Source organism: Oncorhynchus keta, chromosome 19 (genome assembly GCF_023373465.1).
Source record: "Oncorhynchus keta strain PuntledgeMale-10-30-2019 chromosome 19, Oket_V2, whole genome shotgun sequence".
Taxonomy (NCBI): Eukaryota; Metazoa; Chordata; class Actinopteri; order Salmoniformes; family Salmonidae; genus Oncorhynchus; species Oncorhynchus keta.
Window position 1 is genome coordinate 38,104,911 of NC_068439.1, and position 69,352 is coordinate 38,174,262.

The following is a 69,352-nucleotide window of genomic DNA, read 5'->3' on the forward strand; positions in this document are numbered from 1 at the left end:
CCGCTGTGCAATCTGGTTTCCGAGCCGGTCACGGGTGCACCTCAGCCACACTCAAGGTACTAAACGATATCATAACCGCCATCGATAAAAGACAGTACTGTGCAGCCGTCTTCATCGACCTTGCCAAGGCTTTCGACTCTGTCAATCACCATATTCTTATCGACAGACTCAGTAGCCTTGGTTTTTCGGATGACTGCCTTGCCTGGTTCACCAATTACTTTGCAGACAGAGTTCAGTGTGTCAAATCGGAGGGCATGCTGTCCGGTCATCTGGCAGTCTCTATGGGGGTGCCACAGGGTTCAATTCTCGGGCCGACTCTTTTCTCTGTATATATCAATGATGTTGCTCTTGCTGCGGGCGATTCCCTGATCCACCTCTACGCAGACGACACCATTCTATATACTTTCGGCCCGTCATTGGACACTGTGCTATCTAACCTCCAAACGAGCTTCAATGCCATACAGCATTCCTTCCGTGGCCTCCAACTGCTCTTAAACGCTAGTAAAACCAAATGCATGCTTTTCAACCGATCGCTGCCTGCACCCGCATGCCCGACTAGCATCACCACCCTGGATGGTTCCGACCTTGAATATGTGGACATCTATAAGTACCTAGGTGTCTGGCTAGACTGCAAACTCTCCTTCCAGACTCATATCAAACATCTCCAATCGAAAATCAAATCAAGAGTCGGCTTTCTATTCCGCAACAAAGCCTCCTTCACTCACGCCGCCAAGCTTACCCTAGTAAAACTGACTATCCTACCGATCCTCGACTTCGGCGATGTCATCTACAAAATGGCTTCCAACACTACTCAGCAAACTGGATGCAGTCTATCACAGTGCCATCCGTTTTGTCACTAAAGCACCTTATACCACCCACCACTGCGACTTGTATGCTCTAGTCGGCTGGCCCTCGCTACATATTCGTCGCCAGACCCACTGGCTCCAGGTCATCTACAAGTCCATGCTAGGTAAAGCTCCGCCTTATCTCAGTTCACTGGTCACGATGGCAACACCCATCCGTAGCACGTGCTCCAGCAGGTGTATGTCACTGATCATCCCTAAAGCCAACACCTCATTTGGCCGCCTTTCGTTCCAGTACTCTGCTGCCTGTTACTGGAACGAACTGCAAAAATCGCTGAAGTTGGAGACTTTTTATCTCCCTCACCAACTTCAAACATCAGCTATCTGAGCAGCTAACCGATCGCTGCAGCTGTACATAGTCTATTGGTAAATAGCCCACCCATTTTCACCTACCTCATTCCCATACTGTTTTTATACTGTTTTTATTTATTTACTTTTCTGCTCTTTTGCACACCAATATCTCTACCTGTACATGACCATCTGATCATTTATCACTCCAGTGTTAATCTGCAAAATTGTAATTATTCGCCTACCTCCTCATGCCTTTTGCACACATTGTATATAGACTGCCCCTTTTTTTTCTACTGTGTTATTGACTTGTTAATTGTTTACTCCATGTGTAACTCTGTGTTGTCTGTTCACACTGCTTTATCTTGGCCAGGTCGCAGTTGCAAATGAGAACTTGTTCTCAACTAGCCTACCTGGTTAAATAAAGGTGAAATAAACATTTTAAAAAGTGTACCCCCTCTAGCACCAGGGTCAGCACACTTTCAAATGTTGTTTTTTTGCTATCATTGTAATAAGCCTGCGACACACACACTATATGATACATTTATTAAACATAAAAATGAGTGTGAGTTTTTGTTACAACCCGGATCTTGGGAAGTGACAAAGAGCTCTTATAGGACCAGGGCACAGATTATAATATAATAATAATCAATAATTTTGCTCTTTATTTAGCCATCTTACATATAAAACCTTATTTGTTCATGTGAATAACTCACCACGGGTTAATGAGAAGGGTGTGCTTGAAAGGATGCGCATAACTCTGCAATGTTGGGTTGTATTGGAGAGTCTCAGTCTTTTCCACATACAGTCTGTGCCTGTATTTAGTTTTCATGCTAATGAGGGCCGAGAATCCACTCTCATATAGGTAAGTGGCATCAGTGTCTTAACAGTGTGAATTGCCAAGGCAAGAAACTCTGAGCGCAGCCCTATCCAGAAATCTGGCAGTGGCTTCTGATTAAATAACATTTTCACAGAACCGCTTGTTGCAATTTCGATGAGGCTATCTTGTTCAAAGATCGGTAAGTGGACTGGAGGCCGGGCATGAAAGGGATAACGAATCCAGTTGTTTGTGTCGTCTGTTTTGGGAAAGTACCTGCGTAATTGCATTACCCATCTTTCTCAGGTGCTTCACTATATCACATTTGACATTGTCTGTAAGCTTGAGTTCATTTGCACACAAAAAAAATCATACAATGATGGAAAGACCTGTGTGTTGTCCTTGTTAACGCAGACAGAGAAGAGCTCCAACTTCTTAATCATTGTCACACCCTGACCGTAGATGTGATGTGGGTGGGTATTCTATGTTGTATGTCTAGGTGTTGTGTTTCTATGTTTAGGCCTGGTATGGTTCCCAATCAGAGGCAGCTGGTTATCGTTTTCTCTGATTGAGGACCATACTTAGGCAGCCTGTTTTCCCACTATGGAGTGGGTAGTTGTTTTCTGTTTCGTATCTGTACCAGACAGAACTGTTTCGGTTGTACACGTTGTTGTTTTTGTATTTTTCAGTGTTCTATTAAAATAATTATGAACACGTACCACGCTGCACCTTGGTCCTCACCTTCTTCCACCTACGACGATCGTTACAGACCTACCCACCACAAAAGGACCAAGCAGCATGGTAAGAGGGAGGAATGGACATGGGAGGACATTCTGGACGGGAAGGGATCCTACACATGGGAGGAGATCCTGGCTGGAAGGGATCGCCTCCCATGGGAATAGGTGGAGGCAGCCAGGAGAGAGGAGGCAGCAGGAGAGGTGAACCAGCGGTATGAGGGAACACGGCTGGCAAGGAAGCCCGAGAGGCAGCCCCCAAAAATGTATTGGGGGGAGGCACACGGGGAGTGTGGCTAAGTCAAGTAGGAGACCTGAGCCAACTCCCAGTGCTTACTGCAGCGAGAGGTTGACCGGGCAGGCACCGTGTTATGCGGTGAGGTGCACGGTGTCCCCAGTGCGCACGCATAGCCCGGTGCGCTACATCGCAGCTTCTCGTATCAGCTAGAGTGGGCATCGAGCCAGGAGGAATGAAGCCGACTCAGCGCATCTGGTCTCCAGTGCATCTCCTCGGCCCCGGTTATAAGGCACCAGCCCTACGCACGGTGTCCCCGGTTCGCCAGCACAGTCCAGTGCAGTCTGTTCCACCCCGCCGCACTTGCAGGGCTACAGGAAGTATCCAGCCAGGACAGGTTGTGCAGGTTCGGCGCTCAAGACCTCCAGTGCGCCTCCGCGGTCATGTCCATCCGGTGCCTCCTCCACGCACCAGGCCTCCTGTAGCAGCCCCACTCACCAGGCTGTCTCTCCGTCTCCTCCCTCCAGGTTCTCAGAGCCGCCCGTCAGTCAGGAGCTGCCAGAGCCGCCCGTCAGTCAGGAGCTGCCAGAGTCGCCCGTCAGTCAGGAGCTGCCAGAGTCGCCCGTCAGTCAGGAGCTGCCAGAGCCGCCCGTCAGTCAGGAGCTGCCAGAGTCGCCCGTCAGTCAGGAGCTGCCAGAGTCCCCCGTCAGTCAGGAGCTGCCAGAGTCGCCCGTAAGTCAGGCGCTGCCAGAGTCGCCCGTCAGTCAGGAGCTGCCAGAGTCGCCCTTCAATCAGGAGCTGCCAGAGCCGCCCGTCAGTCAGGAGCTGCCAGAGTCGCCCGTCAGTCAGGAGCTGCCAGAGTCGCCCGTCAGTCAGGAGCTGCCAGAGTCGCCCGTCAGTCAGGCGCTGCCAGAGCCGCCCGTCAGTCAGGCGCTGCCAGAGTCGCCCGTCAGTCAGCAGCTGCCAGAGTCGCCCGTCAGTCAGGCGCTGCCAGAGCCACCCGTCAGTCAGGCGCTGCCAGAGCCGCCCGTCAGTCAGGCGCTGCCAGAGCCGCCCGTCAGTCAGGCGCTGCCAGAGTCGCCCTTCACTCCGGCGTACCACGCTGCACCTTGGTCCTCACCTTCTTCCACCTACGACAATCGTTACAATCATAGCCTCAATTTTGTCCCACACATTGAATATAGTTGCGGAGAGTCCCTGTTATCCTAGATTAAAAACATCACCCAGATAGGCCAGTCATGTGAGAAACTCGTCATCGTGCAAGTGGTCAGACAAGTGAAAATGATGGTCAGTAAAGAAAACTTTAAGCTCGTCTCTCAGTTAAAAGAACGTGTCAATACTTTGATAACCAGCGCACTTCTGTATGTTGTAAAAGTGTTACATGGTCGCTGCCCATATCATTGTATAATGCAGAAAATACACGAGAGTTCAGGGGCCTTGCTTTTACAAAGTTAACCACTTTCACTAAGTCCAAAATGTCTTTCAAGCTACCAGGTATTCCCTTGGCAGCAAGAGCCTCTCGGTGGATGCTGCAGTGTACCCATGTGACGTCGGGAGCAACTGCTTGCACGCGCGTTACCACTCAACTATGTCTTGATGAAGGCATTGTCTGTATCGTTTATTTGGCCTTTTCCCCCAGCATTGTCCCAGCCATATCCGCGGAAGCAGGAAGAATGAAGTCCTCCACAATAGTATGGGGCTTGCCTGTACTAGCCACTTGGTAGCTCACCATATAAGACGCTTCTAGCCCCTTCTTATTAATGGTAGCTGTTGCTTTTATACATGTCTTACTACTCGAAAGTCGTCTTTATTCTCATTCAAAAAACTCCCGTGGCTTATTTTTCAAATTGTCATGTTTCGTTTCTAAATGTCTGCGCAAGAGTGAAGGTTTACCGCGAGAGAGTAACGGTTAATGTGATTGGATGTTAATTATTTGACTAGGCTTCCTGTATTTGACATTGTGTTGTTATTTCGCTCTACACTAGATGGTTTCATTTTATTTTTGGCAGTGAAACGAGGCTACTCAGGTGTGAAAAAAACCTCAACCAAATGTATAGCCCCGTTGGAAAATATAAATGTACTGTTTGAAAATATGAATAAAAAAATATATTTATAGTTTTATTTAAAAATAAAACGTGAATCACATTTTTATTTGGCGTACCCCGTACCCCAGTTTGGGAATACCTGTTATAAACTACCCAACTAATAATTTTTAACTTCAACTGGGTGGTTGATAACTGATCTCCTCACGGTGAGGGGTGATGGTAGAAAGGCACTCTGGCACAAAATGGCTGTCAACCAACCTCCATTAAGGTGTTTAATAGTGGCCCCAGCCATCTCATAACAATGCTCCAAGATCTGTTGAGAAGCTCCATCTCAATTAAATGTGTTATGGCATTAATGAGCTTCCATATAAGTCGGTATGTGTGTATGAGTGTGCATCATCCAGAGCTAGTACATAGTAAAAAATAAAACATTTCAGTCAACACTTTGGACCTCTGTTTCAATTTACCACAATTCTAATCGTATTGTTGTTGCATCGTTGAGAGGTGAAACTACAAGTAAGCATTTCATTGTAATGTGAACACCACACGTTCCTGTGCATATGACAAATGACCGGTAAAAGAATTGACCTGGACGCGAACCATGTTCATGTGGTGCCTCTGTGTGTGAATGAGAACACCTATCTTACCTCCATTACGGTGTCACTTGCTGTGATAAAACATTGTACTTTCCTAAGGACAGGCTGTGTTCCGCAACAACATGTCCTCGTGTAGATATGTGAACAGATAACTTTCTCTCTCCGTGCTTTCCCAATCATCCCACCCGCATCCGCTCCTCTGACGCCGACACAAAGACAAATCTAAACGGACGGAACAGGTTTTGATATGAAAATTATTTTTTATTCTGTTCTGCTTGCAGTACAGCACAGTATCGTCTTTCCAGTGGTGCGGCAGCCCAACATGACCACTGTGTTCTGCTCCAGTATGGCACATTGATTCTCACACAGTGACGCAGTGCAAGTCCGTCTGGGACACAGTGTGGCGTAAAGACCGCGCCGGGCTAGCGGATAGAGACAACGCTGGACCGGGCGCTTCAGTGGGGATTAATATGGAGCAACACAGTGTTTTTGTTCAGTTCAGCACGACAGATGCATCTTTGCAGAGTGAAAGCACACACCATAGTCCTGGTATGGCTCACAATGGATAGTATACTGCTGCATGATGCAAAAAAAAAGCCATTTGATGCCCGCTAGGCTATATTGTGTGTAAAGATGTCACTGTACACCTCAACACATTGGTCCAGTTGGATTCCAGGCCCCAGTATCTCACCAGACGGTCATGTTGTTGGACAGGCTATGCCCTGGTAAAATACCTTAGAATTCAATAGTTATTAATAACGTGTTTACAGCCAAGGCCCATACTCACACTACTACAGTGACACGGTCGTCAGACACACACCTCAGTCACATCGCAAATAGCATTGTTAACTAATCGTGGTTGTTGGTGAGTAAGAACATAGTTAAGTACTGGTCTCTGATTTCACTGGGTTTTGAGGACAGACAAAAATACAACTTCCGAGATAATACTATCAATTTAGTAGACAAACTTAACGTATAATATCTTACCTTTGAAATATATTATTATATATAGATATGCTATTATTGAGATGAAATAAATATTCACCGATTAAAAAGAACAGTTTACAATTTCAGACACTCATCAACACAACAAATAGACATAAGGGGCAGATATTTCGGTTCATTTGTGGTACAAATACCTTGGCAGGTAACATTTCGCCCACGGTTAGCCTCATCATTGGATTCTTGTAAGCTGTTGATTGTAACAAGCAAAGCACTGCTTCCATTGTGTTCCTATAGCTCTTGGGTTAGCCAGGTTGCAAGAATGAAAAACTATACTATTAGCAACAGCGAGCACTCCCAGTTGTGGGTGCATTTTTCCTTCACATCGTATCTAATGGCACTGGAATGATAAACAATATCCTCATATCAAGATGCTGAACAATAATTGATCTAATGCTACCCAACTCCACAAATATATATATATATGTGATATACATCTAGATATTCAAAGAAATGCAGACAAAACTTTACACGACACAATTTTGTGTTAAATTTTTTTGTTCTTCCGCTGAAGTATGGCTCAGATGCAGTCGCAGACAGACGAATGAACCGAACAGACTATATGGAGAAGATGGAACTAGCCTTGTGGGTGACTGACAACATGCAGTCGTAGCAGTATTCACTCTCCGCTACTCAACTTCCTGTTGCTTACGCTAATGCTAAAGGTGGGTGGATAACGGGCTGATTTGAAAGTACGCCTTACTATGCAGGTATCAGCTTTGCAGTCAAATTGCTATAAATAAGCTAGCTCTTGATTACAGATTTACAAACGCATCTCTGGTAGCATCTTTTGGGCACCTATCATGTTGACATCATTACTGGGACACAGAGAATTCATTCTGACCATCTGTGCGGCCACATGTCCGACAATTCAATCTAGCATTTACCCAATGGTTTTCCACATAGTGTCCCCCCCCCCCCCAAATTGCTACAATCTTAAAGTGTCTTCATCGTTGCAGCAGACTAGGTCAAGGCTACATTCTGTCTTATGGGGGGAAAGGCTGCCAATGACATTAGGTAGTTGAAAAACATTTTGCGTGTACCCAGTATAGTACAGCACAGTGCTTACATTTTGTCATAATTAATACATTTGTCTCATATTATAATAACACATAGTAAACTAAACTTTTTAAAATATAAAATGCATGAACTGTTGGTGTGCAGGTAATGTATTGCTCAAGAGGGACATGAATGGGAGAGTACCTGTGGTATAAACGAAACAGCATTGTATGTAAGCTCCACTGAAGTTTGGCACAGTATAAGGTCAGTCACAGTCGACTTACCCTGTTGTCAAGAATACAAACACAGTAAAACACAGACACACAGAATATCAAATATGAGTTTGAGAGGGTGACTGGGGAAAACAGAGAGGGCTAGCTGCTATTCTATTCTCCCTAAAAGTGAAATATAGAACATACATGACCCCAGACTTCACAGTTCTGTGAAAGTTAAAGGAAAGTTAGGGGTTAATGTTAAGGGATGTAAAATCAAATGTTTCTGCATTGGAGCCCTCAGTAGGGAGGTCTATGAATGAGTACCTGAGCCCTCAAGAGCAAATATAATTTCACAATAATAACCACTTCACTTCAAGACCCAAAGACACGCTGTGTCAAGAGGACGGCCCCATTTCTGAGATCCCACTTTGGACACCAATTTCATTGAACCAACAATACATGTAGTCTTTCAGATACTCTGACCGGAATGAAGAGAGCCCCAGTAAACATGACATTGCTGTGCACTCCCTCTCACTGGACAATGGGCGTTGTGCAAGAGTTGTAGGGGGCTGAGTTACAGGACTGCTGTTGCCACACAGTCATGACCCAACGTTTCTGAATAGGTCAGCGGTTCCTACCCAGGTAGGTGTCTATGATTCGCCTCACACCTCGCTCTCCACACTGGAGAAGTGTGTGGACCCCCTCCGTGAGCAGAGGCTCTTGGCCTTGAGGGGCAGGTGAGGTGACTGTAACCTTTGGGGCTGGGGCACTGAGCGCAGTCTCTGGTACAGGAGTTTGGCACTAGCAGAAGCCATAGAAGACGGCTGGGGGGCGCCTGGTGTGGAGGATACTACAGAGGGAGATGAGACCGAAGAGGACGAGGTGGGAAGAGGGACATGGATGGGATGGGATGCAGAAGGAGGGGCAGGAAGGGCTGGGAGTGTTGGTGGAGGGAGGGAGGGGATGAGGGCTTGCGATGTAGAGGACTGCCGTATGCGGTCCGTCCGCTGTGTTCGCTGGATGCTGAGGTTGGACTGGCTTCCCGATATGGGTTGATTCTGGGTCCGGTCGGGTTTGGAGGAATGCCGTTTGGAATTGGCGCTGCTCCCGAAACGTTGACAGTGTAGAAATAGCTCCTCCTGGCTACGAGAGCTCACCTTGGCCCACTTAGAGTGAGCGTGTTGATGCTCGAGGGCAGATTGGCAGTTGCAAGCCACATTACCGCGCCCTTTGTCCTTCCTTTTCCCTTTCTTCTCCTCCTTGACGGGAAGCTTGTCCACGGACCAGTATCTTCGAGGAGCTGGTGGTGTCAATGGAGGTGGAGGCCACTGTGTACCACCTATCCTCCTTGAACCCCAGGCTCCACCTGATCCCCAGCCACCTTCCCCTGCTATCCCTGCTCCCCCCCATCCCTCCCCATGCCTCAGTAACGAGTCATCCCTACTGTTTATGCTGCCAGCTTTTTCTCTGGCGGGATAAGTGCCGAAAAACCAACCTCCCCCTCCTATGCCTCCAACCGCCCTACCCTCATGACCATCCCAGTACCTCTCAAACTTTCCGAATTCTCCCGAGGAGCCGTCGTCGTCAGAATAGATGCCCACCACCTTATCGCGTTCCCTTTCAGACTCTGATGCGGTCCTTCTTCTTCTTTCGTGTCTCGTCTCTTGCTCCACTTTTCTCCTTTGCTCCTTAGAATCGTCATCCTCATCTTCGGAATCCCACTCATGAAATGACAGACCGTCTTTGGTGTGAACCTCCACTCTTTCGTTCCTTCCCAACAGGGGGCGCTTCTCCCCTTCTTTCCCTAGGGCCTCTCTATCTGAACCCTTACTCCTGCGCCTGGACGAGAGAGGGATCAGTGGTACAAATGCAGATGAAGGAGTCTCTGACGATGGGTTTCCCGCTCCCCAGAACTTGACAGCGGTTGAGGGTTTACTGGAGCTCTGGTACTGCTTGCTGGAACTGGAAGGCCTATCTGCATGCCTGTGGCGAGAGTGAGGACTTCTGTGCCTTTCCTTGCCTCTAGTGTCGTCTCCATCATCTCTTTCCTTATCCTCTCTCTCTCTCCTCTCTTCATCCCTTGGAATATCCCATCCGTAACTTCTGATAGAACCTTCACTCTTTTTCCGCATGGAGTCACGCCTCGGAGCCGGGTAGGAGGAGTAGGCCTCTTGCATTATCGCTTTGAGCTGCCCTCTCTGCTCACCACCTCCCTCCTCGTGCTCTGACCGCTTGCCCCGGTCTCTTCTCTTCACCTTCTCCTCTCTCTTCCTCTTCTTCTTCACTTTACGCCGCTTGCGCTCCCGCTCTCTCTCCTTCTCCTCTCTCTTTTTTTTCTTCCGCCCTTTCTTCCTCCTCTTTCTCTCCCTTTCGCTCTCTTTGTGATGCCGTTTCTCCTCCTTCCCCTCGGCCCTGGTTCCTGTTCCTCTACATCTTTCTCTCTCGCCCCAGGAGGCCCACCACTCCTGCAGCTGGGCTAGCTGGCTCCCTGCCCTCTCTCTCTCATACTGTAGACGAGGCTTGCGGGGTGGCACAGGCGGAGGGGGCGGACTGCAAGGCAGTGAGCGAGAGGACATGCGTCGGGATTTGCCCTTTCTCCGTACTAGCAGGAGGCTAGACTCCTCTGTCAGCTCATCAGAGTCATAGATGTCCTCGACATCTCTACTGCCGGCCCTGTACTTAAAACTCTGGGACGATGTGTATGAGGTGTTGGAGGATGAGGGTGAGTTGGAGCGGGAGAGGGAGACAGAGGATGAGGACGAGGATGAACTGGATGAGGTGGAGGAGCAGGAGCTCGAGGTGTAGAGGGCGGAGTGAGAGGGAGTGGTAGGTGTAGTGTGGGCAGGGGACGAGACAGGGACAGGCAAAAGGAGTGGGGGAGGGCGACGGCTTCGCCTGCCACCTCCATCCCTTGCACCGTACCGCCCTCCCCCTCTTCTCCCCAGGGGGAGGATGTTCTCATACAGAGGCCCCCCGGAGCCCTTTCTTTTAGGGAGGCTGCCTCTTCTCCAAAATAGAGGCCGATGTGGGGATGAGGGGAGCGCTAGAGGGGGCTTGGACATGAAGTGCCAAGGGGGAGGTCCTTTAGAAGGTAGCCGTGGCATTCCTGAGGACTTTGTTCCCCTCTGGTTCATTTTGGGGGTTTGAGAGCCACCTGTTTGTGGGTCAGCATTTGCCCCTAAGCCCTCTGGATCGATCGGGCCATAATATCGCTTGTATTCATCCAGGCCCCCGTCCCCTCCACCGGCTCCCCCAGCCCAGTGAGGGGGCAAGCCCTGTTGAAACTGTGCCATGTCTGGGATCCCACCGCTGCCACCAATAGGCTTGTCCGTGCTGGGCTTGGGACGGTTCCAGCGGTCTACCACAGCCAATCTGCGGTCATGACGAGGCAGAAAAGTGGAGCACGGCATAGGACCCTCCGTAAGGGGACTGTTTGATGGCCCAATGGCCATTGCAGAGTGCCCAGTAGTTGGAGGTGATGCAGTGGGAGGCATGCTGTATGCTTGCGGTTGTTGCTGCTGCTGATGCATCTGCTGCTGCTGCACCATAGCAAGAGTGGTGTTACAGGTTACAGCCGCTGAGATGTGGGACTGGGGTGGAGGCGGCATTGTGGGAACACTATGATATAGGGGTAGTGTGTTTTTTAGGCCTCCAGAGTTGGTTTCATCTTTAAACTTGCAGCAACTGTACATACCCTGGGTAGAGAGGGAAGGGAAAGCTCATTAGGATACATCTAGCAAACTACAACCACCCAGTATCCCTTGATGAGAATATTGATACTTATGAAAGTCGCTTAAAAACATGTGAGTTTAGTAAGTCTCGTAAAACTAGGTTCCATATGTACATATGTTGTGGCAGAAATGTGTCCCCATAGAAGACTGAATACACTTACCACAGTGTCTGCATTTATGGTGCACTCAAGCTTCAGTTCAATTGATCTTTTTAAACTACCACCTCGTGTGCTGTGTACTCTGGAGCTCCCACTGCCCTGCTCAAACACTAAGTCACAACTGACTCTTTAAAAAAAAGAAGCAGCACTTTGTGATATCTGCTGATGTAGAAACGGCTTTACATTTGATTGATTGATTGAATAATCTGTCCTTTCTCTCCCCTCCAGCATAAAATGTGACGTGCCATGAATATGGCGGATGCTGCTCTAGGCAATATCTCTACTCTGTACTCTGGGAGGTGGAAACTAACCACAAAATACTAATGAGGGTGAAAGAAGAACTTGTGACAGGTCTAATACTAAGTAATTTACTGCTTTAAAAGACTGATAGGCAACACAATTATCGATTACGTGCGTTGAATGGCGGGGCCATGTAAATCATAACAGCTTATCACCTTTACTTGAAGGTGATTCATTCAATACCAATACGTCTTAATGGAAAACGAGAGTCATCGCACTAATCTAATCACTACCACCACCACTACCACCAGCAGGGGTATCACCACCACCACTACCATCACTACCACATTTACATTTACATTTAAGTCATTTAGCAGACGCTCTTATCCAGAGCGACTTACACCACTGGGGGTATCACTACCACCACCACTACCACCAACAGGGGTATCACTACCACCACCACTACCACCAGCAGGGGTATCACCACCACCACTACCATCACTACCACCACTGGGGGTATCACTACCACCACCACTACCACCAACAGGGGTATCACCACCACTACCACCAGCAGGGGTATCACCACCACCACTACCACCACTACCACCAGCCAGGAGTATCACTACCACCACCACTACCACCAACAGGAGTATCACTACCACCACCACTACCACCAGCAGGGGTATCACCACCACCACCACCATCACTACCACCACCGGGGGCATCACTACCACCACCACTACCACCAGCAGGGGTATCACCACCACCACTACCACCACTACCACCACCAGGGCTATCACTACCACCACCACTACCACCAGCAGGGGTATCACCACCACCACTACCACCACTACCACCAGCAGGGGTATCTCTACCACCACCATCACTACCACCACCACTACCACCAGCAGGGGTATCACCACCACCACTACCATCACTACCACCATCACTACCACCACCGGGGCCATCACTACCACCACTACCATCACTACCACCATCACTACCACCACCGGGGGTATCACTACCACCACCACTACCACCAGCAGGGGTATCACCACCACCACTACCATCACTACCACCACTGGGGGCACCACTACCACCACTACCATCACTACCACCATCACTACCACCACCACTACCACCAGCAGGGGTATCACCACCACCACTACCATCACTACCACCACTACCATCACTACCACCACCGGGGGTATCACTACCACCACTACCATCACTACCACCATCACTACCACCACCACTACCACCAGCAGGGGTATCACCACCACCACTACCATCACTACCACCACTGGGGGTATCACTACCACCACCACTACCACCACCGGGGGTATCACTACCACTACCACCAGCATCACCACCACCACTACCACTACCACCACCACTGGGGGTATCACTACCACCACCACTACCACCACTGGGGGTATCACCACCCACCACCACTACCACCAACAGGGGTATCACCACCACCACTACCATCACACCACCAGGGGTATCACCACCACCACTACCATCACTACCACCACTGGGGGTATCACTACCACCACCACTACCACCAACAGGGGTATCACTACCACCACCACTACCACCACCGGGGTACCACTACCACTACCACCAGCAGGGGTATCACCACCACCACTACCATCACTACCACCACCACTGGGGGTATCACTACCACCACCACTACCACCACTGGGGTATCACTACCACCACCACTACCACCAACAGGAGTATCACTACCACCACCACTACCACCAGCAGGGGTATCACCACCACCACTACCATCACACCACCACTACCACCACCACTACCACCAGCAGGGGTATCACCACCACCACTACCATCACTACCACCACTGGGGGTATCACTACCACCACCACTACCACCAACAGGGGTATCACTACCACCACCACTACCACCAGCAGGGATATCACCACCACCACGACCATCACTACCACCACTGGGGGTATCACTACCACCACCACTACCACCAACAGGGGTATCACTACCACCACCACTACCACCAACAGGGGTATCACCACCACCACTACCACCAGCAGGGGTATCACCACCACCACTACCATCACTACCACCACTGGGGGTATCACTACCACCACCACTACCACCAACAGGGGTATCACCACAACCCCCACTACCACCAGCAGGGGTATCACCACCACCACTACCACCACTACCACCAGCAGGAGTATCACCACCACCACTACCACCACTACCCCCAGCAGTAGTATCACCACCCCTACTACCATCACCACTACCACCACTACCCCCAGCAAGGGTATCACCACCACCACCATTACCACCACTACCACCAGCAGGAGTAGCACCATCACTACTACCACCACTACCACCAGCAGGGGTATCACCACCACCACTACCACCACTACCACCAGCAGGGGTATCACAACCACCACTACCATCACCACTACCACCAGCAGGGGTATCACCACCACTACCACCACCACCACCACCACCACCACCACCAGGGGGCATCAGTATCACCACCACCAACACCAGTCAGTGACTCACCCTGCTGAGGACCAGTAGGAAGTCCATGCCTCCGGAGTGGCCCAGGCATTGCCTGATCTTCCAGTACACCAGGTGCTCCCAGGAGAACACCAGCAGACTGAGCCCCATGGCCACCAGCAGCATGTAGAAGACGCCCGCCATGTTGTCGATGTCCAACTTGGAGCTCATCACCTCAATCTTGTCGTTGTGACAGATCCCAGAGAGCCACAGGCGCTCAAGCATGTCGATCTCGTCTGGCGGGCGGAGAAGAGGGGCCGGGAGGCAAATAAAAAACCACGAGAAGGTGTTATCTGCCTTTGTTATGAGACAAGCAGTGTTTTATACCTGAAAGGGTGGAGCTGGGAGATATGTTGCATGGCGGGGGGCGAGGCGAGAATGAGGGAGAGAGGGTGAGAGAGAGGCAGAGGGAGAGAGAGAGAGACAGGGAGAGAGACAGAGAGGAGGAGAGATAGAAGCTGCACAGCTTTGATGGAGGTCTGAAATGGCCAGGATACAGAATGTCCCATGCTAAGAGTGACCCCGACACTGCTTCAAGATGAAAGGAAGCGGACACTGATAGGACTCCGCACACTAATCATTAGTACCTTATCAAAAACAACTGTTACACTGTCAAGGAATAATGAAGGAAAAGCCAGAGCTTTTCAGTGGAGAGCAGATAACGTGCATTGAAATGACAGCCACATCTGTGAGCTAAAGCCCTCTGCATTGCAAAATGAGCTACTTAAAGGAAGTTTTAAAATCCCTGTTCATTATGACACTTCAACTATATTAACCTTAGGTTAATTTCCCCTTGTGGGACACCCAATTGAAAAGCCCAAGGTACATGGATTAGAAAAACAGGAATTAACCATGTTGACTGGAATGTCATAATCCACTCCAATAAAACTCAATAAAAAGGATTCTACGAAACAAAAATATTCTTCCAAGAATGTGTAGCTAAGAATTCACAGTCAGAGAGTTAGTGATCTGTCTGATGACATTTTGAGATTTACATTTGAGCCATTTATCAGACACTCTTATGCAGGGTGATTTACAGTTAGAAGAAACCATCTTAAAATAGCTGGGTGAGACAACCACATATCTCAGTCATAGTAAGTACATTCCTCCTCAATAAAGTAGCTATCAGCAAAGTCAGTGCTAGTAGAGGGGGAAAAAAGTGAAGTGCAAATGTTGGTTCACGAAAATCACCATACTTAACTGCCAATTGTGTTTTCAACAATGGATTCTAATTTGCATGATCATAAACTGTGGCAGACTCCTAATCTCATTCATCATATTTCAATAAGCACCACCGTCCCCCGCTCTCTTTTCACATTCAATCCTAAATCACGACAGCAGCCTGAACTCAGGGCGTCATAACCCCGCTTTGAGATCTTTACAAAGACGGCTGAACTGAGACGGAGCTGCCACATCCTCTTGCATTAGCGAAGGAGCAACCGGGCCTTTTAAATCACAGAACCAGAGCAATTGAGTGACAGAAAAAAAGATCCATTAGAAAGAAAAAAGTCCCATAATAGGAACACCAATTGTAACATGAACAATACAAAATATGATAACAGCACTGGAGAATACATGCATGGAATCTTTAAGACCTCGTATAACGTGATGATTAAGTGAAACATTCTGGGGTGGTTGCACAGACCCAGATTAGGCCTACAGTCCTCATGCACTATCAGTTAACTAGACACTAGACATGCAGGTAACTGCCAAAATAACGGAAACACTTGAGTAAATGAGGGATGCAAAGTATATTGAAAGCGGGTGCTTCCACACATGTGTGGTTCCTGAGTTAATTAAGCAATTCAAATCCCATCATGCTTAGGGTCGCACATAAAAATACTAGGCAGGCCATTATTTTGGCTACCATGGCTATGCCCCCATAGGATGACAATGCACCCATCCGCAGGGCACGAGTGGTCACTGAATGGTTTGTTGAGCATGAAAACCATGTAAACCATATGCCGTGGCCATTTCAGACCAGAACTCGACCAAATTGAACACTTATGGGAGATTCTGGAGCAGAGCCTGAGACAGAGTTTTCCACCACCATCAACAAGACAGCAAATTATGGAATTTCTCATGGAAGAATGGTGTCTCATCCCTTCAATAGAGTTCCAGACACTTGTAGAATGTATGATCAAGGTGCATTGAAGCTGTTGGTGGCTCAATGCCAATTAAAACACTTTATGTTGGTGTTTCCTTTATTTTGGCAATTACCAGTAGGTCTACTGTAAAATGTACAGTATGTAGGAGAAACTGTAAAACCGTGAATATACGTACAACATTCAACTGAATTAAGCAGTAAGTACTGCAGGAAAGTGCTTATTTTTCTTTCTCTCACTTCAATCCACCACCAAAAGCAGAGAGATAGATTGATGCTGCCAGCCCGCCACTAACAAGCCAGCACATTTATCAACTTCTCCTGCCTGTCCCCAATCCCTCTCTCCCTCGTCCATCTCTCCCCCACTCCTCTTTCTCTCCTCACCGTCTCCCACCAGCTGCAGTAGGGCCAAGTCCACCGGGCGTTTCCAGCGGGTGTTCTTATGCAGGGCGATGCCGTAGCCCGTGGTGGCGAACACCTTGCCCGAGCCAATGGTCATCACCTTACAGCCCTCATCCTTCCGCGCCATGTAGTTGAGCACAGCCGCGTCATAGATGAAGGCATCTAGTTTGCTGAAGGGGAGGGAGGGAGAGAGAGAGAGAGAGAGAGAGAGGGGAGAGAAGAGGGGATGAGAGTGAGATGATAAGTGAGAATGCATCATATGAGGTTTAATAACACGGTACGTCAGGTCCGGGTGAGGAATAGGCTGCTAGTGGTCAAGTCGTCGAGGGGAAGTGATTGTCTTTCCTCTTTCCTCTCAATTTGTTATCAATACCCTCATGCTTCCAACATAAGTTTATGCATGTTTTGTCTAATGTAAGCAGAATCCATATTTTGCACTACAAACACCAGCAGAGAGACAAACACACATACAGTACAGTACGATAGGACGTCCCAGGGAGATAATTGTTGCTAAGCGGTTGCTATGCTGGGTTGTGTTCATTTGGGCACATAACGGGAAAAATAAATGCAACGGAAAACAAAAATGTGCGTTTCTTATTGGACAAGTCTAGATAGTCCCTCCCTGTTTCAGTCTGTTTTCTTTCCATTTGGTGCCTAATGAACATGGCCCTGGTTGAATGCAATGAAATGAAAGGGATGTCATCTTCACAAACACACAAACTGACCCAGTCTTGAGGTTGTCGATGGCCTCCTCCACGCCCTTCTGGTTGTTGCGGATCATGAAGTTGTGCATGTTGGCGTAGTTGCTGCGGATGTTCTCCTCCGTGCTCCCGTTGGGGACAGTGCCAAATCGGAGCGGGGGGTACTGCTCAGTGGGCTGCTGGAACTGAGGGGATAGAGGAAGAACTAGAGGTTGATGTGGGGATTCAAGGTAAATGTTGAGTGACAAGAGTACATTACATCGTAAAAAATGCATGCATAGAGATCTAAGGAAGTTGGACAGGTGGACAATACCCTAAGCAACGTGTCATGAAATCAAAGAGCTGACAAAACACGAGAACGTTTCAAAAGGGTTGCGGCTCAAATCTCCAACACGAACTCAGCAAGTTGAGCGTCTATCTTTTGAGATGTTATTGTGATTTCTGGCTGTACTGTCCAGTGCCCACCCAACGTCCTTAGAGCTCATGTAAAAAAGTACAGAGATCTTCAGAAAGGGAGAGAATTGAGAGGGATGAAAGTTAGAGATGGATAAATGCATAAGTTGTCTGAAGGTGGCAGCAGAATTACCACTAGACCAACCTTCGGCACAACAAAAAACGTCTACCGTAATTTCCAGACTATAAGCCGCTACTTTATTCCCACACTTTGAACCTTGCGGTTTATACAATGACGCGGCTAATTTATGGATTTGTCCCGCTTTCACAAGATTCATGCCGCCAGAAAACTGAGCACCGTCACATAATGTGACGTAAATGGAGCGCGCTCAAACTTCCCATCATTCTGATTACGGTAGTCATTTTGTCACCCTCATCATGGCAAAGACACGGAGAAATGCATATGATGCAGCTTTCCAGTTGAAGGCGATCGATCTGGCTGTTGGAAAAGGAAATAGAGCTGCTGCATGGGAGCTTGGCCTTAATGAGTCGATTATAAGACTTTGTAAACAGCAGCGTGAGGAACTGACTCAGTGCAAAAAGACAACAAACCTTTCAGAGGGAAGAAAAGCAGATGGCCCAAAGTATTTGCAGCCACTCGACATCAGTGTAAATCGTGCATTTAAGGTGGCGCTCCTTGTTCAGTGGGAGGCTTGGATGACAAGTGGGGAGAAATCCTTCACTAAAACGGGCCGCAGGCGAAGAGCATCTTATGGTCAAGTCTGCCAGTGGGTCCTGACATTGTGGAGCATTGTCAAAAAATCCACTATCATCAACGGGTTTCGAAAGGCTGGACTACTGCGTGTTGAAGAGGGCAGCATGAGCTCAGCGGGGTATTTGCCTCCGGATGAAAGTGACGAAAGCGACAATGAAAACGATCCAACATCGGATGAAGCAATTCTGAGGCTATTCAACTCCGACACCGAAGGAGATGACTTCAGTGGTTTCAGTGCACAGGAGGAGGAAGATAGTGACCAATGACTTTCTTGGTAGGCTACTGTTTTCATTTTTGTTACAAGCCGTGTTTCGTTAAAGCCTATTTATTTTTGTTACAACGCCGTGTTTCGTTTAAAGGCTGTGTAAAGTTAATTTGTTTCAATGTACCGGTAGGCACCTACGGCTTATAGACATGTGCAGCTTATTTATGTACAAAATAGATATTTTTTAATAATTCAGTGGGTGCAGTTTATATTCAGGTGCGCTTAATAGTCCAGCAATTACGGTACTTTTATTGACTTCCGGGCACTACCCTGATTCTCCACCTTGCACATTCCCACTTGCACATTCCCATCATGGATTAACAATAATGGAGACTCCCTCCAGCCAATGCCTTCACCAATCCATAGACAGGTAATGTGCAAGTGGAAAAAATGTAGGCAGCGCTGTGGTATGGAAACAGACATTTGGGCCATCTTGGCCTTGGATCAGAACGGCCTCCTCACTCGCACACCTTCTTGTCGCTGAGGCCAGACACAGTGTCGATGTACTCCTCCTGGATCATGAAGGCTGCCAGGTTGGCCGTGTAGGAGGCCAGGAAGATGACAGCGAAGAAGGCCCACACCAGCACCATGATCTTACTAGTGGTTCCTCTGGGGTTCTCCACAGGCACTGAGTTATTGAAGACCAGAGCCCACAGCAGCCAGATAGACTTCCCTATGGTGAATTTAGAGCCCCCTGTCTCTGGATAGAGAGAGATAAGGTGGACAGACAGAGGGGGGAGTGGGAGAGACAGTGAGTGAGAAAGAAATAGAAAAAAGAGAGAGAGAGAGAGAGAGAGAGAGAGAGAGAGAGAGAGAGAGAGAGAGAGAGAGAGAGAGAGAGAGAGAGAGGGAAATGGACATTGAATGGAAAATAAATATCCCCAGGTTACTCACAATGGCATATAACTCATCACGACCATTTAAATTGCTTCAATGGTGATAACCTGAAATAATAATGACCATACTGTAATAAATGACTTACTCTTTGCACTTTGCAGGCTGCGGTTGTAGCCAACAGGGCTGAAGAACTCGAAAATAAAGACTGTGACGGCGACCACGGACAAGCACATGACGAACATCATCACCCACACAGCTGGGCTGTACGGCTCTGAAACATCACATCACAAAGACAAGGGTTCTGTCCCAAGGTTCTCACTAGCTTGCTACTTAGAATGAAGCTATGGTTGCATCGCAAATTGCCCTAAAAATTATTCAAAACTCCAGCCACCCTAGTCATAGACTATTGTCTCTGCTACCACACGGCAAGCGGTACCGGAGCGCCAAGTCTAGGCCCAAGAGGCTTCTGAAACAGCTTCTACCCACAAGCCATAAGACATCTAATCAAATGGCTACCCAGACTATTTGCCCACCCCCTCTTTTACGCTGCTGCTACTCGCTGTTTATTATCGAATCATAGTCATTTTAATAACTCTACCAACAGTACATGTAAATATTACCTCAATTACTTCAACTAACCGGTGCCCCCGCACATTGACCCTGTATCGGTACCCCTTGTCTATAGTCTCGCTATTGTTATTTTACTCTTGTTCCTTTTATTTCGTATTCATATTTTTTAAAACTGCATTGTTGGTTAGGGGCTTGTAAGTAAGCATTTGACTGTAACACTGTAATTACATGTATTATTGTGTTTCATGAAATGTTTTTTTTTGTTATTACACAAGTGGAATGAGGAACCGTCTCATTTTTGGAGGTTCAGATTCTGTCTGAGCCGAGTCATATAGGAGTAACTTACAAGCTCAAAATGGACGACGGTCTCAAAAAAACGACCTCACGGAAAGGGTCAGGCTTGAAGATCCAAGATTTTCTTGGCAAGAGATTACTCTGGGCTCATGCCAGCTAAGACATACTGAGACCAAGCCAAGGACCCTTAGGTTACAATCAAATCAGTGACCCTTGAATCAGACGAAATGGCCTTGGGGGAAAAAAACTAAAGAAACTCCAGGTTGCACACAGTACAGGTCCAGATTGTCTACTAAATCTTACTTGACAGATAGATAAACATCCATGTTTGAAATGGATCATTCAGAGGGGGGAAAAAACGACATACATTATGTGCTGATTGAGTGTCTGAAACTAAGACCACATCCAGTCTGTGCTACTTGAGTCGCTGGCTGAGCAAGCTTGTTTCACTTACAGCACAGCCGCCTCCTATGGCCAGATTACTGTGTAATACTGAGTCATATCTGATGAGCTGCCATTACACACTGTATTATCTAAGATCTGGCTGCAGATATAGACGCACAATCACGTCTCAATCGATGGCTGTAGGATTAAAATGCCGGCCTTGTCTGCAGCCTGAGTCTCTGTCTCTACATGCTTGGGAAAGGTCTGGAATTAGGCTGACGCGATTTGAAATGTAGAGGTGTTATCTTAGAGACATATTTTACTCTGAAATATCTTGACCCTTCATTATCGAGGGAGGGAGGGGGGGGCATAGCCCATTGGAATAGTGAATTTTACCAAAGGCTACAGTGAAAAATACAAATATCGACGTTTTTATGGCCTTTGTTTCAGATGCCTGTGAAAACCATGCTTGGCAACTTCGATACTAAACCAAGAGGGAGAAATCAAGGTTTTCCTTGTTAATGGGGGGTAATATTGGTTGGGGTATTTCAGGTATTGTGTGTTACAATAGACTCTTCATAGCCCATCATAGGCCCTTCATATGCCCTTCATAGGCCTTCATAAGCTCTTAGTCAGCCCTGCTCACCAAGGAAGGCCGACGGCGAGACGGTGCCGTTGCTACGGGAGACCATGACGCTGATGCCCGTCTCCACGAAGGGCACGGAGAACTCCACAGCCTCTGACCTCTCCTTGTTGACTGTCAGGGAGCCAATGGCCATGTCGGCCCGTTTATAAACCACCTGGTGGGCGGGAGGGGAACTGCAGTTAGGAACAGAAAAAATGGGCCCATTCACGTTCACAGGCACTCACTTCCAGCTGTCTCAGTAAAATGGTTACGTTAATGAGATCCGAGAGTGAGTTGTGCAACTAAGGAGGAAAAGGGACACCTGCACCTGGTAGTAGCAGGAGCCTAGCCACCCGGTGGCTGTATAAACACAGCAACACACCCTTAGCTGTGCTGTCACTGTGAATGTGGGTTGACACATCCCCATCTCTTCTCTGTTAGCCACCCGTATTAATCCCGGCACCCAGAGGGGGATTGTCTTCCCTGGAAATAGCGAGGCATTTGCCCAAGACTCCACGCCAAACACTCCCGAGTTACTTCGCCATGGGAATACTAATCTATTTGACAGTTCTTGGTCTCATTCTGTCTCCCGTTTACTTTCAGGGGATTTTGAGGAGGAATTGCATGGCACCCCTTGAACACGTTTTTTTGAATGTGAGAAGAAAGAGAGAAGAAGAAATACATGACCCCTGACCTCCCCGACCATGCCATTCCACTGCCCATCACTCCCCCTCTTCCCGTGTCTGCCATTGGTCACCAGGTAGAGGTCATAGGAGAAGCCCACTATTTTGGCCAATCGCTTGAGGACGTCAATGCAGAAGCCTTTGCAGCAGTGCTTCGATGATTTCTCATCCACCGGCACACTGTGGTTACAGATAGAGCGAGGGAGGGAAGGAGAGAGAGACAGGGAGGGAGAGGAAAGAGAGAAACAGAAGGGAGACACAGAAGAGCAAGGAGTGAACATATGAATTATTAGCGAGAGCTGTAGTTTCTGGATCAATACTGCCTGTAGTTGGACTGCTCAGTTTTAGAGAAGGGAGGCATATCAGGACAGACAGGAGAGGAGGAGGAGGACTGCATAAAAACTGGATTAATTGTCATTTTTCAGGGTGGGTTATCCTCAGCAGGGGACGAGGAGATTTAACAGGACATACGTGGACTCTTTCTAAGCATGTAGCTTTACAATAGGAATGTCGACAGAAAAAGCCTATTGACATATTAAAAGTTCAGTTTAACTGGGCAAATATCAATGTGTGGTCCCTCCCTGTATGCCCACTATGATAACCAACCAGTCAGCGCAGGTGTTGCGATTCCAATGGAATGTTAAAAGCAGGCTGATTAACTGGGGGAATCTCTCTGAGCCAATACAATTGATGGAACTTTCCGCGGGCTTTGTTACCAGACGTCTTATCAGAGACAGGCTGGGAACACATAACCCACTAAACAGACCTCCAGAGACCAGGACAGACTGAAACACCGAGTGAGAGTTTATAAACGAGTACAAGAGAGAACAAACAACAGCATGTCAATGAAAAAAAACTGGCAAAGCATGTGGTTAATGTACGTTTAAAAAAAAATCAATATTTCAAAGTATATTTCTACCTTGTGTGTAGCCCGGAGCTGTTTGTCAAAATCAAGAGTAGAGCAAAGAAGCTGATGATGTCATAGGGTCACTGGGCACCATTGTGGCGCACGGCATAGATTTACTTTGTCAATTATAAAGACATTTTCAAAGTCTAAAGGGTTTATTACTTATTTACTGCAATTCAGTTGCTAAATCTTTACAAGTTCCCAGCTATTCTTTTCCGTGAATGGCTTGAGGGGAGGGAATGTAACCAGGTGACATCATAGGTAGAGTGGAGTAAAACATTGTATTTGAAACACACTCTCAATAAACTATATCAAATAACAAGGAGCAACATAACCAACCACAATTATCATTTTTGTATTACCCTTTAAGCTTGTGATATTTACAACATTTAAACTATGTTGGTTACATGTTGGTCATGGTTAAAACATCTACGTGGTTAGACCATGATCAGTCATGATTAACTATATCCATGGTTAGACCATGGTCAGTTATGGTTAAATATATCCATGGTTAGACCATGGTCAGTCATGGTTAAATATATCCATGGTTAGACCATGGTCAGTTATGGTTAACTATATCCATGGTTAGACCATGGTCAGTCATGGTTAACTATATCCATGGTTAGACCATGGTCAGTCATAGTTAACTATATCCATGGTTAGACCATGGTCAGTTATGGTTAACTATATCCATGGTTAGACCATGGTCAGTCATGGTTAACTATATCCATGGTTAGACCATGGTCAGTTATGGTTAAATATATCCATGGTTAGACCAGGGTAGGTCATGGTAAAACATCCGCCCCAGTAGCAGGCCTTACTTGGTGGTGTTGAGCGGTAGTCTGCAGGGTACCGAGTCCCGGATGCAGGAGTTGGTGCCTGGGTCGGCTGGCTCCACAATGACAAAGGGCCTCTCCTCCAGGGTGACCACCTTGAGGTGCTGGGTGTCGTCCAGCGGCTTGAGAAAGGAGCCGTAGCGTGAAAAGGGCTGGATAATGAGATCCAGAACACCGTTCTGCCACGTGCCAACCTGCAGGAGATCATTTAGAGCCATTTAGGAAGTACACTTGTAGTAGTACAGTTTTTGCACTATTCCTGACATTTAATCTTAGTAAAAAGTCCCTGTCTTAGGTCAGTTAGGATCACCACTTTATTTTAAGAATGTGAAATGTCAGAATAATAGTAGAGAGAATGATTTATTTCAGCTTTAATTACTTTCATCACATTCCCAGTGGCTCAGAAGTTTTCATACACTCAATTAGTATGTGGTAGAATTGCCTTTAAATTGTTTAACTTGGGTCAAATGTTTCGGGTAGCCTTCCACAAGCTTCTCACAATAATTTGGGTGAATTTTGGCCAATTCCTCCAGAGCTGGTGTAACTGAGTCAGGTTTGTAGGCCTCCTTGCTCTCTCACGCTTTTTTTGTTCTGCCCACAAATGTTTTACAGGATTGAGGTCAGGGTTTGTGATGGCCACTCCAATACCTTGACTTTGTTGTCCTTAAACTATTTTGCCACAACTTTGGAAGTATGCTTGGGGTCATTGTCCATTTGGAAGACCCATTTGCGACCAAGCTTTAACTTCCTGACTGATATCTTGAGATGCTGCTTCAATATATCCACATCATTTTCTTTCCTCATGATGCCATCTATTTTGTGAAGTGCACCAGTACCTCCTGCAGCAAAGCACCCTCACAACATGATGCTGCCACCCCCGTGCTTCACGGTTGGGGTGGTGTTCTTCGGCTTGCAGGCCTCCCCTTTTTCCTCCAAACATAACGATGGACATTATGGCCAAACAGTTCTATTACTGTTTCATCCGACCAGAGGACATTTTTCCAAAAATTACAATCTTTGTCCCCATGTGCAGTTGCAAACGGTAGTCTGGCTTTTTTATGGCGGTTTTGGAGCAGTGGCATCTTCCTTGCTGAGCGGCCTTTCAGATTATGTCGATATAGGACTCGTTTAACTGTGGATATAGAACCTTTTGTACCTGTTTCCTCCATTATCTTCACAGGGTCCTTTGCTGCTGTTCTGGGATTGATTTGCACTTTTCCCACCAAAGTACGTTCATCTCTAGGCGACAGAACGAGTCTCCTTCCTGAGCGGTATGACAGCTGCGTGGTCCCATGGTGTTTATACTTGAGTACTATTGTTTGTACAGATGAACCTAGTACCTTCAGGCGTTTGGAAATTGCTCCCAAGGATGAAATAGACTTGTGGAGGTCTACAAAAAAATTCTGAGGTCTTGGCTGATTTATTTTCATTTTCCCATGATGTCAAGCAAAGAGGCACTGAGTTTGAAGGTAGGCCTTGAAATACATCCACAGGTATAACTCCAATTGACTCAAATGATGTCAATTATCCTATCAGATCTTCTAAAGCCATGACATCATTTTCTGGAATTTTCCAAGTTGTTTAAAGGCACAATCAACTTAGTGTATGTAAACTTCTGACCCACTGGAATTGTGAAACAGTGAATTATAAGTGAACTAATCTGCCTGTAAACAATTGTTGGAAAAAAATGACTTGTGTCATGCACAAAGTAGATGTCCTAACTGACTTGCCAAAACTATAGTTTGTTAACAAGAAATTTGAGGAGTGGTTGAAAAACGACTTTTAATGACCTCGACCTAAGTGTATGTAAACTTTCGATTTCAACTGTGGATCGTGAGGAGGAAAAAGGAAACCTTTTGTGCGACGCACATTTCTCTTTTACTCACTGCCTCGGTTTGCGGTACGTGTCGCATGTGCTAAACACTTGAGAGTGTTTCGGTGTCTCGGCGGTCAAGCTTACATTGGAGACTGCATACTGGGGGAAAATAAATACCAGAAGTGAACGCAACCAGTGTTGAAGTGATTCACTAATTCATTCAAGTGAGTGCTTTGAGAGAACCATTTCCCCAGTTCTTCTTCAGGGTTACTGGAACTCGTCAGGTTCTAATATCACTACAATGTATTAGACGTACACCTGTCGACCATGGAATGGCCTACACGTTTATATTATTATCCTAATATTTGGAATCAGGGTTATTTTATACTATAGGGAACAGTAAGTTACAGTATTTACGGATCTATGGAGACTACTGACGGACAGTATATCATTTGTGGTCAAGTGTAAACGTGTATCCGACCAATACCATTTGATTTGATTTGAAGCGGTCAGACTTTTCCCATTACATAATGTGGTCTCGAGTCAAAAACTAGTCCCAGAGCTCAATCGTCCACGGCTTGTTCACTCACCCTTACTGATCAGAGCCCAGAGCACTCAGAGGAGATAGGAAATTAACTGAAGGAGCACTACTACAGAATCCATGTTATCAAACAGCTGCAACTGGGTCAGATTAACCCACCTTGACAGTACGGAGGCATATCACGGTTCATGCTGAACAAATTCCTCCTGTTGTGAATGGATATCATGGAATCACCAGGCCTTGAGGCAACAACGTGGGTGAACGTACAGGGTGCTGAAAGGTTAGTTGAAAACAGCAGGAATGGAGTGAATGGAGAGCTGAGGATAGTGCATGGGCTTTCTCTCTCTCGGGGGAACAAACATTAGACGTCGAGTTAGCCAGTTAACGACAGCTAACAAGGTTGACAACACGTTAAATAAGGGGTAAGTAGACACATCCGATGGACTGTGATAGTGCGGTAAGGGTGGTTAGCAAGTTGAGGGGAGAGACTGTGTGTACGTGTGTATGAGGATAAGTTAGCCAGACTTGATGGGTGTGAAATGGTGGTTAGCGAGCGTGTCAGATAATTAGCGGTTAGCACGCTAACTCACTGACCTCCTCCCAGCCTTTCCCCTCGGAGTAGGAAATCACGTCCAGCACTGGATTAGACAGGTAGCCATCACTGTTGAACGAGTAGTCCCGGCCACTCAGCGTAATGTTACTGAAAAACCTGGAAGACAGGAAATGGAGTGTGGGAATGGCAGACAGAAAGAGAAAGAAATAGAAACAGGGAAACAGAGAAATAGAGAGGCACACTAAACAACTTTCAGCACAAACAGACAGAGAAACTGAGAAACAGGAGGCGGAAAAACAGAGAAACGGAGTGACATGCTAGACTTTCAGCAAGATTCGAGTTTTAGCTGGAAGTGACAGGGAAGGCGATGAGAGTGGCAGCGAGAGTGGCAGAGAGAGAGAGGGAGAGAGAGAGAGGGAGAGAGAGAGAGGGAGAGAGAGAGAGAATGAGAGAGAATGAGAGAAGCAGGGGACACTTAATACTAGATATCTTTCATGTGTCTTCAGCTGCAAGCTTTGTAGTTGAAAGACTAGAGTAGCAGAGTGGCAGGGTGAGAGACAGCAGGCTGTAGCTGGGCAGTTAGGCACTACACTAGAGATCTCTCTATGTCCCAAGCTGCTTGTTATTATGTTCCAGCCATTGTTCAGTTACAGGTAGCTACGTGAGAGGAAAATGTAAATAAATCAATGACTTGATGAACAAAACACGGGAGCTTGCCATTGGAGTAGCCAAAGTTCTGCAAACGGCAAGTAGTTTCTGCTTATCATGTGAATAATGTGCAGAAATTGTGAGTGGTTGAGACTTGCAAAGACTGCAGTATGCAGCAATGTAGGGCAGGCAGGCTATTTTCCATCATCTTCAGCGCATCTATATCTCGTTGATATCGAGAGTGCTAATGGTTTCCTGGCCCTGCCCTGATAATCAGGAGTAAAAGCTATAGAGCAAAACTACACTAGCTGTTGGCTTTCATGTTTTTCATGTTGCTGTTAGGGGCAGTCTGTCGGTTACCGAGTCTGAGATGCTTCCGTGTCGCCATGACAACACTGCACCTAAAAGCACCATTCACAGAGGACGCCAGTCAGATAGAATGTTGAAAAACCAATGCCAGTTCGCTTTTCCTCTCCCTTCCTTCAAAAGGCATTTGGAATTTTTCTCGTCAGCGCTTTCTTGTTTTCATGATGCAGCAATCGCTGATTGAAGATGCCCTCATTTCCTTTCATCCAGCCATTCTTTACACGAGGCTGACACATAGAAAGCCTACCACACAACATGAGATGTTTGTCTGCGTCTCACCCACTGCCCTCTCTCCAACTTCACAAGAGTATTGAGCTGAATTATGACGTATAATTTATGGGTATTTCTAGATCCATATAGCAGGAGAAATGATTCACATTCTGGCACATGATAAGGCAGGCTGGAGCCCTACTTCTAGGGGCTGTGCTGATCTTCCTATCCATCCTGTTGCTACTGTATATAGTATACGAGGGGCAATAATGGAATGCAACGTAATGGAGTGCAATGCAAATGAGCTAGAAGGCTGTATATGTTTATAAAGGCTGTATGAAGGAGTCACAAAGGGCATTAATTACTTTTCACACATGATTTGTCAAACCAAGCCAATAAAGAGAATACTGACGGCAAATAGAAATCCAATAGAAAGCAGAAAAAAATGAAAGCAGAAAACACCCTTGGTCTCTATTCTACGTTCAAATGATTATTTCATGGTTTGAAAAAACAGAGAAGAAATTCTGCTGAAAAATACAAAACTATTCAGTGGTTGCTTTTCTTATAAGATGAAAAAAGACCATGTGTTAATGTTAGCATTCACTTGAACTCTGCAATGCCACTGATCTCTCTTGGTGAGTGCCATGTTGTCATGGCGACCCACAGTCATTGACATTACATGTGTTTCCACAGATGCCGAACATTGTGAGGTGAACAAGCTACGGAATATTTGAATATAGATTTGTCTCTCGTACCGTAACAAAGACAACTCATAATGGCTAATGCAGTCAGACAGATAAATATGGAGGGAGGGATAGAGAGAGAGAGAGAGAGAGAGAGAGAGAGAGAGAGAGAGAGAGAGAGAGAGAGAGAGAGAGAGAGAGAGAGAGAGAGAGAGAGAGAGAGAGAGAGAGAGAGAGAGAGAGAGAGAGAGAGAGAGAGAGAGAGAGAGAGAGAGAGAGAGAGAGAGAGAGAGAGAGAGAGAGAGAGAGAGAGAGAGAGAGAGGGCGAGAGAGAGAGAGATGGATATGGGGAGTAGGGGTGAAGGGTTTGAGGAGGGGGGTTACTAGCTATTTAAACATCATACAACATTCACATTAATGTACTCTCTTTAGAGCTGCATTTGCATGCCCCCCCCCCCCCTTCTATTAGATTCTCCCATGCCTCACTGGTGCCAGCTCCTCCATTAGGAAACGGGACAGTTCATGTGGTGGGAAGGGGGGTATGGGAACTGTTTGGTGTGTCCCCATGCTGTTGACAGTGCTCCTGCCATGATAGTGATGGCTCGGGAGATACAGAGAGAGGCCAGAGGAGCTTTGGTGCCTGGTTGGGTTCGTGGCTGTGTGTGACTGCCTCCAATATTTCTACCCTGCATTTGTATTTGAATTCATTAAGGATCCCCATTAGCTGCTGCCAAGGCAGCAGCTACTCTTCCTGGGTTCCAGCAACATTAAGGCAGTTATGTACAATTTAAAATTGTATATAACACTTTTAATAACACATTAAGTGTGTGTGCCCTCAGGCCACTACTCTACTTCCACATATCTAAGCCAACACAATCAATTATCCTATTTACATGTAAAACGATGAAGCATCAGATAGAGAAGGGAGGAGGGAGGAGAGAGATGGGGGGGGGGGGTAAAGGGAAGAAACTGAGTGATGAGAAAAAGAGTGAACCAGGGAGGAAGAGAAGAGAGGAGAGAGAGAGAGAAAGGGTTGTGAAATTACAATAGATGGGAGAGCGTGGGAGGGAAGGAGGGAAGGAGGGAGAGAGAGAAGGAAATTAGATTGAGGATGAGATTGAATGGTGTTATAAAAACAAAGCATAAAGAGCATAGCAGTGGGAGAGAAACAGGGAGGAGAGAGGGGTGCAGGGATGACAGAGGAGCAGAGAGGTACGGAAGGGGATGCAGATGAAAGATAGAAAGAATTGTGAGAAAAATAAGGGAGAGCGGTGAGAGGTAGATGACTGTAGTTTTACCTTGACTGGACAAATAAATGCATTGAAGAGACCCATTATAGCTGACACATTAACAATGAATGAAGTAGGTGGTAATTAATACATAAATTGGTACCATTTAGGCCTTTGGTAACAAGTTATTGCCTTCAGAAAGTATTGACACCCCTTGAAATTGATTACATTGAGATTTCTTGTAAAAATGTCAAAGTGGAATTATGTTTTTTGAAATTTGTAAAAATGTATAAAAAATGAAAAGCTGAAATGTCGTGTCAATAAATATGTAATGTCAATACGTACTGTTATGGCATGTCAAAATAAGTTCAGGAGTAAAAATATGCTTAACAAGTCACATAATAAGTTGCAGGACTCATTCTGTGTGCAATATTAGTGTTTAACATGATTTAAAGAATGACTACCTCATCTCTGTACCCCACACATATACTATTATCTGTAAGGTCCCTCAGTCGACCAGTGAACTTCAAACAAGATTCAACAACAAAGACCAGGGAGGTTTTCCAATGGCAGTAAAGAAGGGCACCTATTTGTAGGGTAAAAATAAGAAAAGCATACTTTTTAATATTCCTGTAAGCATGGTGAAGTTATTAATTACACTTTGGATGGTGTATCAATAAACTCAGTCACTACAAATACACAGGTGTCCTCCCTAACTCAGTTGCCAGAGAGGAAGGAAACTGCTCAGGGATTTCACCATGAAGCCGAAGGTGACTTTAAAACAGTAACAGAGTTTAGTTACAGAGTTTAATGGTTGTTATAGGAGAAAACTGAGGATGAATCAACAACATTATAGAAACTCAACAAAACTACACTAATTGACTGAGTGAAAAGATGTAAGCCTGTACAGATTTGTTTTCTTTCAAAACATGCCTCCTGTTTGCAACAAGGCAATAGAGTAATACTGCAAAAAATGTGGCAAAGCAATTCACTTTTGTCCTGAATTCAACACATTACTGAGTACAACTCTCCATATTTTCAAGCTTTTAGTGGTGGCTGCTTTATGTTATGTGTAATCTTGTAATCGTTAAGAACTGGGGAGTTTTCAGGATAAAAAAATCAACTGAGGCATCAATTGAGGCAAAGGCAAAATCCGAGAGGAAAACCTGGTTCAGTCTGCTTTCCACCAGACACTGGGAAATTAATTCACCTTTCAGTAGGACTATAACCTAAAACACAAGGCCAAATCTTCACAGTTTGTTATCAAGAAGACAGTGAATATTCTTGAGTGGCTGAGCAACAGTTTTGACTTAAATCTGCTTGAAAATCTATGGCAAGACCTGAAAATGGTTGTCTAGCAACAACCAATTTGACAGAGCTTGAAGAATTCTTAACAGAATAACGGGTAAATGTTGCACAATCCAGGTGTGCAAAGCTCTTAGCGAATTGCTCAGAAAGACATACAGCTGTAATCGCTGTCAAAGGGGACTCGTACATGTATTGACTCAGGCATGTGAATATTTATGTAAATGAGATATTTCTGTATTTCATTTTCAATACATTTCTACACATTTCTAAAAACATCTTTTCAGTTTTTGTGTGTAGATGTGTGAGAATATTTTTTTTAAAATCCATTTTGAATTCAGGCTGTAACACACATAAAATGTGGAATAAGTAAAGGGGTATGAATACTTTCAGAAAGCACTGTATCTACAGCCTACCAGTAACATTTCAACTAACAATCTACTAACCTTTGCCCTAACCCTTACCCTAATCATAAACTTAACCCTAGCCCTAACCCTTACTCTAAACCTAACCATAACCGTAACCTTAGCAAGCAGTTTGCTTACCAACAGAGAGTACGACCATCTGCACAGCATCTACAGATTGAACATCCGGACTATCCAGATAAAGTATGACCATGTCTTTGTGGATATAATGGAATACATCCTCAGCAGTTCATTTAATCCCCCAATGCTAGTCAGTAAACTAGCTTGATTAGCAAAGACAAGTCATGTATTTTAACTTGATTTACATGGACTCAACAAGCTATGTACAGTTGAAGTCGGAAGTTGACATACACTTAGGTTAGGACATCTACTTTGTGCATGACACAAGTAATTTTTCCAACAATTGTTTACAGACAGATTATTTTACTTATAATTCACTGTATTACAATTCCAGTGGGTTAGAAGTTTACATACACTAAATTGACTGTGCATTTAAACAGCTTGGAAAATTCCAGAAAATGATGTCATGGCTTTAGAAGCTAATTGACATCATTTGAGTCAATTGGAGGTGTACCTGTATGTCAGTGCCTACCTTCAAACTCTGTGCCTCTTTGCTTGAGATCATGGGGAAATCAAAATAAATCAGCCAAGACCTCAGAAAAGAATTGTAGACCTCCACAAGTCTGGTTCATCCTTGGGAGCAATTTCCAAACGCCTGAAGGTACCACGTTCATCTGTACAAACAATAGTATGCAAGTATAAACACCATGGGACCACGCAGCCATGGGACCCTGACTCAGTTACACCAGCTCTGTCAGGAGGAATGGGCCAAAATTCACCCAACTAATTGTGGGAAGCTTGTGGAAGGCTATCCAAAATGTTTGACCCAAGTTAAACAATATAAAGGCAATGCTACCAAATACTATCTGACCCACTGGGAAAGTATAAAGTATAAACACCATGGGACCACGCAGCCGTCATACCGCTCAGGAAGGAGACGCCTTCTGTCTCCTAGAAATTAACGTACTTTGGTGGGAAAAGTGCAAATCAATCCCAGAACAACAGCAAAGGACCTTGTGAAGATGCTGGAGGAAACAGGTACAAAGGTATCTATATCCACAGTAAAACGAGTCCTATATTGACATAAGCTGAAAAGCAGGTCAACAATGAAGACGCCACTGCTCCAAAACCGCCATAAAAGAGAAAGACTACGGTTTGAAACTGCACAAGTCCATACTTTTTGGAGAAATGTCCTCTGGTCTGATGAAACAAAAATAGAACTGTTTGGCCATAATGATCATCTTTATGTTTGGAGGAAAAACTGGGAGGCTTGCAAGCCGAAGAACACCATCCCAACCGTGAAGCACGGGGGTGGCAACATCAAGTTGTGGGGGGGCTTTGCTGCAGGAGGGACTGGTGCACTTCACAAAATAGATGGTATCGTGAGGAAAGAAAATGATATGGATATATTGAAGCAACATCTCAAGATATCAGTCAGGAAGTTAAAGCTTGGTCGCAAATGGGTCTTCCAAGTGGACAATGAACCCAAGCATACTTCCAAAGTTGTGGCAAAATGGCTTAAAGACAACAAAGGCAAGGTATTGGAGTGGCCATCACAAAGCCTTGACCTCAATCCCATAGAAAATATGTGGGCAGAACTGAAAAAGCTTGTGCGATCAAGGAGGCCAACAATCCTGACTCTGTTTCACAAGCTCTGTCAGGAGGAATGGGCCAAAATGCATCCAACTTATTGTGGGAAGCTTGTGGGAAGCTTATTATAGAAAGCTTCCGATGGTTCAGTCTACGCTGATTAGTTGAATTTGTCCGCGAGGCGGCTGAGCGGAGCGAATTTGAAGGATTCTTACGGTACGTGCAGTATTGAAGAGCCCTCACTGCTGCTCGATCATCCTATTTTTCCAACCTAACCTAATCCAACCTAAAAATAAGAACAATCCTAAATTTATTTTTGATACTGTCGGAAAGTTAACTAAAAAGCAGCATTACCCAAGAGAGGATGGCTTTCACTTCAGCAGTAATAAATACATGAACTTCTTTGAGGAAAAGATCATGATCATTAGAAAGCAAATTACGGACTCCTCTTCAAATCTGCATATTCCTCCAAAGCTCAGTTGTCCTGAGTCTGCACAACTCTGCCAGGACCTAGGATCAAGGGAGACACTCAAGTGTTTTAGTAGTATATCTCTGGACACAATGATGACAATAATCATGGCCTCTAAACCTTCAAGCTGCATACTGGACCCTATTCCAAATAAACTACTGAAAGAGCTGCTTCCCGTGCTTGGCCCTCCTATGTTGAACATAATAAATGGCTCTCTATTCACCGGATGAGTACCAAACTCACTAAAAGTGGCAGTAATAAAGCCTCTCTTGAAAAAGGCCCAACCTTGACCCAGAAAATATTTTTTTTAACTATCGGCCTATATCGAATCTTCCATTCCTCTCAAAAATGGTCGAAAAAGCTGTTGCGCAGCAACTCACTGTCTTCCTGAAGACAAGCAATGTAAACGAAATGCTTTAGTCTGGTTTTAGACCCCACCATAGCACTGAGACTGCACTTGTGAAGGTGAATGACCTTATAAAGGTGTCGGAAAGGTGTCGGAAAGATATCAGTTTGTCTCTGTGAATGGTTTGTCTTCTGACAAATCAACTGTAAATTTCGGTGTTCCTCAAGGTTCCGTTTTAGGACCACTATTGTTTTCACTATATATTTTACCTCTTGGGGATGTCATTCGAAAACATAATGTTAACTTTCACTGCGATGCGGATGACACACAGCTGTACATTTCAATGAAACATGGTGAAGCCCCAAAATTGCCCTCGCTAGAAGCCTGTGTTTCAGACATAAGGAAGTGGATGGCTGCAAACGTTCTACTTTTAAATTCTGACAAAACAGAGACACTTGTTCTAGGTCCCAAGAAACAAAGAGATCTTCTGTTGAATCTGACAATTAATCTTGATGGTTGTACAGTCGTCTCAAATAAAACTGTGAAGGACCTCGGTGTTACTCTGGACCCTGATCTCTCTTTTGACGAACATATCAAGACTGTTTCAAGGACAGATTGTTTCCATCTACGTAACATTGCAAAAATCTGAAACTTCCTGTCCAAAAATGATGCAGAAAAATTAATCCATGCTTTTGTTACTTCTAGGTTAGACTACTGCAATGCTCAACTTTCCGGCTACTAAATAAACTAAATAAATGTCAGTTAGTGCTAAATATGCCTGCTAGAATCCTGACTATAACCCCCAAAAATTGATCATATTACTCCAGTGCTAGCCTCCCTACACTGGCTTCCTGTTAAGGCAAAGGCTGATTTCAAGGCTTTACTGCTAACCTATAAAGCATTACATGGGCTTGCTCCTACCTATCTTTCCGATTTGGTCCTGCCGTACATACCTGCACGTACGCTACGGTCACAAGATGCAGGCCTCCTAATTGTCCCTAGAATTTTGAAGCAAACAGCTGGAGGAAGGGCTTTCTCCTAAAGAGCTCAATTTTTATGGAATGGTCTGCCTACCCATGTGAGAGACGCAGACTCGGTCTCAAGCTTTAAGTCTTTACTGAAGACTCATCTCTTCAGTAGGTCATATGATTGAGTGTAGTCTGGCCCAGGAGTGTGAAGGTGAACGGAAAGGCTCTGGAGCAACGATCCACCCTTGCTGTCTCTGCCTGGCCGGTTCCCCTCTCTCCACTGGGATTCTCTGCCTCTAACCCTATTACAGGGGCTGAGTCACTGGCTTACTGGTGGTCTTCCATGCCGTCCCTAGGAGGTGTGCATCACTTGAGTGGGTTGAGTCACTGATGTGGTCTTCCTGTCTGGGTTGGCGCCCCCCTTGGGTTGTGCCGGGGCGGAGATCTTCGTGGGCTATACTCGGCCTTGTCTCAGGATGGTAAGTTGGTGGTTGAAGATATCCCTCTAGTGGGGTGGAGGCTGTGCTTCAGCAAAGTGGGTGGGGTTATATCCTGTCTGTTTGGCCCTGTCTGGGGGTATCATCGGATGGGGCCACAGTCTCCTGACCCCTCCTGTCTCAGCCTCCAGTATTTATGCTGCACTAGTTTAAGTGTCGGGGGGCTAGGGTCAGTTATATATCAGTTATATATCTGGAGTATTTCTCCTGTCTTATCCGGTGTCCTGTGTGAATTTAATTATCTCTCTAATTCTCTCTAATTCTGGCATGAGGACTCCTTGCTGTCCCCAGTCTACCTGGCCGTGCTGCTGCTCCAGTTTCAGCTGTTCTGCCTGCGGCTATGGAACCCTGACCTGTTCACCGGACGTGCTACCTGTCCCAGACCTGCTGTTTTGAACTCTCTAGAGACAGCAGGAGCGGTAGAGATACTCTCAATGATCGGCTATGAAAAGCCAACTGACATTTACTCTTGAGGTGCTGACTTGTTGCACCCTCGACAACTACTGTGATTATTATTATTTGACCATGCTGGACATTTATGAACATTTGAACATCTTGGCCATGTTCTGTTATAATCTCCACCCTGCACAGCCAGAAGAGGACTGGCCACCCCTCATAGCCTGGTTCCTCTCTAGGTTTCTTCCTAGGTTTTTGCCTTTCTAGAGAGTTTTTAGAGTTTTCTAGAGTTTTTTCCTTGGGGTTTTAGGCTGGGTTTCTGTACAGGACTTTGATATATCAGCTGATGTAAGAAGGTTTATATAAATACATTTGATTTGAAAGGCTACCCGAAACGTTTGAGCAAAGTTAAACAATTTCAAGGCAATGTTACCAAATACTAATTGAGTGTATGTAAACTTCTGACCCACTGGGAATGTGAGGAAAGAAATAAAAGCCTAAATAAATCATTCTCTCTACTATTATTCTGACATTTCACATTCTTAAAATAAAGTGGGGATCCTAACTGACCTAAGACGGGGAATTTTTACTAGGATTAAATGTCAGGAATTGTGAAAAATGGAGTTGAAATGTATTTGGTTAAGGTGTATGTAAACTTCCGACTTCAACTGTATCTTTAACTTAATTTACATGAACGCAAAAAGTCTTGCACCTTTTAACTTGATTCATATGGACATAAGTCATGTATCTTTAACTTGATTCACAAGTTAGCATGGTTCAACACAGGAACATGACTCATGTTCTGGTTGTGATTCATGGCTCATTACTTTATTCTGACACATATTGCATACGGACGGACACAGACACACAGCATGTACCCATGGCTCATGTATCTTTCAGACAAATGTACTGACTGAGTGACACGAGAGGGACTTGGAGGAGTCACCTATGAGACACGGTTGACAGGCAGCAAAAGACAGACGGAGGGAGATACAGAGACTTCTCATACACAACTGAGAACTAGACAGGGAGAGAGAGGGAACATGAGGGCGAGAGAGAGAGGGAGAGGGGTTGAAGTGTTTCAGCTGCTGATGGGGAGAGAGAGGCAGACAAGGGGGGAGAGAGTGGGGGGGCGAGACAGACACAGAGAGATAATCAGCGATGACAGAGAAAGGCAGAGAGAGAGAGAGAGAGATAAGGAAAGACAAAGGGGCAGATATAGACAGAGACAGAAAGAGAGAGGGGGAGAAAGAGCAGAGAGAGAACGAGAGAGAGTGAGAGAGATTAAGAGAGAGAGAGAGAGAGAGAGAGAGCAGAGGGAGAGAGAGAGAGCCAAGAGCAGAGAGAGAGCAGAGAGAGAGAGAGCAGAGAGAACAGAGAGAACAGAGAGAGAGAGCAGAGAGAGAGAAAGAGAGAGAAAGAGGGAGCAGAGAGAGAAAGAGCAGAGAGAGAGAGCAGAGAGAGAGAGAGAGAGAGCAGAGAGAGAGAGCAGAGAGAGAGAGAGAGAGAGCAGAGAGAGAGAAAGAGATAGAGAGGGAAAAGCAGCCAGCAGCAGTATGTGACACTCCTCTGCCACAGCTGAGCAGTTCTCCCCCCCTGAGAGTTCTGAAGGAGCACCTCCGCTCTCCTCACCTGATCCTGTCTGGCACCCTCTGTGTCTGGTTGCCATCTGTCTGGCAGTTGCCCGCGAAGTAGTGTGGCCCTCGGGCCCAGCCGTACTCCTTCCTCAAAGCCATGGCTCCGTGGGTCAGCACAGACACCCCTTTGGCGATCCTCCTGCGGGGCTCGTCCCTCCAGCCCTGCGGCCGCACTGCGAACAGGGCCTTGGGGAGGCCCTCCAGGCCAAGGCCGGACAGGGCTGGCCCCACGGCGAACCACATGTGGGAGTGTCCGGCCTGACCCGAGGCCCAGGCAGCCTTGAAGATCAGTGCGGCCTCCTCCTGGGAGCAGTAGAGGAGACGCACCTGGAAGGAGGGGGGTTAGGTGGGAGTCTTGTTGGACCAAACTAGGTCAAATGATGTCAGTCACACTGTGGCAGTTTCGGGGGATTGCTGACCCCGTTCACTGCCCTCTTTGAAAACATTTAAATTCAGACCATTTCCCACTCAGACTATAGCAGTGGACAGTTTTTGGGGGTGAAATTTCATATCGTTACATCATTTATTTTTCTCTTTGTCCATTCTCCTATTTCTTATTTACATATATATCAAAAAGACCATCAACAGCAGGGTTTCCATTACATGGAAGAAAAGACTGAATTCAATGTCCCAGGTTGAACTATCTGAAGTATTCCAGTTCATTTATGAACTATTCTGAAAAACTGGCAGAATATCTTAGCTTATTTTCCAAGACAGGTGATTGGAGTGTCTTTTGGGTAATTGGATACCAAGACGATTCTGTACTAATTAGTGTCTAATTAATTCTTAGCAGGAATGAAATCCGGCATAGACTGCACAGCAGGGTCCCCGGGAACAAGGTGGAGAAACACTGTCCCGTAGTTCAGGTACACTGCAATGAAAGGACCGCAAAGACAGGACGACGGCATGAAACACAGGTCCCCCCCACAGTCCTGTGGCTGGCGTCGCGGGTTGAGTTACCATCTGCAGCACATCTATACAGTCTGATGGCCTGTGGACTTTTTAGCGCAGACTGGGATTGCGCAAGGACTGGGGTGGATACACAACTGCATGTTCACCCTTTCAGGTGTGGGATCAACTCCCAGTCCCACAGCTATTCTCTCCCGTCTCCCTTCTACCTTCAACCGTGTGTCGTGGAAATTCTTACACGGGGACCCTCAAAGTCAATCTTAAACGAATCATCCTTTATTTGTCAGAGCGCTGGAGAGGTTCCAACCAACTCAATGCACCATAGTACACACGTCCATCGGGAGCTCTGATTGGGCAGTCCCTGCAGTTGTCTTATATACGGCTATGCAAAGACAAGTTATATTTGCATGATTTAGCATAATTAAATCGTCATTACCGTTTTGTTTCATTCATGTGACAGACCAATACTGGTTCATAACACAACACGTGACAGACCAAAACCTCACGAGGCTTTTCCCCTCTATGCTGAGACCTTGAAACTGAGATATCTTTAGTTCGTTCTCAAAACAAGCTCTGGGCGTACTGCCAAATTGCAGCTACTGCTTGTGAGGACTTGTACAGTCCGCCATTTGCATGAACACAGAAATTGGTTTACAGAACAGCACATGAATAGAACACAGAAATGAGTTCTAAGAGAAGCACAAACATAAACATTCCATTACACCTGTCTAAAGAAATGAACATGAAAATGACTAAATGATTAAGAAGAGGGAATAAAAGGGTCCCCAGTGGAGACCCTGTGGTATAGTGGTAACACGCCCACTGCTAGCACATATACAGTTGAAGTTGGAACTTTACATACACTTAGGTTGGAGTCATTAAAACTTGTTTTTCAACCACTCCACAAAGTTCTTGTTAACAAACTATAGTTTTAGCAAGTTGGTTAGGACATCTACTTTGTGCATAACACAAGTCATTTTTCCCAACAATTGTTTACAGACAGATTAATTCACTGTATTACAATTCCAGTGGGGTCAGAAGTTTACATACACTAAGGTGACTGTGCCTTTAAATAGCTTGGAAAATTCCAGAAAATTATGTAAAGGCAATGCTACCAAATACTAATTGAGTGTATGTCAACTTCTGACCCACTGGAAATGTGATGAAAGAAATAAAAGCTGAAATAAATTATTCTCTCTACTATTATTCTGACATTTCACATCCTTAAAATTAAGTGGTGATCCTAACTGACCTAAGACAGGGAATTTTTACTAAGATTAAATGTCAGGAATTGTGGAAAAACTGAGTTTAAATGTATTTAGCGAAGGTGTAAGTAATTTTCCCGACTTCAACTGTACATGCCTGGGTTCAATCCACAGCATTGGTTCTTCCTGTGTCTCCCCTCTCCATCAGTATCTCCCTCTGCTTCTGTACCATAAAAAAGTACAGCAAAAAATTTTTAACGGCTATAGCCGTCTCACCTGCGCCTCGTTCTCCTTGAGCAGCCTGCGTGTGCGCGTCCCTCCCGGGTCGTCGGTGACGTTGAGCATGACCACGCCCTTCTTCTCCCAGCCTATGAAGGATCCATCAGTCAGGCCCTCCACCATGGCCAGGAAGTCCTCGTAGCCGTGGTGACGCGTGGCCACCACGGAAAAGGAGGTCCAGTCGAACTCCTCCAGCACCTCGAAGATCACGTCCAGCTGCATGGCTGTGGAGCAGGTGAACTGGAGGTAGATGGAGCCGCTCTCCTGGGGAGGACAACAGGGAAACGGTTTGTTAAAGAGTGAAATGGATTTTTCAGGACCAGGGGAGGGACAGAGAAAGAGGTCGCAGTGAACTGTCTACCTGAGGGTTGTGTTCAAGTGGGAAGACGTTTTTTTGAAGCTGAGCGAAATGGGGAGGTGGTATGTGAACAGAGTTATTTTTCTACTATTGCCTCCTGAAATATGTATATATTTTTTTACATAAATAAATATATTCCGGGGGGGGACATGTTACCAAGAAAGAATTGGGAAAAAATATTTATTTGTTATTTATCTTTTAAAGTGCTAAATTGTTATATTATAGTCAATGGGTACAGTAGCAGAAAAGCTTCGGCATCCAGGTGTCCACTGCAGAGGACATTTCTTGATAACCTCTTATTTTAGCTCTTATTTCACGTAAAAAAAAGTATTACACGGTCCCGACAACTCACTTAACTATTCCTGAGATATTCACTTACTAGAAGCAATTTGAATATCAAACTCACAAAAATTATAATTTATAATTACACACACTTCTTACAACATTTCCATAAAATGTGCTAATTTTCACAGCAGCAATTTTTCTAAGAACCAGGAAGATAAAATGGTCAAGGTCACATCCCCATACATGGGATACCATTGAAAAGCCCAGAATGTCCTCTCAAATGGACAACAGGACTTAATACAGTGGCTTGTATGGCCTCTGAGATATGGACCAAGAACGGATGTCCACTAGAGAGGACACAAATGAATTGCTGTGTCTCAGGAGGATAGAGGAGGAATCAAGGCCTCGCATTCACAATGAGTCTCTGAGCAGGAGTGCTGATATACAATCAGTTTAGCCTTTTAGTTCATAATGAGTACGATACATGGACAGGAGAGACCTGATCCTAGATCAGCACTCCTACACTGAGACGCTTTATGAATACAGTGGAGTCCAGTGTTGTGTTCAATAGGGAGAAAACATTCTGAAACGAGGAAGTAGTATCTCAACGCGTCATACAAGAACACAGATTCGTCCTACTGAACGTAGTCCATGTTAAGAGTAATGTCAAATAAGAATGACAATGTGAGCTTAATTCAATCCTACACGCACTGCAGTGGCTTAGTCATGATGGGGGCCTATTTAAACGTTGGTTAGAAAGATCAATTAAAGTTGTGGTGCATCAACTTTCTTACCTATTCAGTGGCTTACAATCATGCCATAGCAATTTTACCCCATGGTTAAATAGGCCTAGAACTACACAATGTCTATGGGTAGTATAAAAACCCTTCTACTGCTGCTACCCCCCAGGTAGACTCCTTTCAAAGCTTCCTGTTTTCAGAGTAACAACTACACGCGCTTATAGTAGTAGTCTTAACCCAAAGACACCGCGCAAACATCGATATGGACATTTGAATTGGGTTCCAGTCTCAATAGCCTTCCTCCCTTTCTTGTTCTTTTCCCTTTGTCTGTCTTGTGTAGACATGTGACAGGGTGAAGTCTTTCCAGTACAGTCCAACAGTATGTCCCAAATGGCAACCTATTCCCTTTACAGTGCACTACTTTGGACCAGAGCCTTATGAGCCCTGCTTAGAGGTAGTGCACTATGTAGGGGATAGCGTGTCATTTGGAACACAGCCAGTATGTCCCTGTGTTTTGATTTGATTTGGGGGGTTTTGAACCAGATGTGGGTTCAATGAAATGATTTGTTATTCACCGTGCCACCATGTCCATGTTTTATAAAAATGGCAATCTTATCTTTACCTCTGCATTGTTAGAAAAGGCCCCATAAGTAAGATTTTCACTGTTCGTCTACATCTAACAGTGAATCCTTTCATTTGATTTGAAATTCTGTATTGTACTGTAGGCCATAATTGTTTATGAAAAAGACCAGCCTTCCTCTCCTTGTCTCCTTTCTTTCATCATCACTGATCTGACCAGATTGGACAGGTAAAAGTGACATGAGGAAAGCCTACAATTGTCCAGTTTTTTTAGATTAGATTTGGATAAGAACAGATGGAGGAATGGAAGACAGTGTACTGAAAGGTTTAAGTAGAGGGTAAGGTTTCTAGACCCTTGTACATAAGACAGATAAAATAACAGAGCCAGAGATGGGCACAAGATACTTACAAATGTAAAATGTAAAATACTTTTGCCAAGTAATGTATTTCAATAAAATATGTGCAAGTAGCCCCATTAACAACAACAACATTCTCAGTAACGATTACGGAAATGTTTTACTTGCTATGACTTTGATGTGCTTGTTTATCTACCTCAGCTGAATGTACTGACTGCTGTGAGACGCTCTGGATAAGAGCGTCTGCTAAACGACCAAAATGTGCATTTGTAAAAATGAACACTCGCAAAGCACATTGGGTATTGTATTCTAATGACCTCTACTCCCAAACAATTAGTATTTTAATTAAATATGGCCTTGTTTGTGGGCAGAGCTCATGAGAATAATACCCAGTGTGTTATGCAAGTGTTAATTCTTTCCATTTTTGGTCATTTATCAGACACTCTTATCACACCCGAGTGCCATCAGACTTCTGATACCGATGCAGCAAATTTGGGGTGATGGGGGGGGGGACAAAATTGTGAACTGCTTTAAAAAATGGTACAAAAAAGTATTTTGGTATTGTCCCAAACTCGATCCCGTGTACCGCAAGTAGTACACATTTTGCCCTAGCACGACACAGTTGATTCAAATAAACAGAATTTGATGGTTAGTTGATTACTGTGCAGTGCTAGGGTAAACAAAATATATTTATATGTGCGCTACTCTAAAGTATCTTGTTACAAAATACATTGGATTGTACATCAGGACAGTTACTCAAAAGTCATTTCAATATGTATTTCAAATACATGTAACGGAAATGAAGCCCATCTCTGAACTGGGAGATACCATTTAGAAGGAACTATGCACTAAGCATATGTAAATGACCCCTGTTGAACTCACTCACTATAATACATTTTTTCAGAGAGCTACAGTGCATTCGGAAAGTATTCAGACCCCTTGACTTTTTCCACATTTTGTTACATTACAGCCTTATTCTGAAATGGATTAAATGGCTTTTTTTCCCCTCATCAATCTACACACAATACCCCATTATGACAAAGCAAAAGCTGTATCTCAGAAATGTTTGCAAATGTATTAAAATGATCAAGTGTAATATCACATTTACATAAGTATTCAGACCCTCTATTCAGTACTTTGTTGAAGCACCTTTGGCACTACAACCTTGGCACACCTGTATTTGGGGAGTTTCTCCCATTCTTCTCTGCAGATCCTCTCAAGCTCTATCAGGTTGAATGGGGAGCATCTCTGCACAGCTATTTTCAGGTCTCTCCGGAGATGTTCGATCGGGTTCAAGTCCGGGCTCTGGCTGGGCCACTCAAGGACATTCAGAGACTTGTCCCGGAGCCACTCCTGCATTGTCCTTCTTGGCTGTGTGCTTAGGGTCGTTGTCCTGTTGGAAGGTGAACCTTCGCCCCAGTCTGAGCGCTCTGGAGCAGGTTTTCATCAAGAATCTCTCTGTACTTTGTTCCGTTCCTCTTTCCCTCGATCCTGACTAGTCTCCCAGTCCCTGCCGCTGAAAAACATAACCACAACATGATGCTGCCACCACCATGCTTCACCGTAGGGATGGTGCATTGTTTCCTACAGACGTAATGCTTGGCATTCAGGCCAAAGAGATCAATCTTGGTTTCATCAGACCAGAGAATCTTGTTTCTCATGGTCTGAGAGTCCTTTAGGTGCCTTTCGGGAAATTCCAAGCAGGCTGTCATGTGCCTTTTACTGAGGAGTGGCTTCCATCTGGCAACTCTATCATAAAGGCCTGATTGGTGGAGTGCTGCAGAGATGGTTGTCCTTCTGGAAGGTTCTCCCATCTCCACAGAGGAACTCTGGAGCTCTGTCAGAGTGACCATCGGGTTCTTGGCCACCTCCCTGACCAAGGCCCTTCTACTCCGATTGCTCAGTATGATCGGGCAGCCAGCTCCAGGAACAATCTGGTGGCTCCACACTTCTTCCATTTAAGAATGCTGGAAGCCACTGTGTTCTTGGGGACCTTAAATGCTGCAGACATTTTTTTTGGTACCCTTCCCCAGATCTGTGCCTCGACACAATCCTGTCTCTGACCTCTACGGACAATTACTTCGACCTTATAGCTTGGTGTTTGCTCTGACATGCACCGTCAACTGTGGGACCTTATACAGACAATCAAGTTGCAGTAAAATTTTACGGATGATATATGGAAACAGGATGCACCTGAGCTCAATTTCGAGTCTCATAGCAAAGGGTCTGAATACTTATGTAAAGAAGCTATTTCTGTTTTAGTTTTTTATATAAACTAGAAAACATTTCTAAAAACGTGTTTTCGCTTTGTAATTATGGGGTATTGTGTAGAGATTGACGAGGAACCTTTTTTTAAAATCCGTTTTAGAACAAGGCTGTAACGTAACAAAATGTGGAAAAAGTCAAGGGGTATGAATGCTTCCTGAATGCACTGTGCACAATTAACAAAGCCAAGTGAGACTTGAACGGAGCCTCTAATTGTCGAAAGGTTCACAGTTGGATATGTGTACAAAAATAGGTTAAGCATGAAATTATACAATTGGGTTTGAGAAGAAAGACTGATTAAAGGTGCTAGGCAAAAAGTCCTAAATGGGACTGCGTGGCCAATAAGCACATAAGTACACTTAGACAGGATGTGCCATTGAGAGTCTCTAAAAGGTAAGGTTGTGCAACCACTCTCTCTGTTGTCTGTTTCATCAGCGGCTGAGTTTGACCTTTGGAGACCAAGTGTTGAACCTTGCCAGCAATCAGTGACATTAATTGTTCAATTATAGTAAGTACTCGGCAGACACAAAAAGCAGCAGGACTGTGGCCCTCGAGAACTGAAGTAGTGTTCTCCTAATCAGACCACACTGTATACAGCGGGCAAACATTGTTGCAAAGATCAAATCAAATCAAATTGTATTTGTTACATGAGCCGAACACAACAGGTGTAGACCGTGAAATGCTTACTTTACAAGAACCTTAACCAACAATGCAGTTCAATACTAGTTGTATAAGGAGGACGTTTTGTGAACATCTTTTGAGCAACCAGATAGCAACCAAAATACAATGTCTTTCCCCATGACGCCTCTTTATCTGGTTGTAACAGAGACCAGATGGTTGCAATCTGGTTTTATGATGTCTTCTCAACCAGAAACCCAGTTTACAAGCAGAAAATGAAGACGTCATGTGCCAAATTAGTAAGGCTTCAAACACACAGTAACTCAGGACTTATTGTGGAAAATTCAATTATTCTGCCACGACAGGATGGTTGATTACTTGAAGTCCATTAACAAGGGAAAGGTCACAGCCAGGTAGTTACCTGTGGCTCCCTGCCCAGGCCGGCCCCTCCTCCCACGGCCACAACGGGCACTCCGGTCTGGGCCGAGACAAACTCCATCATGGGGGCCAGGGGAGCCTGGTTGTGTGGCGGGGGCCTCTCCTCCTCGAACACCAGGCCCTGGAGTGGCGTGGTGGCCAGCAGCTCACACAGCTGCAGAAGAAGGCTCGCCGGGCTGCTCTCATTCACCGTCAGGTAGATCACGTTGGCCGGGCCATACTGCGTCATCACGCTGTCGCCCACCAGAGCCGCCGACGCAGACGCCAGTGTGGCAGATGCCGACACCGTAGCCAACGACGATGAGGCCCCCCTTCCCTGAGGCCCCCCCGGCCCGCCCGCTGCGCCCGTTCCCCCAGCAGCGGCCGTCTCCGGGAGCAGGGAGGAGCCCGAGTGGACCACAGCGATGTTGACTACGCCCAAGTCCCTCTCTCTCTCCCGGGGGCGGAGCAGGAGGGGAGGGGAGGAGCGAGCGGGCCCCGTGCAGGCCAGGACGGCCAACAGCAGGGAGAGGACAGGCTTGGCCGCCATGGGGGAGGGAGGAGGGGGGGCGCAGTTTGGTGGGAGGGGTGGCGGTGGTTCACAGGCAAAGAGGGACCTGAAGTGGAGAGGGGAGAAGAAAGGATAAATTAGTGAGGATAGGAGCAATGATACGCATAGAAGTAAGTAGGAGCTGCAGTGGCGAGGGATACTATTGAAAAACTATCAAGAGGAAGAGAGGGGGAAGTTTAGGCGTAATGGGAAAAGGGGCGCTTTCCACTGTGCCTCATCTACAAAGAGCAGGTTTCAACAGGGAAGGGGGAGAGAGAGAGAGAGAGAAAGAGAAGGAGAGAGCGAAAGAGAGAGAGAGTCGCAGTGGGGCAGAGAGATTGCGCTAGGCAGGGGGGGGGGGGATGAAATGTGAAGGGGAGGCCTGCATCACCTACCATACGATCGATCACCATCAATTAAGGTCAGTGTAAGCGTAAAGCCAAGTACAGTGAACTACAGAGGAACATAAGCTCACTGCTTAGGGACTAGAGTAGGAGTGCTCACCCCTTGAACTCAACCCTCCCCCCTACGGGACATCAGAATTCATTACCCCAGGAGCTGATTCATGGTTCGGTCCCACACCATTGGAGAGCTTTAAAGCTAAGCTATAGGTATTTGCAGCCATAAACCACCAACGGGTACTGTACATCTAAACGGACTGGGCTAAATTACAATACAAATAAAACTGTGGCAGAAGGGAGAGTTAAGTCGAGGTAGGTGTGTGTGTGTGTGTGTGCACATTTTTTTTTAAACAATTGTGGTTGAGGTGGGGTAATGCTCCGTGCAGTCAAATCAGGCTATGGAACTGTACGTGAAACGTAAGGAGATGTAAAGCAATGAATCATTTTGAAGTCACTTAGCGTGCCAACCCCCCCCCATCCCCCTTCCTTCTCAACCCCCCTTTCCATTCACTCTCTTTAATTAACCCTCCCTCTCCCCTTGGGGCACACACAAATACACACAGTCGAAAACACACTCTCTCCAGATCACTAACGCGCAGAGCAACGTGCATACACAATCAGCATCTGGCCATCCGTCTCCTAGAGCCTGTTATTTCTCCTAGCGTCCGTGGCTATAATGTCATTGCTTTGAACCAGAAGGCTTGGTGACGTAATGTTCTCCTCACACCCCCAAACCAACAGCTTCTTCCTGCCTTGTTCTCTCACTCTCTATCTAATTCCATTTTTTCGCAACCCTCCTTTTGATGCCGAGTCATCATCTGAGGAAGAAATGCACAAAAAAAGGGGGATCACAATGAAGTGATCAGTTTGGGGGAAAAGGGGGGGGGACAAACACAAATGAACCGTAGCAGTCGTGGAACAGAGAGAGCAAATATAGGAGTGAGCCAGTGAGCCAGATAGCCACAGTGGCTGGAAAGTGAAAGAGAAGGCAATATAGTAGGGCTAGAGGATATACTGTATCTAGGGGACGGTAGTAGAGGGAGGGTAGAAAGAGAAATATTTAACACTACCCTCAATATACCATTCAGACAGAGCCAGACCTCAGCCCGAATGAGTGAAGAATGGCTCACCGAACCCGGCCTGTTGCATAATTAAGGTGGATATTACTACTGCCTACCCCAGTTAAGCCTATGGGCAGAACCTGCCATGAAACCTAATGGCCTCACCCTTTTTCACAGGGAGAAAGACTCTTGAATATGTTTCCCCGATACAGCGCAATGGGCAAGTGGCTGAGTCCAGTACAGACTGTATGAAACCAGTACAGACCATATGAAACCAGTACAGACCGTATGAAACCAGTACAGACCATATGAAACCAGTACAGACCGTATGAAACCAGTACAGACCGTATGAAACCAGTACAGACCGTATGAAAACAGTACAGACCGTATGAAACCAGTACAGACCGTATGAAACCAGTACAAACCAGTACAGACCATATGAAACCAGTACAGACCATATGAAACCAGTACAGACCATATGAAACCAGTACAAACCACACAGGTGCTGTACTCATTCCGCAGGCCATAGGGATTCATCCAGTTCAACCCGTATGAAACCAGCACACACCAGTACAGACACAGGTTCTGCACTCAGTTCGAAGGGGATAAGGCTAAATCCAGTAATCCGCACGACAAACCATACATACGGGTTCAATCATTCCAGGCTAGCATTCCATCCATTGTCCCTAACACCAGTCGGCTTGTGTTGTCACCCCCCGGGCCTCTCATATCCAGGAGTTTTATGGTCTTCCACTGGCATGGAGTGCATTGTTTGTTGCCTATGGGCCCTGTGGTATCATGGCTGTAGAGTGGTATAGGGGTTAGGGAAATGGCGTTGGGAGAAGATGATTAGAATACAGGTCAGAGTTGCTGTACGCTGTGGCTCCCCAGAGATTACTGTCAAACACACAGCTGTATGAATGGATAATGAATATCCTGGCCTGCATGAGCAGTTTGAGCTGTAAATACTGGACGGAACTCTGTAGACACGTTATCTATCCAGACATTAGCATAGAGGGTTTACATCCTTGAACTCCTCCTCCCCATATCTATTTGTCTTGGTTGTCAACGGCTTACAGTCCTAATAGGTTTTACAACATGAATGGATGTCCTTATATTTCCCCTCCAAAAAAAAAACCCTGCATCTTGTGTTGACGGTCGTATTGCACGTTCAGCTCCAACATGAATCTTCTGTGATGATCATATAGCATGGTCAGCTCAAAACGCTCTCCGGGAAAACAAGATAACCGGTGGCCATTAATAACTGCACTGCCCATGAAGGAAACGGACGAGCAGAGCCCACAGACAGCGTGATCGTGTCCGGTCTCTCTTTCTGGCCGTCTAAGTGTTGCCAGACTCTCTGCTCTTGTCCAGAGCAGCACAAGGGCTTATGAGGAACTGTCTGTCCCTGTCTTACTCCAAACGGCATCCGCCGGCACTGTGGCACACCATTAGCAGGAGTGTGATGTACAGTCAGATGTGCTCAAAGCATCTCATGACCCAGAAGTCAGGACCCTCCCTAATAAGCTTAAAGGTGACTTGACTAGCCCCCTGACACACAGAAGGACATTCACACACACACACACACACACACACACACACACACACACACACACACACACACACACACACACACACACACACACACACACACACGCAAACACACACACGCTCTTCATACCCACACAATCGTATACACACTCACACAGAGTAAGATTCAATTCAGTTTTGTCAAAGCAAACTGCTTTTCAAGGCACTCCGTGACCCCATGTCTGACAGAATTGTAATTTCACGTAGTTAAAGACGTCTTCCTCCTGCTACAGCATCTACTGTAGGTACAGCTCGATGCACTTGTAATATATACATTGTCAGACAGACTGGCAGTTACGATATTTATCTTATTATATTTATATATATATATAAACAACCATTTTTTTTTTGTAAAAAAATTCCCTCGAGGTGATCTGTCTTGTCTCCAAGGACGTCCCAGGAGAACAACGGAACAAAAACAGGGTTCCCTGAGCTTTAAGCGCGTAAACATACCTCGTTTTCTTTCACACAAAAAAATGTACTCCCAATTGCCTCACACTGAGCACAGCAGTTAGTTGTGCAACGCTACTTTTAAGTAGTTAAGACAAAATGGTCTGAAGGGTTTGCCTGGATGAAATACAAATCATTACTTTACGCACTAGTATTTCTCATTACATTTTGCACCAAATAAGGACACACAAGAAGCAATATTCATCATTTCCTACTGATTTTTGTGGCTGTAAATAAAGAACATCGCATTCCAATTTATTGGGGATGTGATGCATTACCTCACGCATCGTCTTTGCATGAAAGTAATTTGGTGGTGGAAATTGTACTGGGAACAAACCTTGCCCCATAGCACTCTGCATACAAAGGAGCAATATTATTTCTATCAATAATTGCTACTCTAAAATACATATCACATTACATTTGCTGAGGGTCATTTGGTGTCATTCTTCATTCCCCATATGCTGCGGCTATGGTTGGTGGGAGGGGAAGGAATCAATGAATGCTGGCCTGCTCGGAGGAAGCACTGAGGTATTTAACAGCGTCTGCTCTCTCCGCAAAGAAGTCATCAACAGGCTAACCGGTGACCTTGCTAAGAATGTTTTGAATAAACATGACCTTCGTTAGATTTAAAGAGAAGCTGGTGAAGGGAGTTATGGGTAAAGGGGCAGAGGATGATAAGATATATTTTTTCCAGGAAATGACAGGGGAAGAAGGAAAGGTAAAAATCAGGCAAGTGGGAGAGCGAGAGGGGTGGGAGGGGAGGTGGATAAGACGAAGGAGAGACATGAGGACAGACCAAGGACGGTGGGTGGGGGGGGTGCCCAGTGGGTTATAAGATGCTGAGGGTCTTTTGCTCCCTCGACCCCCCTTGGTATGTTCCTTCTGCCCTCTCTTTCTCTCTCTCTTCTCTCTACCATTCCATCTATCTCCCACTCCCTCTCTATCTATCCCTGGCCTGTCCCTCTCTCCCGCTCCTATCTATCACACTCCCCCCGTTTGTTTCTCCTTCTCTCCTCTCCTGCCTCTCTTCCCTCTATCCTACTCCCTCCCATTCCCTTGTGGCTCCCTCAGTCTGTCACACGCTTCTAAGGGTTTCATGTCTCCAGAGTCCCATTTGGCCAGGCCTAATGAGTTGGTATTTAGCTGGCTCACGATCCTCAACTTTGACCCCAGGGGAGCTGGCGGATTACAGGTCTCCGCCGGTGGGTGTCTCGGTTGACACGCCACAATACAGAATCAACAAAGGTGCCTATCTACACGCCCCATGCAGTGCCACCAAAGATGAACGGCCTGTTGCATTCCCGGGCACAACGTAAACCCCCCCAAAGACTGACCTTATTGTTACACAAAGCTTTATGAACAGCTTTATTAAATCCATGTGTCTGACAGTAGAGCCATCTATTTGAGGTATATTTATGTAAAATGCCATGGCTGTGGTTTTGTGGTTTGGTGCTAAGGTGGAATGAAAGTTGTTTGAAGGTAAAGAGAGACAAAGAAATTGGCAGGGTCTGTACACAAACACACCTATCGCAGGGAAAGTACACCTGGGAAGAACGAAAGACAATAGAGAAGAAAAAAACTAATCGATACCAGAGACGACACACACACACACACACACACATAACTCTTTATTTCAGTCTCTATAAATTGTCTTCCTCTTATGCCTCATTCAGCTCCCTCGCTCTCTCGGTTTCTCTCTCTCTCTCTCTCTCTCTTTCTCTATTCCTAGACATGTTCTGAACATACTGTACTGGGTTTTGAGCCAAAAACCTGCCTCTGTGAAAAAGGTCCACAGACGTATTCATAGGCTCTGTCAGACTCGCCCAACCAGCTGCCAATCAAGCGACCAACCAATAAACCTGCCTGTCAGTAGAACTGACTAAGAAAAAAGAAAAAACACAGCTGATCCGAGATGTGTAATCATTTGTGTTGGTCGGTGTCGTCGAGTAGCTGACTGAAGCTCAATTGCTCTCCTTAGAGGAAGCGAAATGAAGACAGACAGTTTCCAGTTGTACTGGTACAAGAGGCTGTGTGTGGCCTAGCAGGTCGAAGCAGTGACTTCATCAAGCCAAAGTGTGCAAATGAAATGTCAATTTACATTTGGACAAAAGGGATTTACGATCAATGCCTTTAGCCAAATGTTAGCTCTCTACGATAAGGGAGACGGAATTTACGACCCGATTAAAACGCAATGTTAACAGAAAGCAAACCAATCTGTTCCACAGTGTTCTCAACAACTATTATCGCTAGTATTATTTAGAGAGTATCAGCCCCACTATCGTCAAGAATAGAGACTCTCCATACCAAACTGTTTGCCCAAGCTTTAAAAAAACAAAAAAAATAATAACAATCCAGGTTGGGGTCTCCTGAATGCATTTGATCAAGACGACCCCCAAAAAAAAAAAAAAAAAACATGTAACCTGAAGACTTTGGAAAGAGTGCTCAGCTCACAGTAAAGAACAAGTATTAATTCACAGGCATTTTTGTTGTTCATTATCGTGGGACATTATCAGGTTTTGTGCTTTAGAAGTAGAGTAGAGATTGCAACACCTACACTATAGCCATGATATACCACAGGCCTGTTTGCAATGGCTAGATACTGGCTGGTTGCACTGTAGATATGCAAACAGTGATACAAGAGGCACCATTAAACACCCGTTCTGCGAGTCACCGAGGCAAAGAAGCTCGAGTTGGTTGTCATTGAAAAGTCTTACTAGCTACACACAGCCGATAAAAACAGAAAAGGAGCATTAATGAATGTTGAAAGTTAATTTGAACATTAGATATATCGGCTCCCAGATAGGCTTGTGTTAAATGAGACGGCGCCTTCTTTGGCCAATGGGATCTGATACCGAGAAGGACTGCCTTTAGGCCTACATTTAGCCTCGCCTACTGTAGGCTAACTGACTAGGCTACGTAGCCAAACGCCGACATTAGAGCATTTGGAATGAAGATGTGGCTCCGAAGTTTCGGAGTGGCCTTCAAACAGGGTCTGGGTGAGTCGAAGGTGAGGTTCCCGATCACATTGTTCTGTCACGTACGTTCAGGCGGTCGTCTTTGGATGCGACCTTGAGGCAGACCCCCACCTCCAACTCACTCCTTTGACGTTAAGTCGGTTCGAAGGCTTATAATCCCCCCCAAAAAAATTCAGTCAGGAAAGCTGAGAAGGTCTCATGGTGGGTTCCCTGGGTGTAGCCAAGCCAACCAACAATTTCACCACCATCACCTTGACCACCATCACCATGGAGGAAAAGCAGGGCCACTTGGCTTGTCGCTAAAGAAGGTGACGCTAAAATGGCCTCCTTTCCTCCGCTAAGCAGAACAGGTGATTTCAGTCCAAGGCCCCCACTAACATACCTAACAATGTCATGCAGCCAACAACAAACCATTCATTCATACACAAGTGACTCAATGAAACACCTCAGACTGAGTGCAATTCTCAGGGATGAAGAATCACTTTTGTAAAGGTGTACTCGATATGAGAGGACATCCTGCTTTCTTTTCCTTGTCTGTGGTAGGGTTTGTGTTCATTAGGCACCAAACAGTAGAAAACAGGCTGAAACAGGAAGGAACTACCTGGACTCGTTTTCTGTTGCTTGAAACGTTTTCCATCGTGTGCCCTAATGAACACAACCCACCCCTGCCTGGAATTTGGAAGCACAGAGCTGAATCCTCAGGTGACACTACAGGTGCAGCCCTCCTCCTCTTCCTCCTCTGTCTCCTACTCAGTGGACCTGAACTTCTGAGTGTCACATTACTCTGGTGATTTACTGTGACAAGTCCCCCACAAGTCGAGAGTTACGCAGAGCTGAAACAACTGTCTGAAAGAAGCCTCCCCTGAGTGACTTGGGTGTGCCATTGTCAGATTTGGTTCTCTACATAAAAGGGTTCCTCTGGGATAACAGTCATTCAGAGGCCATGATATCAGCTGATGACAAAACGGTAAGATGTGTTTCAACATCCTTCCCAGATGAAATGGATGAAATGGAGCATTTTGGATTAGCCCTAGCTCCACAATGGGTTTCACTGAGAGAAAAAAAAAAACGAAATTAGAATGTGTGGACTGTTGCATATTGTGTGTGTGAAAATTGATGACACGTGAAACTAGTTTCATTATAGTCCAATAGCAAATCCCACCCGCTTTCATGCACACATGTCCAGTCCAGAATAACTAACAAAAGAAAACATGTCGGGTACAATGTCATCAACTGAACAAGGAGTTTTCGAGCTCCAGTCAAGATTCCATATTGTCAAGCACTTGAGAAAACCCGAACATGGAAAGTGTCCCTTCAAGACTATCGCATAATGATCAATAAAAAAAAACCTGTTTCAACTTGCTCCAGGATAGAAATAAAAGGCCTACAATATGAGTTGTCACAAGAATCAGTGTGCCCACGGACCGTTTAAGGATGCAAATGCTATTGAAACATGCCACTAGCCCTACAGATCAAGCATTTACTCAATATACACCAGTGGGGGTCGGTGCCGTTTATGATGAGGGAGGACCATTTTAATTTTCATGAGCACGGCCTTGTTTCTATTCCAGCATATTGGATGACTGTCATTCGTATTCCATTCGCCCAGCTCAATGTAACATCGAGAGGTTTAGGCTACTCCTGTACATAATACTCGAAATTGGCCCTTTACCCATCATGAGGTTGCTACAACCTAGCCTACGAATGAACGTTTTACAATGTAGGTGGCACAGGTCGAGAGACATTAAGAGTCATCAAGGTGACTGATGGTGACACACATTCAACACCACATTGCACACTCTTGCCTGCATCTAGTTCATCTAGGTTATAATCATTACTCCAACAGTTGCAAACGAGAGTTTCTATTATCCCCGTTTCATTTTGTTTGCTTCCGTTTAAGAAACATTTTTTTTTTCAACAGAATCGGCAGAATTAATATCCACATAGCCTATAGGGTGTGTTCATAAATTCACTCAGAGTGAACTCAGAGTTCGCTGTGGGCGTTTGTAAATTCAGAGAGCTGTCAGATTGTACGTTTGTAAATTCAGAGCGTTTAGCTTTCGGAGCGTTCAGAGCACACACTGGACTCTCTGGCCGACGAGTAGGGTTGATCCAAGCATCCTGACCTCAAAACGTCAGTGAAGAACTTAAGTTAACTGGCTAAAGTTGGCGAGCTTGCTAGCTACTTCCAGACACAAATTAGAGAACACCTCACTCTGTCCATTTCACTCGCCCTAGCCCAGACTAGAGTGCTCTGAAATCAGAGTAGATAGAGAGTAGATAGCCAGAGTGAACGAACCCATAAACCACAATCACTTTGCTCGTTGTATGTATAATTCCTTCTTACATCTACGTTCTCTCCTCCTCTGACCTTTACCCTTTGCTTGTGGACTTCAATGCACAATACAACAGCTGTCTACTATCAGGGGGGGGGAAAACCTTTCCAAGCCAAACTTTCCTACCATAACTGCTACACACAGTCTACATCGTTTTCACTAAATTAAGGTCATAGTCAACATAGCTACTAGAACTAACGCATTAGTTAACCCGCTACAATCATGCAACACAGTTAGTTACACCGGTGGGCTCCGGTGGCAATAAATGAATAAAAACCAAAGGCTTACCTTGACTTGGAAGAGTTCCCGTGTTGGATAGCCATAGCCAGCTAGCTAACATAGTATTCCTCTCTGAACCGGGTGTTTGAGTAGGCTAAACTACCTAGCTACATTTGCTAGCTAAGTAAGTAAAAGTTTTTAAAATAAAATATATATATATATATATATATATATATATATATATATATATATATATATATACAGTGCCTTGCGAAAGTATTCGGCCCCCTTGAACTTTGCGACCTTTTGCCACATTTCAGGCTTCAAACATAAAGATATAAAACTGTATTTTTTTGTGAAGAATCAACAACAAGTGGGACACAATCATGAAGTGGAACGACATTTATTGGATATTTCAAACTTTTTTAACAAATCAAAAACTGAAAAATTGAGCGTGCAAAATTATTCAGCCCCTTTACTTTCAGTGCAGCAAATTCTCTCCAGAAGTTCAGTGAGGATCTCTGAATGATCCAATGTTGACCTAAATGACTAATGATGACAAATACAATCCACCTGTGTGTAATCAAGTCTCCGTATAAATGCAACTGCACTGTGATAGTCTCAGAGGTCCGTTAAAAGCGCAGAGAGCATCATGAAGAACAAGGAACACACCAGGCAGGTCCGAGATACTGTTGTGAAGAAGTTTAAAGCCGGATTTGGATACAAAAAGATTTCCCAAGCTTTAAACATCCCAAGGAGCACTGTGCAAGTGATAATATTGAAATGGAAGGAGTATCAGACCACTGCAAATCTACCAAGACCTGGCCGTCCCTCTAAACTTTCAGCTCATACAAGGAGAATACTGATCAGAGATGCAGCCAAGAGGCCCATGATCACTCTGGATGAACTGCAGAGATCTACAGCTGAGGTGGGAGACTCTGTCCATAGGACAACAATCAGTCGTATATTGCACAAATCTGGCCTTTATGGAAGAGTGGCAAGAAGAAAGCCATTTCTTAAAGATATCCATAAAAAGTGTCCTTTAAAGTTTGCCACACGCCACCTGGGAGACACACCAAACATGTGGAAGAAGGTGCTCTGGTCAGATGAAACCAAAATTGAACTTTTTGGCAACAATGCAAAACGTTATGTTTGGCGTAAAAGCAACACAGCTCATCACCCTGAACACACCATCCCCACTGTCAAACATGGTGGTGGCAGCATCATGGTTTGGGCCTGCTTTTCTTCAGCAGGGACAGGGAAGATGGTTAAAATTGATGGGAAGATGGATGGAGCCAAATACAGGACCATTCTGGAAGAAAACCTGATGGAGTCTGCAAAAGACCTGAGACTGGGACGGAAATTTGTCTTCCAACAAGACAATGATCCAAAACATAAAGCAAAATCTACAATGGAATGGTTCAAAAATAAACATATCCAGGTGTTAGAATGGCCAAGTCCAGACCTGAATCCAATCGAGAATCTGTGGAAAGAACTGAAAACTGCTGTTCACAAATGCTCTCCATCCAACCTCACTGAGCTCGAGCTGTTTTGCAAGGAGGAATGGGAAAAATGTTCAGTCTCTCGATGTGCAAAACTGATAGAGACATACCCCAAGCGACTTACAGCTGTAATCGCAGCAAAAGGTGGCGCTACAAAGTATTAACTTAAGGGGGCTGAATAATTTTGCACGCCCAATTTTTCAGTTTTTGATTTGTTAAAAAAGTTTGAAATATCCAATAAATGTCGTTCCACTTCATGATTGTGTCCCACTTGTTGTTGATTCTTCACAAAAAAATACAGTTTTATATCTTTATGTTATGAAGCCTGTAATGTGGCAAAAGATCGCAAAGTTCAAGGGGGCCGAATACTTTCGCAAGGCACTGTATACAGTGTATTCGGAAAGTATTCAGACCCATTGACTTTTACCACATTTTGTTACGTCACAGCCTTATTCTAAAATGTATTAAATATATTTTTTACTTATCAATCTACACACAATACCCCATAATGACAAAGCAAAAACAGGTGTTTAGATATTTTTGCAAATGTATTAAAATACATAACAGAAATATCTTATTTACATAAGTATTCAAACCCTTTACAATGAGACTCGAAATTGAGTTCAGGTGCATCCTGTTTCCATTGATCATCCTTGAGATGTGGTAAATTCAATTGATTGGACATGATTTGGAAAGGCACACACCTGTCTATATAAGGTCCCACAGTTGACAGTGCATGTCTGAGCAGAAAAACAAGCCATGAGGTCGAAGGAATTGTCCATAGAGCTCCGAGACAGGATTGTGTCGAGGCACAGATCTGGGGAAGGGTAACAAAAAATTGCTGCAGGTCCCCAAGAACATAGTGGCCTCCATCAATATTAAAATGAAGAAGCATGGACCTAGAGCTGGCCGGCCATCCCAAACTGAGCAATCGGGGGAGAAGAGCCTTGGTCTGGGAGGTGACCAAGAACATGATGGTCACTCTGACAGAGCTCCAGAGTTCCTCTGTTGAGATGGGAGAACCCTCCAGAAGGACAACCATCTCTGCAGCACTCCACCAATCAGGCCTTTATGGTAGAGTGGCCAGACAAAAGCCACTCCTCAGTAAAAGGCAAATGACAGCCCGCGTGGTTTGCCAAAAGGCACCTAAAGGACTCTCAGTCCATGTTCAAGATTATCTGGTCTGATGAAACCAAGATTGATCTCTTTGGCCTGAATGCCAAGTGTCACATTTGGAGGAAATCTGGCCCCATCCCTACGGTGAAGCATGGTGGTGGCAGCATCATGCTGTGAGAATGTTTTTCAGTGGCAGGGACTGGGAGACTAGTCAGGATCGAGCGACTGATGAACGGAGCAAAGTACTGAGAGATCCTTGATGAAAACCTGCACCAGAGCGCTCAGGCCCTCAGACTTGGGTGAAGGTTCACCTTCCAACAGGACAACGACCCTAAGCACACAGCCAAGTTTCTGTATGTCCTTTAGTGGCCCAGTCAGAGCCCAGACTTGAACCCGATCGAACACCTCTGGAGAGACTTGAAAATAGCTGTGCAGCGACGCTCCCCATCCAACCTAACAGAGCTTGAGAGGATCTGCAGAGATGAATGGAAGAAACTCCCCAAATACAGGTGTGCCAAGCTTGTAACGTCATACCCAAGAAGACTCAAGGCTGTAATCGCTGCCAAAGGTACTTCAAAAAAAGTACTGAGTGAAGGGTCTGAATACTTATGTAACTGTGATATTTCAGTTTTGAACATTAATGAGGGTGGGGGAAACCATTTAATCAATGTTAGAACAAGGCTGTAACATAATAAAATGTGTAAAAGGTGAAGGGGTCTGAATACTTTCCAAATGCACTGTAATACGAAATATCACGCTCTCTCTTGCTTCTCCTTCATTTTGAAATGAATTATTGTCTTTCTCTCTCTTTGAGTCAACTACTCACCACATGTTATGCACTGCATTGCTAACTAGCTGTAGCTTATGCTTTCAGTACTAGATTAATTCTCTAACCCTTTGATTGGGTGGACAACATGTCAGTTCATGCTACAAGAGCTCTGATAGGCTGGAGGACGTCCTCCGGAAGCTGCCATAATTACTGTGTAAGTCTATGTAAGGGGGTGAGACCCATGAGCCTCCTAGGTTTTGTATTGAGGTCAATGTACCCAGAGGAGGACAGAAGTGGTACCCTACAGAGTGCTGCTGAGGCTACTGTAGACCTTCATTGCAAAACAGTGCATTTTAATAAATTATTTGGTGATGTGAATATATTTTGTATAGTTTTATCTAAAAAGGATTACTTTTTTAATGTTTCACTATTTTTATTTTTATGAAATTCATTGAGGAGAATGGTCCTCCCCTTCCTCATCTGAGGAGCCTCCACTGAAATACACACATCAGTGCAAGTAGGATAGTTTGCCTAAAGAATTCTGACAAGATCAGAGCAAATTACCTTGTGCACAGCTCAGAATTGCAATTCAAAGAGCTGTCTCCCAATGAATATAGTGGGGAGAACAGCTGACAGATGGGTATTGGGTACATACAGAAAGCTCCAGGATTGATTCAACATCTGAAAGCTGTCTTGGGCAAATAGCAGGAGATGTGGCAGGGAAAAGGCTACAAAGTGTTCTCCCTGGACAAGAAGACAATAGAAAGGACAAAGGCACACATGCGCATAAACCGACTTCAAATGAAGGCAATGTGGTCGACATGGCATATTAATGAGGAATGGTTTTGTGCCCAGATGCACATGCGGATTTTGGTGAGGTAAGAAAGGTCCACATTTCTTTCATCACTAATGTAAGTTATGTGTGGTGACTCAGAACGTGTGTGTGTGTGTGTGTGTGTGTGTGTGTGTGTGTGTGTGTGTGTGTGTGTGTGTGTGTGTGTGTGTGTGTGTGTGTGTGTGTGTGTGTGTGTGTGTGTGTGTGTGTGTGTGTGTGTGTGTGTGTGTGTGAATAAAATCTCGTGCCGGTGTGTGTATGTACAGTAGGCTATGCATGTGCAATGTGAGTCTGGAAATAGTCAGAGCTCTTAGAGTGTGCACGCGCATCAATGACAGAGGGGTCAAAGTCTCGCGCACCGGCCGGTTGTCGCCTATCCATCAAGCTAGCTACCCATACGAGTCGACACATATATAGCCTCGGGAAACGCTACGCCACTATTCCGGTCCCCGTGTATAACATTCAGCCGAATTTGAAGGGCAAATCTTGGAATACTTCTTAAAGAAAACCTAAACATATCAGCCTCACAGCAAGGAGTAAAATACTCACTGTTTTTCAGGAGCCCGACACTCTCTTCTCCCCTCGTCTCTCCATCCACAATACATCCATTCCTCTTCTGACCATATCCTGCGGGTGATCTCCCGATGTGTAGCCTATATATTGAAATGTTGCACCGATACACAGTGTCGAGCTTTTCTGTACTCAGCGAACCTACATGTTGCTGACTACCTCTCTTCCTCCCTCTTTCCCCTCTCACCAGTTATTTGGTTAAAATTCCGTATATACGCCTCGTCACCTAGCAACCTCTCTCTTCATCACTCCCGCGACACGTGTTGAATGCTAAACTTGTCGTTGTGGAACATTTTTTTACGAAGGAGTAGATACACACTCAGTGGTGTATCAGTATGCAATCAAGATATTTATTAAAACTCTCTCTGCCTGTCTCCCTCCCTCCCCTCTCTTTTTCCCCCTCCCCTTAAACCCATATGTAAACCTCTATCCCTCCTCCCTGCTCCCTCATCTCCTCTCTCTCTCCAAGCAAAAGAGAAGCCAGTTCATAGCCTACCTTAAAAAAAACACTAAAGATAATTCAAGCCTTGCGTTTTGCGGTTATGTTTGTCCTAAGGGAATACATGATAATTGCTATTGTGAGTTTATAATATTCAACTCTAGGCTGAACTTTTTCACTGCAAGGCGATTTTGCCACTTGAAATTATTACACACAGATAAAGAACTTAATAATGCATATGTTAGAGATACACATATAAAGAATCGTGCTTAATTACTGTAATCCTGTCTGCATTTATCTGGTAATTATTTGATATCACAATATTAGGCTTTTGCAATTGTTCTACTTCTGAAAGTAAGTACTATAATTAGCCCGTATAGGAAATAACAGAGAAAAAAATCTTATTCACCCCTTTTCATCTTTTCTGCTCAGCACCAGCCATTTTGTCCTCTATGCTGGACATCACATTTTTGACTGTAGCAGAGAAGAAGAGAGGATGTGCCTATGTACCATGCATACACACACCTTTTATATATTGATGTAAGCATTGTGTGTGTGTGTGTGTGTGTGTGTGTGTGTGTGTGTGTGTGTGTGTGCGTGCGTGCGTGCGTGCGTGCGTGCGTGCGTGCGTGCGTGCGTGCGTGCGTGCGTGCGTGCGTGCGTGCGTGCGTGTGTGTGCCTCTGTGTCTATGTCTCTGTTTTGTTTTGAAGTGAATCCACATTCACGGTGAAACCTCTTGTTTTCATTCGTAAACACAGAGCTTGCCACGCTGCCGACCAGTTCTGTGAAATATTAAAAATAGGCCCTAATTAACAGAAAACAATAGAAACCCATCGTGGTTGTTTACCCTGTTGTTGTGTGATAGGAAGACAGGGCATTGGCCTCTCTCATGAGGAAGTTGAAGAGGACGGAGATGATAACAGGAGGAATATTGTGATGAGGTAGAGAGATGGGAGGCTGGAGCAAGTCTTTCATGACTGGAACACAAATCAAGGGAAATCTGAAACAAGCTGCCACAGGTGGAACAACACCAAGTGGATATAAAACCAATATGGCTTTTATACCCTACAAACACTATCTTGTCTGTACAGTCATTGCTTCTGAGTGTGTTACGAATACCTAAAGGAGATAAAAGCTAACCAAATCCTCTTTAGCTAACCAATCTATTCATTTTAGTGAATAATTACAGACAAATTGTATTGGAATGCTGCCATGAAGAAATAACTGTATTTCTGCACACTTCTGAAGGCTGTGCCTCACTATTGGGATTATACAATTAAAGCAGCATATTAGTTCTTTGTTAATAATTGCGTTACAGCAACCAATATTCTCAAAGAAATATGACAGCACACTTTTAATTTAGTCTATGGTGGAATTTAACATCTGAATTCTCCCTTTCTCTGTTCTGACTGGGAATACAATGTAGCTAATTGCCTTTCGTTTTTTCAATCCAAAAAATACACGCAATTGACACATTTCTTTTTTTCTCACCGTAGAAAAAGAAAGTTGAGGCAAAATGATTAAATAAAATGTCAGCTTGACTGAAAAGTGAAGTGGCAATACAATTAGCTATTTAACAAAATCAAAGTTTGTCAGATGCTTTCAGATCTCAAAAGTGGTCTGATGTCAAGATGATTGGTCAATCCCAGGTAAATAGAGATGATGAAAATAGAGATTGAGGCCCATACACCTGGATATGGATATATAGCTAGAACAAATGGCTTGGGACGTTAACCCATTCTGGAGGTCTGAAAACTAGCACTTTGAGTCTTGTGACACTTACTTGCCATCAAAATATCCAAATTTGAAGCTCCCCAAAATTGAATCAAAAATGTGTTTAGGTTGCAATTCCACAAAACATGTCGCAATACAAAAGAAAAAACGCTAGGAGGAAAAACAATCACAGTACTCTCTCACCACCAAACATCCTCTAGATCCAGATCTGCATATCTTGGGCCAAGTGAAGGAAGCCTCCAAACACATTTTGGCAGGAGACATTGCCAGTTCATTGGGAGAATGATACGTAAACTTCCAGGCTTGGTGAGAAGGGAATCTAATCGATGCACCAAGACAGAGACATCCAAGGCATGTCAGTATCTCTGCAGACTTAACAATGGAGACATGCAATAAACTTAGGCGTTTAGCACATATAGCCTTGATTGAAGCATCCACTGATAACATGTCTGTTACTAATGACACAATTAAGAGAAAAGAGCACGATCCCTCCTTCACTCACTCATTCCCTGGCTCATTAACTCACTCAATGTTCCTATAACAAGCTTACATGGCATCCACAGCGAACTTTAATGTAAGTGCACATCTCTTCAGTATCGTAAGTCAAACAAAGATGTGTGTTTACCTTGCACAACCCAAAACCTACCAACCCATGACTCGTTAGTTGTTTTCTTTAATTTACTTCAAGCGTTTGGGGTTCCTGCCTAGTGTGTTAGATGGGTGGGAGTTTCACTTTTTGGACAATTACATTGGATCCATTGCATCAGGCAAGCTCAAACAAGCGCAGCTAAAGTATTCAAAAGAAAATTAATACGATTGACACTATATCTATCAGCAGGCCTTCCAGCCTACAGCCACAGCCGAGCACAGCTGTGAGGAATAGTCTCTCATTAAGAGCTCTATGCGTATCTGTCCAAGCTAAAATGACTTTAAAGCTTTAGCAGTTTCTCCCTGTCCATGGTGTTGAAACAATTGCAATGTAGCATCACATTTTAAGACGCATTATTACTCAAGGTTGATGATACAAAGTGAAACAATAATATATGTATGTGGAACTGTCTAACGTGCTGAAACGGTGCCCGGTTTTCACAGGCTTTGTCCCTGATTTAGGGTTGGTTGCTTTCCCTGTCCATGGTGCTGAAATGTTTGCCATGCAACGTTTGTTATGCAACGTTAGCGACGCACATTTACAATGAATCATTACTAAAGTGCAATGTTAATAGTGAGTGTTTCATAAAACACCACAGTCTGTTGAACCTTTTGAGAATCTGGGGGCCCATGACAAATTTTTTTGTCTCCAGAGGGGGAAAAGGTTTTGTCGTGCCCTCTTCACGACTGTCTTGGTATGTTTGGACCATGATAGTTTGTTGGTGATGTGGACACCAAGGAACTTGAAACTCTCTACCCGCTCCACTACAGCCCAGTCGATGTTAATGGGGGCCTGTTCGGCCCGCCTTTTCCTGCAGTCCACAATCAGCTCCTTTGTCTTGCTCACATTGAGGGAGAGGTTGTTGTCCTGGCACCACACTGCTAGGTTTCTGACCTTCTCCCTATAGGCCATCTCATCGTTTTCCGTGATCAGGCCTACCACTGTTGTGTCATTAGCAAACTTAATGATGGTGTTGGAGTTGTGTTTGGCCACGCAGTCGTGGGTGAACAGGGAATACAGGAGGGGACTAAGTACACAGAGTGGCCCCAGTGTTAAGGATCAGCGTGGCAGACGTATTGTTGCCTATTCTTACCACCTGGGAGCCGCCCGTCAGAAAGTCCAGGATCCAATTGCAGAGGGAGGTGTTTAGTCCCAAAGTCCTTAGCTTAATAATAAGCTTCGTGGGCACTATGGTGTTGAACGCTAAGCTATAGTTGATGAACAGCATTCTCACATAGTTGTTCCTTTTGTCCAAGTGAGAAAGGGTGGTGTGGAGTGCGATTCAGATTTGGTAGAACTGATTTAAGTTTGCCTGCATTAATGTCCGCGGCCACTAGAAGCGCCGCTTCTGGGTGAGCATTTTCTTCTTTGCTTATGGCCTTATAGAGTTGGCTGAGAGGGGTCTTAGTGCCAGCTTCGCTTTGTGGTAGTAAATAAATGGCTACAAATAATACAGATCAGAACTCTCTTGGTAGATAGTGTGGTCGACAGCTTATCATAAGGTACTCTACCTCAGGCGAGCAATACCTTGAGACTTCTTAATATTAGACATTGCGCACCAGCTGTTACTGACAAAAAGACGCACAACTTATCATAAGGTACTCTACTCTCCCTACCCCCTCTGTTCTGCCGGTGCATGGAAAATACCGGCAGCTGTATATTGTCTGTTTCGGTGAAACATAAGATTTTTTTATTTATTATTATATTTTTTATTTTTTTACCACCTTTTCTCCCCAATTTCGTAGTTTCCAATTATTAGTAATTACTATCTTATCTCATCGCTACAACTCCCGTACGGGCTCGGGAGAGACGAAGGTCGAAAGTCATGCGTCCCCCGAAACACAACCCAACCACGCCGCACTGCTTCTTAACACAGTGTGCATCCAACCCGGAAGCCAGCCGCACCAATGTGTCGGAGGAAACACTGTGCACCTGGCAACCTTGGTTAGCGCGCACTGCGTCCGGCCCGCCACAGGTGTCGCTGGTGCGCGATGAAAGAAGGATATCCCTACCGGCCAAGCCCTCACTAACCCAGACGAAGCTAGGCCAACAGTTGATGTTGAGATGTGTCTGTTACTTGAACTGTGAAGCATTTATTTAGGCTGCAACCTGAGGTGCAGTTTACTCTAATGAACTTATCCTCTGCAGCAGAGGTAACTCTGGGTCTTCCTTTCTTTTTTAAAATTTTACTTTAAAAAATTTTTTACCCCATTTTCTCCCCAATTTCGTGGTATCCAATTGTTTTAGTAGCTACAGCCCGCCACAGGAGTCACTGGTGCGCGATGAGACAACGATATCCCTACTGGCCAACCCCTCCCTAACCCGGACGACGCTAGGCCAATCGTCGCCCCACGGACCTCCCGGTCACGTCCAGTTACGACAGAGCCTGGGCGCGAACCCAGAGTCTCTGGGTGCTGGACTGGCGCTGCAGTCCAGCACCCTTCACCACTGCGCCACCCGGGAGGCCCTTGGTCTTCCTTTCTTGTGGTGGTCCTCATGAGAGCCAGTTTCATCATAGAGCTTGATGGTTTTTGCGACAGCAATTGAAGAAACATTCAAAGTTCTTTAAATTTTCCTTGATTGACTGACCTTTATGTCTTAAAGTAATGATAGACTGTTGTTTCTCTTTGCTTATTTGAGCTGTTCTTGCCATAATATGGACTTGGTCGTTTACCAAATAGGGCTGTATACCACCTCTACCTTGTCACAACACAACTGGTTGGCTCAAATGCATTAAGAAGGAAAGAAATTCCACAAATGTACTTTTAACAAGGCACACCTGTTAATTGAAATGCATTCCAGGAGACTACCTCATGAAGCTGGTTGAGAGAATGCCAAGAGTGTGCAAAGTTGTCATAACAGCAAAGGGTTACTACATGATTCCATATGTTTTATTTCATAGTTTTGCAAAGGGGTTTTCTAATGATCAATTAGCCTTTTAAAATGATAAACTTGGATTAGCTAACACCATCACTCCTGGAACACAGGAGGTTGCTGATAATGGGCCTTTGTACGCCTATGTAGATATTCCATTTTAAAAATCTGCCGTTTCCAGCTACAATAGTCATTAACAACATTAAGAATGCCTGTTTTGTGACCAATTATTATTGTTACTTTAATGGACAAAAAAAATATGGTTTTCTTTCAAAAAGGAAAGTGCTAAGTGACCCCAAACTTTTGAACGCTAGTGTACAAATATCAGCTTTAGAGCAACATTGTTTTTTGGGCAGCAAAATGGATATTAACGATTAGCTTAACTCTGCAAAAGCTCTAGGAATCTCAGCCTGTCTGCTTTCGGCAGATCACTTTTATACATTCCCTCTCCGTGATTAAGTCACATTATTTTCAATCATCTGAAATTTGATTCTTACCACAACCAATCATTGAAATGCCATTTTTCAGACCTCCCAATCACAGAATCTCAATATCTCCCTGATAAGGATGGCTGCCATTTCTTCGGTTCCCGACCTGAAATAGAAGTTTCCCCAAAAGTCTAATCAGTGTCTTCATCCCTTGAATTTATGTTAAAATAAAATGAATTCAATATGCATTTAGCTTATCAATTCAGTTTTTTTAAGTGCAGACAGGCAGCCTGCCAGGCGGACGGACAGATAGACGGACGGCAAAAAGAGGTAAACAGGTCAGAGGACAGTCAGTCGGGAAGACAAACAGATTGAAAGATAGACACCCAGAAACTCTGTAAGTACAGCTAATAACCTTTAACCCCCCTCAGTGGATGAGGGATCCTAATACGGCGTGAAACTGTAATCCTCTCCAGTTTTATAGTCTTGGTGAGTTTAATCTTTGCACCACAAGCCCACGACAACTTCCTTTTATTTGCATGGTTGACTCTATAGTTGGACGTCGTTTCCTCCTGGCGGTTTCCGCTCATCAACCATAATGGACATCATGTCGGAATGGATTCAATGAAAGGCTACCTCTACGCACCTGTGAATCAAAGTACATATGAATCTATTCCCCAAGACCATTTAAGTGGCCGTAAATGAGGAGAATCAGAGAGAGAAGTCATATCAGAAGAAAATAAAAAGTCTAATCACACATCTGGTCAAGTTCTTTGTCATGAGTCAGAGGACTTTTACATGAGCCACTAGAGATATTGGACTGTCGCCCCAAATGACTTACAGTCAATATGCTGTACTATGTACTGTGTTGGGCCTATGTAGTTCAGATTGGTGTACATTAGTAGCTTGGGTTAGATTAGCTAGTCCCAAATCAGGTCCTGATGTGCCCTTGAACATTGCTGTTTTTTTTTTCATTCACACTAGTCTGTAGGAGTCACATAGGATGACTGTGAGACGTGATCAAGGTCTAATGTGAAGATCAGTATCTCCTCTTGAATGTGTGTCATAAACTTGATTCATTGATAGATCAAGGTTAAGATGAATACCAGTTTCCCAGAATGTAGCTCAGGGGAGACTGGTTAGATCATATAGAACCTCATTGTACCTGGATGTATCTGTTCACTGTCTGCTGAATTCCATGGACGTATGGCATTTTGGGATATTCGATGGCTGATCAGTGTTCCATTATATTTTTTCAGGTGAATTATGATTTCTGTTTGCTATTGGGAACTTCTCTGCATGTTTGTTGACTTTGCGGCATGGTAATGATGGGGCTTTGTATTCAGGACATCCTCTGGTAGGGTCTTAACTCTGGTAAAGGTGACCTAGCCTTTTTGTTTGTTTATATTTAATTCAGACCGCTTGTTTTATCAAGATGTAATGTTTTGGATGTGGTTGGCAGATGTGGCTTCTGTTGAATTATTAGATCTAATATGTTGTAACAAACTTGCATAAAACACAAACATTATGTTTTACAAAAGAAAAATATTGGTGTAATTGATCAGTGCAATAATATAAAATAACACAAGAAAGATTTATCAAGAATGATTCATTCAGCTAATGAATAGTCACAGCCACACAGTCCAATGAGCAAATTCACCATATACTGTAACTGGAAAAACTTAGTCTTACCAGAACCCCTGGTTGAGTATTTGAAAGAAAGTCTCAAATCCAAATAAAGATTTGTAGTCCAATGGTAAAACCCCACAAAAATAAGAAAAAAAATAGTCCCGACGGAATCCCAAATTTAACGTCACTAAATCCAACAGAACGTGTAACGGTCCAACAGAAGGTGATGGCTCTGAATCACTCAATATTTATTTTCAACTATTTTCCTACGTTGTATTCATTAGCCGGATTCTGTTGCAAAACGTTTGGTTTGATGCAACATTTTTTTTTGCAACGGAAACTGTTTACTCCAAACGGAAAACGTTTTGCAACGAAAACAAGTTTCTACTGGACAGATTCAAGTAGATCCCTCCCTGTTTCGTTCCGTTTGCTCTATTTGCTTCTGTTTGGTGCTTAAAATAAACGGTAACCGGTTCCAACCAAACGTTTTGCAACGGAGTCTGACTAATGAATACACCCCTGAAGTCCCTCTTAATAGCAAACAATGTTAGGCTCTCTCCAAACAATGGTGCTTCAGCTTAATTCAATATGGCACCTGCAGCCTTAAAGGCCTACTGCATAATACTCAATTATCAGCACAATGCAGTGTGCTAACATAGTCTTGGATAAGCATATAAATTAGCACATTATTGTTGTATTTTCACTTTATGCTTTTTATGTGGCAATGTTCTTGTTAAAGAAGTGCTTATAAGAAGAAGAAAAAAATAAGAAGGTTGACACTTTGTATACTCTCAACTATTTAATGAAAAGAACCAACATTTCCACAACCCAGAAATGTGTTTATCTTTGTGGTATGTGAAAATGGAGAAAAATCATGAGTCTATTCATTTGCAATAGACCTTATCAAGGGATGATCTAATTTCTGGCCTAAGATAATTTTAGACTCCCCTTTCTATCTCCAACCTAATGTTTCAGTTAAACCCATTTGCTGTTGGAGCGAACCTGGAATGAAACCTTGCTGCTATCATACCGATTTGCATTCAATTGGCGCCGTTGGTATCTAAGATTAATTAGGAACTAATTATGTGGGCATATGAGGTGAGAACCGGCATACAGAGTATGTATAGTAACTCTTCTGAGATCCAACACCTTGAATACCTTGCCTTAAACGCGTTACGACCTCACTGAAATATGGACCAAATATGGACCTTGTATTTTT

General features: G+C 44.8%; 1 protein-coding gene across 1 annotated transcript; it reads right to left on the reverse strand.

Annotated features, from left to right (window-relative positions):
* Positions 1–5,853: 5,853 nt before the first annotated feature.
* LOC118397686 (glutamate receptor ionotropic, NMDA 2D-like) lies at positions 5,854–60,748 on the reverse strand. Its single transcript, XM_052470487.1, has 14 exons — positions 60,359–60,748; positions 46,010–46,622; positions 40,385–40,651; positions 37,990–38,321; positions 27,207–27,321; positions 24,241–24,449; positions 22,524–22,692; positions 21,851–22,004; positions 20,102–20,227; positions 19,590–19,819; positions 17,711–17,871; positions 16,968–17,155; positions 14,483–14,715; positions 5,854–11,489 (listed from the first exon to the last, which is right to left on the reverse strand). The coding sequence occupies exons 1-14, from the start codon at positions 60,412–60,414 to the stop codon at positions 8,457–8,459; spliced, it is 5,886 nt and encodes a 1,961-aa protein (XP_052326447.1). The 5' UTR covers positions 60,415–60,748; the 3' UTR covers positions 5,854–8,456.
* Positions 60,749–69,352: the final 8,604 nt, after the last annotated feature.

What these genes read in the sequence shown, in the direction of transcription:
- LOC118397686 (XM_052470487.1), bottom strand. Translation starts at nt 60,414, where the DNA reads ATGTATTGTGGATGGAGAGACGAGGGGAGAAGAGAGTGTCGGGCTCCT. An exon ending in AGGGGAAAGGCTGGGAGGAG is followed by an intron (nt 24,450 to 27,206) that starts GTCAGTGAGTTA and finishes GATCTCCTGCAG; the next exon opens with GTTGGCACGTGGCAGAACGG. An exon ending in CTGGCCTCAGCGACAAGAAG is followed by an intron (nt 17,872 to 19,589) that starts GTGTGCGAGTGA and finishes CTATCCCCTCAG; the next exon opens with TTCCAGCAGCCCACTGAGCA.